Source organism: Pelophylax lessonae, assembly GCF_965119305.1.
Source record: "Pelophylax lessonae genome assembly, chromosome: 1".
Lineage (NCBI taxonomy): Eukaryota > Metazoa > Chordata > Amphibia > Anura > Ranidae > Pelophylax > Pelophylax lessonae.
In genome coordinates, this window is record NC_138768.1 from 452566052 (window position 1) to 452638140 (window position 72089).

Consider the following 72089-nt stretch of genomic DNA (forward strand, 5'->3'; position numbering starts at 1 on the left):
GGAGAATGACAGGCAGCTTGTTTACACAAGCCGCCTGACTTTCTCCCTCTCCCCCGGCGATCGCAGAGTGACCGGCGGACATCCGGTCCTCGCTCCCTAGACCCTCACAAGCAAGCGACGTAGCCCTACGTCAGTTTGCCTGTGAGGGGCTGACCGCCGACGTAGATAGTCGTGCGGCGGTCGGCAAGTGGTTAACCCTTGCAACGTGGAGAGGGGACTCACTGCTAGGGTCATTTTTTATTTATTTTTTGCAATTCCTAGAGCGGAGTTTAAGGATCGGTTACTAGTAGGGATGCACCGATACTTTTTATCAAGTACTCGCCGATAACAATTACTGATACCTATTTTTAGTGACACATGTGCGGTCCGCTTTTGATAGCAGGATGCCAGCCCCCCTCCAGTGTAAATTGTCAGTGTGCATGACAATGGAAATCGCACCAGACTCCTCTTAAAAAAAAGGCTGCGACCAGCCCGCACATATGTGAACTGGCTCCATTGAAAAGACTGCAGGTTCACGTCATGCGAATTGGATGCAGTTCAAAAAGCATTCAATTTGCATACATGCAAAGGTATCAGTTTCAGTATCTGAGCATTTGCACGAGTGTCAAATACTCATGAAAATTCTAAGTGTCAGTGTATTGTTAGTAACTAGTGTTCATTTAAACTTTCGCTTTGTGATCCCTTTTCTTAATAATCCTCCTGATCTCTATGATACCCAGTGACACAAACAGTTAAAAACGATAGAGGCAGGAGGACTGGTTTCAAGTGCAAAAATGAGCCAATAGTATATTAGAAATCAGGAAGAATTTTCTGTTCCAGTTGCAATCTCTTAAAGTGGAGTTTGTGTCCCCTAATTCATTTTATTTTATTTTTTTTAAATACTCTGCCGTAATTGGGTCCATTTCAACTGCAACATTTAATGTCATTAATGTGGTCCTTTTATTTTATGTTTAAATCATGCAAAAGCAACCTGAACTTGGAAGCAGGCAGGGTCTATCTCTGCTGTTGGCACCTGAAGCTCTCTGGTCTTCATTTCCCAAGAATACCCAGCATGCACCTCCATATTGTGCGTGGCGCTGTTTAAGTATTAGGCAATTCCCATGGACTCCTGAGATAGATGACACTGATATCCCAGGAGTCCATGTGAATCCCCTAGTGACGAAATCGCCTAGGTGACCGCAGCCAGAAGTGCTGCATAAAATAATTGCAAATAAGTTAATAAAAAATATTGCCTTTATAATAGCATTCCGAATGGGCATGACAATGATTGGACATTTAAAAAAAAATGGGTGGAACTCTGCTAAATCATCTTGCTTGGATTAGTTAAAGCGGATTAAATGCATTATTTATTTCACATCCCCATGTTTACTCTGCTTTATATATAAGCCATGCTTAAAAACAAAAAAAAAAAAAATCCTTTCTAGTTTGTAAAAATTATCATAATCTGATGAACCAAGTCAAAAATATACACGTATGCCTAAGTGACTGTAAATACTGAGACAGCAGACACTTGTGCTTTTTTTTTTTTTTTTTTTACAAGACCCTGTTCAAACCATGATTTCTGCCCACTGCTATATATGCTCTGGTATAAAAAAGTAGTACAGTATTCCTGTCTATTAGGACTAAACAGTCAGATTTTGCTGCTCAGCAGTGTTCAAGAAATAAATGCTTCTACACATTCTGTAAAGCCCTTTGCAATAATAAATGAAAGGGACTAAAATTTAAAATGAGCCACCCTCTAGATGACAATTAATCATACTTACCAGACTTGCTGCGGTTGACCCCAATCTGATACTTCTGGGTGAGTTGAAAACCTGTGTTCCTGCGGGTTCTTCCCCAGCCACTACAGCACTAGTGCATCCCTGCAGGTCTCATTCGCCTTTAATCAGAATAATGCAAAGCCCTGCTCCAGGTTGCAGTATATCTTCCTTTGCCCAATCCTAGGTGAGGCACACTGCCATTCAGCTCATTAAAACCTAGAAAAAACCCTGCAAACAAAAATCTGCTGGCTGCCCAACAGGCTGCAACCGTGCATAAACCCTTATGCCAGCCTGCCTAGGCTTCTCACTTGCCTTTATTTTTTACAGCTTTTTTTTTTCCATTTTTGACCCTTCTGTCAAAAAGAGAGCACAGGGCAAAGCTTCCTTAGAAGTAAGATGGCATTATTATAATAACACAGGCACAGAGATTTGTTGACCTTTTACACATGCCTGAGGGTAACTGAGTGGGCATTAAGTGAAAAGTGTGAGTCTTCCACTATGCAGCACAGAAATATAAATAATTCCTAATAATCCATTATTTGTGGTTTAAAAAATGTTCCCCAATGAAACCCAACAAAATGATGGCTTATGTGAACCGGGACCTCATAAAATCATTATTCTGAATCAATCTGATCAGGAGCCCTTATCTGCATGTCATACATCATATTTTGAGAGCTTTGATAAAATGCTGGAATTTTTTTTTTTGTTACATTGCCAAACTTCTGCATGCATATGGCCAACCTTCTAGCTGACTGAAACACGCATATATATTTATGTAAATAAAGCCGTTGTGTGAAGTAGATACACAGCTTTAACCTAACCTAGGATGATCTCCAGAGTTTAAAGGCTTCTGGATCAAATAAACCGTCCATCTAAAACTCTTTATACCTTGCAGTTCCCTAAATGAATGACAACATGTTTTACCATATACAGTACCATGATAATGGTTTCAACAATGCTGGAGTTCCAGAAGAAGATATGCTAAAATGCCACCTACACAGGCCCTCCATCATGGCTGGGCAAGGCACTTTTACCAAGGGCAGCAGCCAACATTTAAGTACCCGTCCTGCTGGTCCAACACAAGCCATGGATTTTTTCCTTCAATATACTGTGTTGGATACGTTGATTAGATAAAGATGTTCCTATTCTGAATGTGCATTCTTCTGTCAGGTGCTTCAATAAAGTCTTTTCCTTTACAAAAGAAATGCCAGCTTGCTTAGTATGTTCTGTAGCATCTTGCCCATGACCTCGGTCAGATGTCTCAGCAGATGAAGATGAGCTCATATATCTCTCTACTTATTCCTCTCAACTGTGTCACGCTTGGCTCTGAAACAATTTCAGGATGTGATGTTCAATGACCTGTTGGACTAGAGAAAATTGTAACACCATAAGCTTGACAAAAAACAATCTCAAGTCCATTAATTTCTCTGTTTTCTAACTCTATATTGGCTTCCAGGGTTATATCTGTCTTCTGTGTGTCAACAGTTTTAAATTGTCCTTCAGCTCAAAAACCATGTTATAGCTACAGCACAGTCACTTTGCTTTAATGCAAGTAGCAACTATAGAACATGCCTAGTACCTATAAACGGGGTAGGCAATTTCGTCACTCCAGCTGTTGTGGAACTTCAAGTTCCATGAGGCACTGCATGAAATAGTCACAGGCATGATGGCATTTGTGTCACCATGGCTGGAGTGTCAAGCTTGCTTACCCCTGTAATAAACTATGCAAAATGGTTTAAACACACAGATCAAATACATAAGTGGGAGCTGTTTCATCTACTAAAATGTAGAACGGTCTCTGTCCATCCAGGTCTTTAATTTACACAGCTCTGGCAGGACAAGAGGGCTGATTTTTCTCTATTGCAATTAAATACTACATCTAGGGCCTTGTTCTTACCCCAGCTTTTGCCTGGAAAGGGAAGGAGAAGCAACACTTGCTCATCTCTCACTTTGCTGTTTTCTTTAAGCATGCTCTTTGCTGACAAAAGGGCACTGCAACACAGCTTTTTGGATTCTTGCACTGCCCCTCCCTCTGCCAGTCTGAGATGTTGAACAGCCGTAGCCAAAAGTTTTTAGTATGACACAAATATACATTTTTACAAAGTTTGCTGCTTCAGAGTTTTTAGATCTTTTTGACAGATGTTACTATGGTATACTAAAGTATAATTACAAGCATTTCATAGGTTGAGTATTTGGCGCTCACGTGACTGCCCGTTTCTCTCATTCTCTCCTCCCCACTGACGTCAGCAGGAGATTCTTGGCCCCTCAAGCTGTAGTGGTCAGATTGAGAGAGGAGTCTGGTCACATGAGCGCCGAGGGGCGCTCTGAAATAAGGTATAGAACGACACCCATCATTATCAAACAGAGAGGATTGTATGAAGACAACGCAGTGGCTTAACCACCACAGTTTATCAGAGTCAATATTTGCAGCGTTGACCCTTCTTTTTCAAGACCCCTGTAATTCACTATGGCATGCTGTCAATCAACATCTGGGCCACATCCTGACTGATGGGAGACCATTCTTGCATAATCAATGCTTGCAGTTTGTCAGAATTTGTGTAAATTTATTTTTTTTGTTCACCAGCCTCTTGAGGATTGACAACAAGTTCTCAATGGGATTAAGGTCTGGGGAGTTTCCTTGTCATGGACCCAAAATTTCAATGTTTTGTTCCCCATGCCACTTAGTTCTCACTTTTGCCTTATGGCAAGGTGTTCCATCATGCTGGAAAAGGCATTGTTCCTCACCAAACTCTTCTTGGATGGTTGGGAGAGGTTGCTCTCAGAGTATATTTTTGTACCATTCTTCATTCATGGCTGTGTTCTTAGGCAAAACTGTGAGTGAGTCCACTCCCTTGGCTGAGAAGCAACCCCACACATGAATGGTCTCAGAATGCTTTACAGTTGGCATGACACAGGACTGATGGTAGTGCTGACCTTTTCTTCTCTTAACATCTGTAAAACGTGATCGTTGCTTCTGAACTTCAAGAGAAAAGTCAGGAAACACCATAACATTCACGTTTTGAAAGGGGATATTTCCAGGTTCCCTAGTAAGGCACAGGACTTTATCCCAGTCTCGGTAATTGAGTAGTTTAGCAATAAATGTGCGGGACGGTGCACCCTCAGGGGGGCGGCGGGCTGGCATGCGGTGGGCCCGTTCAACCGCAAAGGTAGTGGAGAAGGCCTCCCTTCCATATGTGGAAATAAGCAGATTTTCCAAAAATATAGGGGGGTCAGCAGCCTCAGGGAGCCCCACAAAACGAAGGTTACAGCGTCTAGCCCTGTTTTCTAAGTCATCCTGTTTCTGGGCAAGTTGTTGTCTTTGGCGCTGAAGTGCCTCAGCAGTGTGTTGTAAAGGAAGGACAGCATCCTCTGTCTGTGTGAGCCTAGTCTCAGCCTCCGTGACCCGATCCCTAAGCTTGGATAGATCTTGTCTGATCAGGGACATGTCCACCTTCACCTCCTCTATTTTGGCTGTAAAAGTTGCCTGACATGTGGAAATAGCGTCCAATACCTGAGAGAGGTCCAGAGCAGGAGGCGCGGCGCCATCTTGCAGAACAGGGCCTGGATCATGTCGGCGAAACTTGTCCAGGGAAGCAGCGGCAGCAGAGGAGGACTTTTTAGGCGGAGACATAGTCAAGACACCCGGGAGCAAGGCACGCAGGTCGGTAAGTAAGATCAGACGTGGGACACGCAGGATGGGAGATACAGGATCGACCGAGAGCGGAGCTAGGCACGCTTGCGACCTATTCCATTGCCTTCCAGGCCACGCCCCCCTCACCTTTTCTTCTCCAGACAAAGTGTCAAAAACAATCGCAGTCCTATCCCGGTACCTTTTGCAGAATATCAGTCAGTCCCTGATGTTTTTCCTGGAGAAAAGTGGCTTCTTTGCTGCTCTTGACACCAGGCCATCCTCCAAAAGTCTTTGCCTAACTGTGCATGTAGAAGCACTCACAGCTGCCTGCTGCAATTCCTGAGCAAGTTCTACATTGGTGGTGCCCTGGCGCTTGCTGCACTTTCTTGGGCGCCCTGATGCCTTGTTCACAAATGCAGTGAAATTTTTTTTTGAGGGATTAAGTTAATTTTCATGGCAAAAGAGGGACTTTGCAATTAATTGCAATTCATCTGATCACTCTTCAGAACATTCTGGGATATATGTAAATTGCCATCATAAAAACTGAGGCAGCAGACTTTGACACAAATATTAATTTTCACATTCTCAAAAAACCTTTGGCTATGGCTGTACAAGGGGTTGTATGGGGCAAATACCAAATCAAATTCAGTTACTTACACTGCTTGCATCTAAACAACACTATATTTAATGATATCAATAAATGAAGAACGGCATTCATTTGTGTCTTAGATCTGGCTGGAGTTCAGCTTTAAAAATTCACAATGCCAATTCAACAACAAAAATTTCATCTTACCAATCCTTTTTTTTATGGCCTTTTTGCCCACGTGACTTCTTCCTTCCTACCCTGAGGAAGTCACAGGGGCAAGTGATGTAACGCTCAGGGCAGAGCTTTGGTAACGTCACTTCCAGTCCCGAGCCAAAACTGAAAAGTACATGTTTTCATGCTGGTAATGAGTCAGACTCCTAAAGAACACGTGAGTAAGCTGTATTGCATTTTTTATATAATTTTATTACCAATTAACAGGTGCTGCACTATTGGAGGCCTATTCTTTCCTCTTTTCAATATTATAAACAGACACGGTGAAGGGTGCCTGTGATTTAAAGGGGACCTGCCTTATTAATATTACTTATTGGAGACACTTGTGAAATGCTTGTGGGCGGGAGATATCACCAGATCACTGGACAAAGCGCATTGTGATCTGTATATTTATATAGATCCACTGACAAGGTGAACGAGCATTTCTATTGGTGGTGGAGCATGGAATTAGATACAATACTACACAAGAATTGTTGATGAATTATCATTCATTTGGAATTCTTTTAATTATTTATGGTATGCTATTAGACTTTATATGTGCACATTTATGGGGTGTTCTACTTTACATCAACTTCAAATAAATATACATATCAATGGCAAAGCGTCACAGGGATTTATTATATATCACTGGAAACTTTTTATGTGATTCCTGGCAGTGCACAGAAAATGTATTTTATTATTTTTAAGCTGACCTGTCCGCTGTCTGTTGGAAGGGATTTAAGCAGCTGAAGCTGCTAGGTCACTTCCACACATCATGTAAGGTACCACCAACAGCCCTGTAGCAATAAAGTAAACATTTTAAAAAGTAAAACCTCCTGCCCCAATGTATCTAAACCTGCAGGTTGGGTGTGCCTACGTATAACAAAAAAAGCTGAGTTAGGCTTACCAGTAACTCCTTTTCTGAGAGTCTTCCAGGACAGCCCATGAGACCTAGGGCTCCTCCTACCAGGACAGGAAACACGTTAACCCCACGAGATAAAAGGCGGCCCTCCAGTCCTCACCCTTCAGTATTTCTCGAGAACCGTAGGACATTCCTGTAAAACATATGCATAATACAAGACATCACCACGTGGGAATCTGGCTGTCCTGGAAGACTCTTAGAAAAGGAGTTACCGGTAAGCCTAACTCAGCTTTTCTCTAGTCGTCTTCCAGGACAGCGCATGAGACGTTGAGCCAGAACTTACCAGTCTAGGGAGGGACTACTGCCTGGAGAACCTTTCGACCAAAAGCCTGCTCCTGGGAAGAGAGGAGGTCCAGGTGATAATGTCTAACAAAGGTCGAAAAATTAGACCAGGTAGCTGCCTTACATATTTGTTCCGGCGAGGCACCAGCCCTTTCAGCCCAGGATGTGGATAAAGCTCTTGTTGAATGTGCGTTGACAAAAGGCGGAGCAATATTTTTAACTCTGTAGGCTTCAGAGATTGTCTGCTTTATCCACTTGGCTATAGTGGCCTTAGAGCCTCCATTACCCTTGTGTGTCCCTGAGAAAAGAACAAATAAGGCTTCAGACTTCCTAAAGGTCTTGGTAACCTCTAGGTAGGCAAGAAGAATCCTTCTGACATCCAAAAAATTAAAATCCTTTTCTTTGTCATTTTTTGGAAAATTACAAAAGGTTGGTAGTACAATATCCTGTGATCTATGAAAGGAAGAGGCTACCTTTGGCAAAAACCCTGGATCGGTTTTTAACACTACTCTGTCATCAAAAATTATAAGGAAAGGCTCCCTAATTGAGAGAGGGCCTGAAGTTCACAGACTCTGCGAGCTGACGTAACTACAATCAGGAACGCAGTTTTCAGTGTGAGAAATTTCACTGGCAAATATTTCAGAGGCTCAAAAGGAACAGTCACCAAGGCCGGAAGGACTAGAGAAAGGTCCCAGGTAGGACACGATCTGACTACTACTGGTTTTGACCTGGCGATAGCCCTAAAAAACCTTGCTATAATGGGTTTCTCTAGAAGGGAGTACTGGAAAAAAATGCTAATGGCTGCAGTCTGTACCTTTAAAGTACTAAGGGATAGACCCTTGTTGGCACCCTCCGGAAAAAATTCCAAAATAGATGGGACGTCAGGGAATACGTTTTGATTATCAGATAACCAAGAGTTACATTTCTTCCAAACTTTGCAGTATATAGCTCTAGTGGTAGGCTTTCTAGAACTAACTAGAGTTTTCACAACTTTGTCTGAGAACCCCTGGGAGCTTAGTATCTGCTCTTCAGATACCAAGCTGTCAAGTTTAAGGATGCCATCTGAGGATGAGCTATCGAACCTTGAGTCCGCAGGTCCTATCTCAAAGGTAGAGCCATTGGAGGCTCCAAGGCTAGTGACTGTAGGTATGAAAACCATGGCCTTTTGTGCCAAGAGGGGGATATCAGAATCAAGTTGGTGTCTTCCAAGAGAAATTTCCAGAGGACTTCCGGGATTAATCTGATAGGAGGGAAGGCATAACAGAGGTTAAATGCCAGTGATTCGCAAAAGCGTAGATCCCCAGAGACTGATCCCTTGAAATCAGGGAAAAAATCTCTCTGTGGGAGACCCCACCGGGCAGAAATTTCCGCAAAAATTTCCGGGTTGAGGGCCCAATTGTCCCGACACACCTGATAGCAGCTGAGGTAATCTGCCAAACAATTCTGAGCCCCTTTCAAATGAATTGCTGAAATGGAGGCCAGATTTGCCTCTGAACTGCAATGTTTGACTTCTTGTACCCCCTTGTTTGTTGAGGTACGTTACAGTTGCAATATTGTCGGAGCGGATCTTCAGATGGCGTCCTCTGATGTCTGCCTGAAAAACCTCTAAGGCTCTCAGCACCACCAGGAGCTCTCTGATTTGATGACGCTCCTGCTTCCAGTGGGGACCATTCTCCCTGTGCTATCTTGTCTTGAAGATGGGCTCCCCATCAGAAAGAGCTTGCATCCGTTGTTATTCTTTATATCGGAATGACCCATTCCAACCTTCTTGTAAGGTGAAATGAAGACCTCCACCACCACAGGGTTCTCTTTACTTTGGAGGGAATTTTTACCTTCAAGTCCAAGGAACTTGGAGATCTGTCACAGATCACAGATTCCTAGAAGGAATAGTTGAAAAGGACTTTTTTGAAACCGTGCCCGAGGCACAGCTGGAAAACAGCAGGTCATAAGGCCTATGGCTCTTGAAACATCTCTAAGCAAGATCCACTGATTGGTCTGCGAGGATGCCATCCTCTGAGCTATTTTTGAAACCTTTATCCTCTGAATAAAAATCTTTTGATCTAGTGAGGAAATCTCGTACCCGAGGTATGTCACTCTTTGAGAAGGTTTTAGAGAAGATTTCTCTTTGTTGACCAACCAGCCTTACTCCTTCAGGAACTTCTAAATTATCCGGAGATCCTTTTCTCTTTTTTCTAGCTTTTGGTACAAATCTGCCATTACTAGGAGGTCATCCAGGTATGGGATTATCAAAATAGATTTTTGTGTTAACGGGGCCAATGCTTCCCCCAGGACTTTTGTAAAGATGCGTGGGGCTGACAACAACCCAAAGGGCAGTGCTTGGAACTGGAAATGTCAGATCTCCGGTCCTAGCCTTACTGCTAGTCGTAGAAACTTTTGGTATGCTGGGTGAAAAAGGATGTTTACTTCCACATACCTAAAGTCCAGCGTTGCCCTGAAGCACCCTGGGTAAAGCAAATTTCTTATGGAATACACTGATTCCATGCAAAAGGGTTTGTATCTGATAAAGTGCTTTAGAGCACGTAGATTTAGTATTAAGCAATAATTCCCGGAGGGTTTCTTTACCACAAACATGTGGGAGTAAAACCCTTTGCCCTGCTCTGCTTCTAGAATTAGGACCAAAACATTCTGATCCACTAAGTCTCCTAACTGGAGACCCAGGACAGTAGCCTTCACTCAAACCCCAAGTAGACTGGTGAATAACAATCTCACCGGAGGCCGAGCATCTAACTCCAGTCTGTGTCCCTTGGCCACCAGATCTAGAATAAAAAGGCTTGAGGTGACCTCTTTCCACTGTGGGAGGAAGGCCCTTAATCTTCCCCCCACTCTGCGGAATGAGTTATTGCAGCTTGGCGGGTTGAGGAGGGTTAAACAAGACCCCCCCCCCTACCTTTGTGGCAAGTCTAATGCTTCTTGGGACTGGCCTCCTTTTCTTGCGGATCCTGCTGTCTACCCCCCTTCCCTCGAAAAAACTTCAGAGGAGTTGGGAACTTCCTCTTTTCTAGAAACAAGCTCTTTTTATCGGCAGTACGTTCCAGAGCTTCTTGTAACCTGGGACCAGTGTTAATTTTGGCAGCAAATTTCAATTTAGTTTTAGTCTTAGGACTAAAATGGCATTTTAGTTTTAGTCCCATTTTAGTCTTCTGCAAGTGTTTTAGTTTTAGTCGTATTTAGTCGACTAAAACTCCAGTACATTTTAGTCGACTGAAACTCATTTTAGTCATCTATAATCGAATGGGTGTAGTTCAATTGTAATTTGTAATGCATTATTTAAGCATTTCTCTACAATTTCCAAACTCATTATATACTACTGCTGGTCCTGGAGTGAAAAATCAAATATGTTATTATTTATGGTATTAAGCTTTGAGCATGCACCAGTGCTAATTTTGGCAGCAAATTTCGATTTAGTTATAGTCTTTTGACTAAAATGCCATTTTAGTTGTATTTTAGTCTTAAGACTAAAATGCCATTTTAGTTTTAGTCGTATTTTAGTCATCTGAATTGTTTTAGTTTTAGTCTAATTTTAGTCGACTAAAATTGTGTTAATTTAGTCGACGAAAACGTTTTAGTCGGTTTTAGTCGACGAAATTAACACTGCCTGGGACCAAAGAGATGGTCGCCTGTCAGGGGAAGACTACATAAGTGCAATTTAGAAGAAGGGTCTCCTGACCATGTTTTAAGGCAGAGACTTCTTCTGGCTAAATTAACTAACGTCGAGGTCCTAGCTGTCATCCTAACCGCCTCAGCGGAGGAATCAGCCAAAAAACCTACTGCCTGGAAAAGAAGTGGAAAAGATTTAATAATCTGATCCCTTGGTGTGCCGGCAGACAAGCAAGTCTGTATTTGTGAAAGCCATAACTCCAAGTGTCTGGTTATACAAGTAGACTCTAAGGCCTGTTTGAGACTAATAGTAGATGCCTCCCAGGCCCTGCGCAACACGATATCCCCTCTCTTATCCATGGGGTCTTTAAGTGTACCCATATCATCAAAAGCTAGATCCATCTTTTTTGGAAATCTTTGAGAGGGGCATCCAACTTGGGATACTTGTTCCACGACTGTGCCATGTCATCAAAAGGAAACCTCCTTTTCAGGTTGCTGGAGAAAAAAGGTTTATTTTCAGGATTTTCCCATTCTAATCCAATTGTATCTAGAAGGGAACTGTGCACAGAAAAAACCAAAAACTCTGGCCTTTTTCTTATGCATTCCCTCATACATAAGATCATGTTTAGATAACTGAACCTTCTCCTCTTTAATTTCCAGCGAAACATAGACAGCTTTTAATAAATCAACCACATCCTCTAATGACAATTTGTATCTAGAGCCCCTGACAAATTCCCTATCCTTAGGCTCTTTCCCTGATCATTCCTGTGAGGAATGGGGAGACGCAGACTTCCCTCCTGCACCCTGCGGAGGAACTCCATCCATTGGTCTAGCTGAGCCTTGATTCTGAGAGGGAGACTGCATTTTGTCAATAATACTCTTAAAAGAACTAAAAGGTAGGGGTTAGGTTATCTCTAACTGAAGTAAGCATCTTTTGTGAGGAAACAGCTGGATCATCTTTCACTAAACTGTCTATGAACGAACGGCAGACCACTTTACTTTGAGGAGCTCAGTTTTGCCCAACAAACTGCACACTTCCTTGTGGATGTTTGCACCGGGACTTTGTCCAGAGCCTTGGTCTGTAAGACATTAAACGACATTTAGTCTGAGCATTAGCCACCCAAGTCTTCAAACACACCCCAGTGCAGGAGAGAGGAAGAGTGCCCCTTTTTCCAAGCCCCCTAGCTATGGTGAAGGAGAGAACCCCCCCCCCGTATATGCAAGAAGGAAGAGTCCCAAGACTTACCTGAGAGGTGCTGATGCCAGAGCCTGCATCCGCTGCCTGGGCAGTTACTGCAGAGGAATCCATTCCGCTCCGTTAGTGTCCCACAGCCTCTGCTGGGTCTTCACACAACATCAGCCGCCCAGCATCTCCTGTTCGCGCTTCACAGAGACCGGAACCAGCATCTCCGGTGCCCGCTGATGACGTCCCTGCGACCGGAAGTGACCCTGTCACTTCCTGAAGCCAGCGTGGAACGCAGGAGCTCCACCTCTTCCGCCCTACATGTGGAGCAGATACAGGGAAGGAGCCCTGAATTAGCTGTGCTCTCACTGGAACACAGCCTCTGCTGCTGCCTAGGATGGCCCACCGGAACAGAATAGACTCAAAAGGACAGACCATAAGACTAAGAGAACAAGGTTCCTAGGAAACGTTACCCCCTGTCCGGAGGAAACACTAATACTGAAGGGTGAGGACTGGAGGACCGCCTTTTATTTGGTGGGGTTAACGTGTTTCCTGTCCTGGTAGGAGGAGGAGCCCTAGGTTTCATCAGCTGTCCTGGAAGACGACTTGAGAAAAAAAAATTCTGCTACACATATTAGGTATTGTCGTACAGGTCAGTACGTTAGAGTAATCATTTCAGAGACCCACACAGGTTTAAGGATTGACATGTTTGGAATTTACTCAAAGCAAACTCATATTTCTCCTCTATATTTCACAAAAATGGGTAGTATATTTTCTTTGTGCTTACTAAAATTATTTTAGTGTATTTATTTTTTTTTTATACTGAAAATATGGGATTGATAAACAGTTGTGCAAATATCACATGACCAAAAAAAAAAAAACTACCAACATTTCATTTACCAAGGTCTCTGCTTTAAAAGGAGTTCACCACTTTGTAGGAAAAAAATAATAAATGGACATTTTTTTGCGGATAAAAAAAAAAAAAAAAAGCATTTATTATTTTTTTCCTTTGGAGCCTGTAAAGCATTGTAGCAGCGATCAGTAGATCACTGGTGCCATGCAAATCTGCCAGTGTACCTGCTTGCCCATACCTCCCCGTCTGGCAAAGCTGATACAATCTGACAGAAAGAGAGAATGAACTACCACGGCGCTCAACAGCACTGTGGTAATGTATTCAAAGCTACAAGCCGACAGCTTGTAGTTTTCCATTTACAGGACACTACGAATAAGTGCCGCGGAGCAGAGCCCTGCTCCACCATATTTTTTTTAAACTGTGACAGCTAGCTGTCATAGCAGGGGGTCGGACTGTTCGGAACATGTTACATCCTAAATATGGGTGTAACATGTAACATAAGGTAAACTTATCCTTTAAACTCCCATTAATATCTATGTCTACACTCCTGAACCTGAAAGGTGCTTTTACCCTTTCACTTCCAGCAACCTATGTCATACGCTTGCTGCAGGGGTGTTTTACACCTACTCCTAGCTGCTTCCACAGACCCCCAGTAGTGCGGTCCCCTCCATCCCCACATACATACGAATGGAAATGTGTCGGGCTGATAAACTTTGAAAATGTTTTTTTTAGCTACAGGTTATAGATTGCTGCATACATTGACATGAAACAAGTAATCTAGGGCAATTATTCACAGTTATCTATAACTAATGGACACTACATACTAACCCACTATGACCAGCATGTTAACTTTTATAAAGCTGAACGTTGCTGAAAATTATGAGCACAGCTTCTGCTTTCAGTGAAATTATATTTCATATACCTTTTTTATGACCCAGTGCCACAGCAAGATCCATTGGGGTATATCCAGAATCTGCCTCCATAGTTATGTCAGCTCCTCTCTCTGTTGGTATAAAATAAGCATGTTAAAAAAAAAAAAAAAAAAGGAGGTTAAAATGTACAAACACACTCATATTCAAAAATCTATTAATGTGGCTGACTTTATAAAAGGATCACATTATTTATACATTAACATATACATATGTTATTTATACATTCATAACCCCCCTCCCTGTTAACATCACAAATCACAGCCCCTCAATGTATCTTCCTATAGATTACACTATACTTTGAGCATTAGTGTTACAATCTGATTTGTTGCTTTCTTTTACATATGTTTCTGAAAACTAGAAACAGAATTGTCATGATGTAGAAAATAATGCTTTCACGTATTCCTGAACAGGCACGCTTCCCTTTCCCAAAACAAACTAGACCACTTCACTGATAGAATAGTTCAGCTAGGGAAGAAAGTTTTAATAATATTACCTAATAACACCTCCACACATTTCACATGATTCCCTCTTACAGCATACAGTAATGGCGTCCCTCCATTCTGTAACAAAAAGTTTATGTAAGAAACTCGCAGTGTGTGCACATTTGTATCAAAATAACTAGCTCCGCTGTGTTAAAAATGACTTGGAGAGTAATTTCAAAAGGTAACTGATCAAGATCAGAAATTCTTAATGTATCCCCCACACTTCAACAATTGTAAATAATTCAGTGCAGTTTCCCTTTCAAATGAAGCCGACAATCATTAAAATGCCTTGGGATCCATATTCCTTCTGGCTTATCTCAACTATTCCTGTTGAATTTCCAACATTTAGAGTGCACCCAGAAAGTATTCACAGTTCTTCACCTTTTCCACATTCTGTTGTTACAGCCTTATTCCGAAATCGATTAAATTCATTATTTTCCTCAAAATTCTACACAAAATAACCCATAATAACAACGTTAAACAAGTTGGTTTAAAATCTTTGCAAATTTATTAAAAATAAAAAAACGGGAAAAAAAGCACATGTACATAAGTGTTTACAGCCTTTACCATGACACTCAAAATTGAGCTCAGGTACATCCTGTTTCCACTGATCATCCTTAAGATGTTTCTACAATTTGATTGGAGTCCACCAGTGGTAAATTCAGTTGATTGGACATGATTTGGAAAGGCATACACCTGAAAATTGACTTGGAGTCAATTTTATGTAAACAAGATTATAAAATTATGAAACCGTTTTATAGTCGGTTTGTTGTCTATGTTTCTATCTTTTACATAAAAAGAATTTTCATTCGAAAAAGCCTTTTTTCTTCTCATCATACCTTGCTTGATTTGGCTTTCAAGCAGGACCTCCGTATTTACAAAAATGGGCAAGGGACCTGAACACAACACTCTCTAAAGAACAAAAAAACCACATACTCTTATTTGCCCACAAATCTTTCTGCACGCTGTAGTCCCCCTTTTTGCCCCCACTCAGAGCTGCTGATAAGGCAGTACAGCCAGCCCTCCTGTACTGGGCCCAGGCCCGAACTGTTCAAAAGAGGGGCCCGGGCACCTGCTGAGCAAGAAGTCTGGCTGTACTGTCTTATTGCAGACACCGATCCTCTTCTGCCCCCCACCCCCGGCAGCACTGCCCCTGTCTCCTCTTCTTTCCACCTCTGGCTGCACTGCCGGGGGATTGGTCACTGGAAGTTCTGAGGATCTGAAAAAAAGAATTGCTGCTCTACACAAAGATGGCCTCGGCTATAAGAAGATTGACAAGACCCTGAAACTGAGCTGCAGCACGGTGGCCAAGACCAGACAGTGGTTTAACAGGACAGGTTCCACTCAGAACAGGCCTCGCCATGGTCAACCAAAGAAGTTGAGTGCTCAGCGTCATATCCAGAGCGTGTCTTTGGGAAACTGAGGTATGAATGCTGCCAGCATTGCTGCAGAGGTTGAAGAGGTGGGGGGTCAGCCTGTCAGTGCTCAGACCATACACTGCATCAAATTGGTCACATGGCTATCATCCCAGAAGGAAGCCTCTTCTAAAGATGATGCACAAAAAAAGTCTGCAAACAGTTTGCTGAAGACAACCAAGACTAAGGACATGGATTACTGGAACAATGTCCTGTGGTCTGATAAGACCAAGATAAACTTATTTGGTTCAGATGGTGTCAAGTGTGTGTGGCGACAAGCAGGTGAGGAGTACAAAGACAAGTGTGTCTTGCCTACAGTCAAGCATGGTGGTGGGAGTGTCATGGTCTGGGGCTGCATGAGTGCTGCCGCCACTGGGGAGCTACAGTTCAATGAGGGAACCATGAATGCCAACACGTACTGTGACATACTGAAGCAGAGCATGATACCCTCCCTTCGGAGAATGGGTCGCAGGGCAGTATTCCAACACAACGACCCAAAATACACCTCCAAGATGACCACTGCCTTCCTAAAGAAGCTGAGGGTAAAGGTGAAGAACTGTCCAAGCATATCTCCAGACATAAACCCTATTGAGCATCTGTGGGGCATCCTCAAAAGGGAAGGTGGGGGAGTGCAAGGTCTCTAACATCCACCGGCTCCATGATGTCGTCATGGAGGAGTGGAAGAGAACCCCAGTGGCAACCCGTGAAGCTCTGGTGAACTCCATACCCAAGAGGGTTAAGGCAGTGCTGGAAAATAATAGTGGCCACACAAAATATTGACACTTAGGGCCCAATTTGGACTTTATAACTTAGGGGTGTACTCACTTTTTTGTTGCTAGCGGTTTAGACATTAATGGCTGTGTGTCGAGTTATTTTGAGGGGACAACAAATTTACACTGTTATACAAGCTGTACACTCACTACTTTACATTGTAGCAAAGTGTCATTTCTTCAGTGTTTTCACATGAAAAGATATAATAAAATATTTACAAAAATGTGAGGGGTGTACTCACTTTTGTGAGATACTGCATGTCCTCGGTCACTTCCAGCCAGGGGAAGGGGGCCCTATCAGTTTTTGTTTTTACTCCAGTTTCCCTTCCCTGTCTAGGCGCCTTAGGGTGTCACCTTTTCCATCCAAAAGAAAAAAGTAAAAAAAACAAATGCTGTTTTGTGTTTACTACCCGGTTACACTGTTCATTTAATATTGTGTTGTATATGGTACATGCACATTTGCCACCCTCTGTTTTCTTTTTCTTAAGTTCACTGAGATACCAACCTATTTGTTTCATCATGTACCTTTAAGGCTCTTTGTCCGTACCATACATTCTGCTAGCAGTTCTGCCTGATGTGTGAGCCTCCTATGTAATATTGTAGCATTTATTGTGTGTTGATCAAAGTCGCCCTTTTCACGAAAAATGCTCACAAAGGTCTGTCTATACTGGATCTATATGTCAAGTCATGCTTTTGTATTTTGATGCATTCCACTAAATAACGATTTTAAAAAACAATCATTGCTTTACAAACAAACATTTACAACTCAAGAAGTTGTTTAGCTAAAAAGTCAGAACAGCAAAAGCAGCCTTGTTTTGCCTTGAAGAATTACGTTGTCTAACTTGAACTTCAGTGCGACCTGTGCGATAAGGGATTATTATTTCTTTTGACTCATTTACTCATGTGTAAGTTTGAACTCAAGCAGAAAAGGATCACACACCTTTTTGACCTCATCCTCATTATAGTTAACGTGTCATATATTTACTTACCCAATCATAGCTGTTAATGTCTACCTTCTGGTTTAGGAGCAGGGTCACAATATCAGAATATCCTCCAGTGCTGGCCAAGGACAAGGCACTTTCTCGTTCTTTGGCCAGGATATGGGGATCAGCACCCTTCAAAAAGAAATGAGCAATGTTGAGCATTTTGTGCAACAGGTCTGATTTTAAATGTATTTTTGTACAAAAAAAAACAAAAAGTAATTAGCATGTCTATATACTTAATTCACTATCAATATCATATGGTGTAGTCAGATCCTCTAACGTAGTTGATAGATTTTGATTTTAAAAATATGCATGATCATTATGTGTTTTGTTTCCTGCAACTAAGATAAGGGCACTACCCAATGTAGTAACTAAAACTGATTTAGAGGGCTTATGCACTGTAGCATTGAGATCCTACCACCTGAATAATACTCCAGCAGTTGAAATATTTAACACTTTCTTTAGCCAAGGAAGAAAATGATGCACTGTTTGCTGCAGGCATACATTATACTACTGGTAATCTATTAGCCATCGAAAAACCTAACCAACTGAAAATACTCTAAAAAAACTTGCAAGCAAAATGGGTCCACTAGGGTATCATGCATAAATCAAGAGGTTTATTGAAGAGCAGAAAGCATACTACATTACAGCTGAGATTTGATGCCTGTTTGTAGCATGCTTCCTGCTCACTAATAAACAATTTATGCAGGATACCCAAGTTGACCTGCTTTGTGTGCATGTTTTTATTGTTGTGGATGGAATAGGCAAGGTCCGGGTAGCCACAAGAATCATCACTGTGTAAAGTTCAGAGCCAGTCTCCCATACAGCAGCAGGCATTGAACTGTCTCTCTATGAAAATACTCTGGACTGGAGTTAGCTAGCAGAGCACAAGGAGCTTAAGGGGAACTCTACAGTGGGCATCCTTAAGGAAAGAAGAAGTCAGCTAATGTTTCGCTGGAGAGTGAAAATCTACCAGGCCCTTCCTCCCATTTTGTATCTTGGGTGGCCAGCTCCTTTTTTTAAAATGCATATAGCAAGTTCATAAATGATCCCTCAAAATCATATCTATTTGCTAAAGAATGGAAAATGGTAGAATCAAGGTGATTATGTTGATTTTCGTGATTTTGGGGTAGTGGGACAAATGTTTATCAAAATAGGATTCATTGAGATCCAAGATAGGGCTGATGCTCTCCCCTCTTTAGGTTTAGGAACTCTAAATAGATTGGAGTAAAATCCTTAAATCCTCTCTCCACAGGAAATGGGGGCAATGACACCTTGGTTCGGAAGACCCAAAAGGACTAAATGGAGATCGGATTTGTGCTGTGACATAGGAAGGGGGGGAGGTGAAAAGCAGAGGTTAGGACAGGGAACAAAACTTTATTCTGTGGCCCTGGTATAACCATCTTCTGCATCCAAGCTGACTCAGAAGCAAGCTGTCCGCAAAGGTTAAATATCCCCCAGCTCTGGATAGTGGAGACGCACCTTCATGTGAAAAAAGGGCTTGTCTAAGGATTTGGTGGACTTTCAGCCACCTGACCTTGCTGGTAGACAAGGAGTTAAGCTTGAGAAGATCTCAACTTGGAAGTTGCTGGAATGGAGAAACAAGAAATGTTTCCTAACAGATAAGGAGGGAAAAGGCTTGTCCTGCTGAGGAAGCAAGTGGTCCTGCCACCAGTAGCATCATTGATGTGAGTATCAAGCAGATTCTCTTATGTAGTCTCTCCATGGCCATCTTTACAAAGATGGTGGCCCTCTCGCTTCCTTGATAAAGGCAATACAGGCCGAAACGCGTCGGAAGCTCCAGATATACAGTCTCTCTCTAAACAGCTCACTTGGCTGAGCACTTACAGACAGAGATCTATATCAAAGTCACCCTTCACACTGTCACTTATTACTTTATTTTCTTCTCACCTTCTCACATGGGTCTATAACCCATTGGCACAATTATGATGATTATCATTGTATGAATTTTTTATTATTTTTCAAATAAATTGTTATACAATTTTACTACAAGTTTACTACCTGACTAGCCCATAAAGTCCCACCCCCTTGGCTTGAGGCACCAAACCCTGCTTTAAGATTAACAATTGGGATGTTGGCTACACTTACCACTCAGGCATCAGGGATCAATCCTCAATCTGCAGACCAGTACTTTGGCCAAAGTGTCCTACTCATGTGTGCTGACATTAGACCCATGTGGAAGAGAAGCATCCAGCAAACCGTCACAACTGAAGTTTGAAGTTGTAACCATTTGCTCTACACATTAGGCCAGGATTAACTGCACCAGTGATAAGATCCCTTTTAAAGAATTTCAACTAGTCAGCCACAGCCTGGCAAAGTAAAGTTACAGCCAAGATAGAGGTGAGGAGCAGGACTCACCAGCAAGAACACTAGAAAGAGGTTCTAGAAATGAACAGCATATCATTTAGGTCCTTTAAAGCAAACCTTTCTCCCCTTTCAATAAAATTCACCTAAGCATTCAGCTCTGCATGCTGATATGAAATCATCCGACATGATATTTTTATTTTTTGCTTTTACTTACATTTTTTTGTGTGCGCTTCCTGATTTCCCTAAAGGCAATAGTGGCATAGCCCTGGCCTGAAAGATGTCCCCTGGAAAGGCATTGTGTCCAGTGCCTATAAGGGAATTTCTTTCCTAGCTTGTAATTACTAAAAAAAAAAAAGTTTTTTAGAGAGTAGCTTAATTTTTATATGGTGCATGCACAACGTGAAGCACATGAGGTCATGAGCTGCAAAATCTGGTAGAAAGTCTTTTTTTTCCTTCAGGCATATAATATTACCAACAGATGAAAAAAAATGATATATAAATGTGGGTGCTAGGTGTTCTTCCAACCTACTACTCTGTAATCCTCTTCTCCAAGGACAACCTTATATGGAAAACCCCAACTTATATTACAATGTATTCACACAAATATTTATTGTCCTCCTTCTCCAGTGTAAAAAATATATAGTGAATTCAGCAATAAACAAGAAGTTCATGTGCCAACTTATACAGTCCACTTTAGTGCTCAGTGATGCAGTTCAATTGTACTCCGATCATGCATGAAAGTACTTTAAATCTTCATGGGCCCTCAAACACACTCCATAACGTAACCCCATTTTATTATTGAATAGCTTGCAGAAATATCAAATAGGAATAAAACTCACATTTTTCCGTGCCTAAGCCGGCACCCAGGGATCTTAGCAGTAGTCGTCCTTTCTCACATGGATATCAGCGTATTTGATATTTCTGCAAGCTATTGATCATTAAAACCGGGTTATGCTATGGAGTGTATTTGATCTCCTTTCTTGGAGCAATATACTGATTTGGAGCCAAAGGAGGAGAGGAGTGGGGAAATAACAGCCTAACTAAACCTGAGCACAAGCTGACCCACAACAAATTGGGTCTTTATATCTGGTGAGTGACAGTGTGTGGAAGGGTGTAGAGGGCACACGAAGATCTAAAGCACTTGTCACTTTCATGCATGATCAGAGCACAATTGAACTAAATCACTAGGGCACTAAAGTGGACTGTATAAGTTGGCATATCAACTTCAAAAATATTGCTGGATTCTCTAAATATTTTTTACACTGGAGAAGGAGGACGATATATATTTATTTGTATGAATACATTGTAATATAAATTGGGGTTTATACAAGTTTTCCATATAAGGTTGTCCTTTTATATGGAGAAGAGGATTACAGACTAGTAGATTGGAAAGACACCTAGCGCCCACATTTATATATCATTTTTTCTGTTGGATTTAAGCTGTGGTTTGGCACACAAAGTGATGGCTAGCAGCAGGGGTCTCTATGATCTTGGTTTTTCCAAGATGCAGGCAACCATACATATTTTTCACATTACTAACAGCTGGCTTCATTATTTTCTGTCAGCCTAACAATGTCATGTGCCTCAGCTTGTGCATGCATCATACCGAACGTTTTTTGTTATTTTATTTTATTGGCAGTGTGAGTTAGTTTATGTGTGGAGTAATCTGTTTATATAAGATTACCTATAGCGCTTGCTGGGTGAAAATTAATTAATAATAACACAATCCTGGTATTATTTTAAGTTCAAACCTATTAAAGTGCATATAACCCCCGTGGACTCAAGTGGTAAATTCATTTTCACATATACATATAAAAGATAATTTAAATAAATAGATAAATTATTGCTAATTCATATGCAATGCATGAGGTATATAAATACTCTCATAAAAATCATGTGCAAAATTTCATGTGCAAAAAGTTCATATATATAAATTATAAGATGACTTCTCAGTGGTGACAGTTCAAAAGTAAAGTGCACAGTGATTGGTGCTTAGTGCTGCTGTGATAGGTTTTCTACTTTATCCCTGGTGTCACTCCTTCTGCTCCACTGTGACAAGATAGAAAGATTTCACACTCACCGGATCATATGGGTCCTATGTGCCTTACGACACTAGGACCATTAGAGCTTTTGTGACCCCCAGGGCCGGGATACGTCCCCTCCAGAAAAGCACCTTCTCCTGCAGCAATGCTCCTCCTGTCATCAACCATTAAATACTTTGTTGAACTCCCTCTCTGGTGGAGCATGGATAATGAATTGTGCTGCTACACGTACCTTCTCCTCATCAGTGTGAGTTAGTGATCAGCGAGTGACACAAGTGCTGAGACTGAGGAATCCATGGGAGGTGATAGCAGGTAAGTAGTACTACTTTCTTAGTTTCAGTTAGCAGAATGTTTTAAGGATTTTAGGTAGTCAGTTTTATTAGGTGGAGAGGAGGAAGATCTGCTTTAATGACATGAACATCCATCACTGGTATACTGCTTGCTTTATTAAGGTGGGACACTGCCAGATTCCAAAGTGGGAAAAATTCCCTTTTGAACAAAATCATATTCCAAATGTTTATAGAGTTAATAAACATTTGGGGGGGTTCACACAGCTTGTAAGGGTGTTTCCAATCTCTGATAAGTTTTTATCTGGAAAAGATCAGAGCGATTCTGAGTCAGTAGAGTCTCTGTGGGCAAATCAGATACAGACTCTATGTGGGAGAAAGTGTGGCAGTGCAATGTGGACTCTGGGAATAACTAAGCGACTTTGAACATAAAGTTTTGCATGACTATAGTGAAAGCCTTAGCTGAAAGGGAAAAGGAACCAGCCATACTCAATACAGCTAAAAAACTTTTGATGATGAAATACACTCTTGGAGGGGAGGGCAATATGATGCTAGGCTGCAGACATCAGATTTTTGAAAAGCATTCCTGGAGCTGTTGGTAGAGTTTGAACAGGGAGTACTAATGGCTCGAAGGCAACTGAAGGCTGAGGATATGATGCAAGGTCTCAGTTACTCATGAAGCCCAAGCAGCTGGTAAAGCCTACTCACAAATTGAGTCTTCAGAGACAAGGTCATACCTGAGTATGTGCCACGGCTCTATACCTGGAGAGTGCAACTAACTTTTACCAATACATCTAAGTCTATAATTGCCCTAACGCAGAGCCCAGTGGCTAAAGGTCATATTCCTGGGTAGCTCCACAGTATTCAGTCCAATGGGGTCCAGGTATGGCAAAACAAAGTCAAGAAAAGGAATAGCTCACCTGGATAGCTGCATTAACCACTTGCCGACCGCCGCACGACTATCTACGTCGGCGGTCAGCCCCTCACAGGCAAACTAACGTAGGGCTACGTTGCTTGCTTGTGAGGGTCTAGGGAGCGAGCGCGCGCCCCCCGGGGCGCGCTCCCGCTCCCGCGTGGTCACGGACCCCCCCGCGCGTGTGACCAGCGGACCCGATGTCCGCCGGTCACTCGGCGATCGGCGGGGGAGAGGGAGAATGTCAGGCAGCTTGTGTAAACAAACTGCCTGTCATTCTCTTCGCTGCAAAGACACTGATAAAACGGATCTGGTATGTAGATCCGTTGATCAGTGTCTTTACAGCTAGAGCCACAGCCAATCACAGTAGAAACCACGCCCCTAGGGACACACACAGCCCCTCCCTTCCAAATAAAGTTAACCCCTTCACTACCAGTGTATTTTTACAGTAACAGTGCATATATATAGCACTGATTACTGTAGAAATGTCACTGGTAACCCCAAAAGTGTCAAAAATGTCAGTCAAGGGTCCGATCTGTCCGCCGCAATGTCGCAGTACCGCAAAAAAAAATCGCAGATCGCCGCCATTACGCGTTAAAAAAAAAAACAACAAAAATGACAAAAATCTTTCCCTTTGTTAGTAAACGCGATAACTTTTGCGCAAACCAATCAAAATACGCTTTTTGCGATTTTTTTTACCAAACATAGGTAGCATAAAATAAATTGGCCGAAAATTTTTAAAAATTTTGATTTTTACATTTTTTTTTGGGGGAATTTCATATAAAAAAATGTGAAAAATATTGCTATTTTTGCAAAATTGACGCTCTTTTTTTGTTTATAGCGCGTGATCAAAAAATCGCACAGGTGATCAAATACCACCAAAAGAAAGCTCTGTTTGTGGGAAAAAAGGACGTCAAATTCGTTTAGGTACAGCGTCGCACGACCGCGCAATTGTGCGTTAAATTCACGCAGTGCCGAATCGCAAAATACCCCCTGGTCGGAATGGGGGTAAAATCTTCCGGGGCTTAAGTGGTTAAGTCAGAAACTTTTTGAAGAAAAAAAAAATGGTACCTAGGAAAAAGGTTAGATTGCTCTCAGCTGAATAGGGAAAAAGGTGTCTGTCCTTCTAGTACACAAGCAAAAAAAAAAACAGGCATTCTGGCAGTAAGTGGGGTTTATACTGGGTTGGCCCACAAATAGTTTGCCAGTGTCCATTCCTTCTGTAAGCAACCGGCCATCAATGAATGAGAAAGAAAATAGCTTTAAAAACGTCATCCATAATGTCTCTAGCTGTTTGTACCAGGAGGTATATTCTTCTTAAAGATCCAAATAGAATATATCAAAGACTCTAAAGCCCAACGTCAGTCAATTTCTAACTGCTTACAAGGCTGAAAGGCTTCCAAAATCCTGCTACAATGGAAAGTAATAGGAAACTTCTTAGATTTTCATGTCTCTGATGTGAGCTTTAAAGATGAATTCCTTTATAAAGCTTACAGCTACAGAGGTGAACGGTGAACAAGGGTTTGTTTTAAAGTGTTTTTTAAGAATATGATAGTACTTTAGTGTGCATCATTTTTCAATAGCTACACAGTAAAAAAACAAAACAAAAAAACATTACCGTTTCCAAGAGATAACGAATAGTTTCAATTTCTCCAAAAGCAGCAGCCCACATTAGAGGAGTAAAACCCCGCTCATCTGGTCGATTTAGTAAAGTTTCATCTAGGGAAAAAAAAAGATTAAAGAAATAGTAGGCATGCCCAGCCGATAGCACGCACACAGTTGACAATTGTGTAAAATGAGAGGAATATACCTTTCTGCAGATATTCCTTGAGCTGAGTCAGCTCCCCCTGGGCTGCAACCTGATGTACAGATAAAGCTAGTAAAAAGGGACAAACAATCATCCACTTAATAAGCATTTAAAACGTTAATCTATTAAATCTATTCTATTAAAAGATTGACCCTCTGAAATTAGGTGTTTATAAGGGTAAGGGACTATAAATAGGCTTGCATGCTCACTTGGGGTTCTTTCACGCGGGCTTTCCGCCTGGCTGACTCCGTTTTGCTGAGCGGGGATAAATCCGCCGATCCCCGCTGAGCAGGTGGATGACAGGCCCGTCTCCGCTCACTGTGCTGAGACGGACTTATCAGAGCCCCGCTCTCCTCTATGGGAGATCGGATGAAAATGGACCACCTGTCCGTTTTCATCCAATCCTCCAGACGGATGGAAAATAGAGTTACCATCCGTCTGGATTTCATGGAAAGGATCAGATCGGATATCAGCCGCTACTCCATCGGAGGTACATGGAGCGTCCAATCAGGTCCGCCTGAAAAACAGAGGCGGACCTGATCGGAAAGCCTCTGTGAAAGGGGCCTTATAAATACGAGTTGGCCCACACAAGGTGGCGAAACTGTATCCAAACCCAAGAATGGCAGCTTCCCAGTACCACAGCTGTAGTTTATTTTATTTCAGGTTTTTCATATGCCAGTAGCACACTTCCCGGGGTTGACTACCAAAACTGGAGAGTGCAAAACTTGGTGCAGCTAATCAGCTTGTTCAATTAAAAATTAACAAAAAAAAACTGGAAACGGTTTGGCTTTTTAGATTTTTAGTAAATCAACCATACTGTGTCTTTAGAAGAGAAGTGCTCACTCTAGGCCAGCCCTCAAATTTTCCACTCGCCTGCTCTCATTTTGCGAGTGGAAAATGATGTAGGGCGAGCGTGGGGCTGGTCAGGGGAAGAGAGAGGAAGAGGAAAGCTGACCGATAATGACAGAGCGGCGGATCATCCCGCTGTAATAGCTTCAATTGTAATTGCCGGGCGCTCGCCGACACACACAGTCCCGCCTCCTAGCCTGGCTTCTTTGATGGACAGAACACCTGGCCAACCAGGACGTGTGACATCTATCAAAGAAGCCGGGCTAGGAGGCGGGACTGTGTGTGTCGGCGAGCGCCCGGCAATTACAATCAAAGCTGTTACAGCGGGATGATCCGCGCTCCGCGCTCTGTCATTATCGACCAGCTTTATTCCTCTCTCTCTCTTCCCCGTGACAGCTCCTTGGAGAGTCAGCGCCAGAAGGACGAAAAGCCCACCCTGCCATCTAAGACGGGAAGGTGTTAATATAAAGGATCCTTCTCCCTTGGTCACCAATATATGGAACCACTACATCGACTGCAAGGCACTTTTCCACGACCACCAAAATAAGATAACCAAGCTAGACTCCTATCACTAAACAAAGTCTATTCCAAGCTGCACTGGGATGTAAATTGACACCAACCAGAATCCTTTCTACAATTTTGCAATATTCCATAAGGCAACAATAAACGCTGTATTCTTACATTGAAGTGGACCTTTTAGTAACTATATATGTCTCCATGAATAAATTCCTGGCATATCACAATATACAAGAACTAGAAAAAAAAGTTTGTCGAGACAAACTTTAAGTTGGCTTGAGAAAGCCTGACCAGAAAGTTTGAAAAGTTTAGATCGATCGATCGATAGATAGAAAAGGTTTGAAGATCGATAGATAGATAGAAAAGGTTTGAAGACCGATCGATCAAAAAGGTTTGAAGATCAATCGATTGATCGAAAAGGTTTGAAGATCGATCGATCGATAAGGTTTGAAGATCGATCAATCGAAAAGGTTTGAAGATCGATCGATCTAAAAGGTTTGAAGATCGATCGATCTAAAAGGTTTGAAGATTGATCGATCGATCGATAGAAAAGGTTTGAAGATCGATCGATCGAAAAGGTTTGAAGATCGATCGATCGAAAAGGTTTGAAGATCGATCGATCGAAAAGGTTTGAAGATCGATCGATCGAAAAGGTTTGAAGATCGATCGATCGAAAAGGTTTGAAGATCGATCGATCGAAAAGGTTTGAAGATCGATCAATCGAAAAGGTTTGAAGATCGATCGATCGAAAAGGTTTGAAGATCGATCGATCAAAAAGGTTTGAAGATCGATCGATCGAAAAGGTTTGAAGATCGATCGATCGAAAAGGCTTGCGATCGAAAAGGTTTGAAGATCGATCGATCGAAAAGGTTTGAAGATCGATTGATAGATAGATTAGATGAGTTTGAATGAGTTTACATTGATTAGCATCAAAGCTTGATTGAGTCTAATGGGATTTGGAGCTTGGGTCATCTGAACATCCTGTCAATGAAAGTCTATGGGCATTTTTTGGGTTTTTAATTTGAATTTTTAGGAAAACCGTAACTCAAACCAGTCTGAAAAGATATAGCACACCAAGTCAGAACAGTATGAAGGTCTGTGCCGAGTTTGGAGTATGTAGCTTGAACGGTCTAGGAGGAGATAGTGTCCAAAAATTTACCGGCCAGAAAAATAATAAGAAGAAGAAGAATAATAATAAGTTTAAATACAATATCAGTAAGTTGGCTGTTCCAAGCCAACTTAATAATATGCTTTACTTTCTAATCAATAAAGTAGAAAGAAAGTCTACACAAAACCCAGCTGTCAATGTTGCTTCCCCATTGTTCTGATATATTTTTTAGGGTTTTTTTTGCACTGATGGGTACTGTTGAGGTTCCACTGATGGGCACTGTTGAGGCCGCACTGATAAGCTTTAGGGCTTTTTCACACGGAGCGGACCGCATTGCGATCCGCTCCGGCACTTTTTTTTTTTTCACGGAGCGGATGACATTTGTGTCATCCGCTCCGTATGTCCGCATATCATCCCATCAGTTTGCGGATGATATACGGACATAATGTAAGTCTATGGGTATTGCGAATGTCAGCGGATGACACCGCTGACATCAGATTTTCCTTCCTTTCCGTTTTTTGAACGGAGGAAAAATAGGGTTCTGTTCCGTTACAAAAAACGGAACAGAACTGACAGGAAGAAAATCGGATGTCAGCGGATGGTATTCCGCTGACATCCGCAATGCCATTGACTTACATTATGTCCGTAAATCATCCGCAAAAAAAAAAAAAAGATGATTTGCGGACATACGGAGCACCCGTGTGAAAGGGCCCTTATTGATGATGCTGCACTGATGGGCACTGATAGGTTGCATTGATGGGCACCGACGAGGCTGCACTGATGGGCACTGAAAACATTGTTATTAATATCTATTTTTGTAACTTCTGCATTAATGCAAAAACAAAATTTAACAGTGTAATTTTATGAGATCATTTATGAGGGCATGTTTATGGGCGGAATTAGGGGCGGGGCAGGGTAGGAGTTGGGTGGGGCAACTGGTGGCGAGTAACCCTTAAGGCCTGGCTAGTAGCTCAGGACTTTAAATTTTGAGCCCTGCTCTAGGCTGCTCGCTCCTATCTGGACTACAGAACACCTCCAGCTTGCCTTATCACAATACCTTAGCAGGGAGGTTTTCTAAAGTTCACAGACCGGGCTGATAACAGTGTCTGAGATTTTAGTGCAGAGTGCACAGAATAGCACTGGACAAAACCTTTTTGATTGTTTAGTTACCCGCCCAGAAAGGAGCAAATAGTAGTTCAGTGTTACGGTTTTCACACCATTGATGCATCAGCTGGAACTGGACAACTAGGAGCCTGGCTGAATGTTTTCTATTGATTTAAAACCGTAAATACCACATTTAGCAAAAATGCAGTATTTTCCATTTTACTTCAATGGAAAACTTGACTGGAACCGGTATATTATTATTATTATTTCAGGTACTTATATAGCGCTGTCAATTTACGCAGCGCTTTACATATACATTGCACATTCACATCAGTACCTGCCCTCAAGGAGCTTACAATCTAAGGTCCCTAACTCACATTCATACATACATAGTAGGGCCAATTTTTTTTATAGAGGATCCAATTAACCTACCAGCATGTCTTTGGAGTGGTATAGCGTAATGATATTAATTTTCCCCCATTTGCACAGAATAAATGTGCATGCACCTTTAGTAGATGACCTGCTATGCATTTTTTTTTATAGACCCCCATTGAGTATTGGTTTGCAGTTACCTAAACCAAACAATAAATAATCAGCTGTCTTCAGTATAACTATTTACGAATAAGATTCACTCTTTTTCTACTGCAGATTATGAAAGGGAAGAAAATCTCATTAGCTGCTATTGCAACGCTATAAATGCAGCTTAGTGAATCTAGGTACTTATAAACATAGAAGCTCATCTAGCAGCTGTGACTTGGGTCCTGTTATCCTCCTATCTAGGACAGCAATGCAAGCTAACCAAAACATAGAAAGATTATGATTGTAACTTGATCAGGAATTTTAGTTAACATTTGTTTTCACATGGAGCAGTATGGCTCAGCTTTATTGCTGGTGATACACAAGAAGTTTTTGCAGCTTTAACCAGCTGTTACTCACAAAGAGGACTGGACCAATGACAGTGTATCTAAATCTAAGAATAAAAATTGATAGTACTGCCACTTACCTGTCCTTAGATGTAGTGGCTGCATTGTTTTTAATGGTTTTAACATTTTTTTCTTTATTTTAACTTTGTAATGCTGCCATAAACTAACTTCCTGTCTAGGGTGACAACCATTCTAAGCAGCATTGTAATCCTAGGAATGTGAGTGTTTAAACTATGTAACATTGTGTTAGGACTCCATAACACCTCCTTCTCTTATCCATAATAGGAGGAGGTGGTTTGTAGTCCCCAGGGAACAATCTGAATAACAGCCCAGAGGCAGAAAGTACAGGTTTAAAAGATTTCAGGCTGGGTGAACAGATACTATACATATATATATATATATATATATACACATACATTTTTTTTCCACTTGTACAATACATAGAATAATAAAATGCTTCTGGCATATTTATTAGATTAAAAACAAGCAAATAACAAAAAAAAAAAAATGTACTGTTGGAGTTTACATACACATTAATGTAATCTTCCACCAGCCCTGCTATATAGATATAAATATATACACTGATATATACACTTTTGGTGGCAGATTACCTCAATCTATTCAGTTACTTTTGCAATTTGAGGCCTCGTTCACACCATGGTGCAGAGACATCAGTTTTTCTGTACACATTCTGCAAGGGCTCAAAGAAAACAATGGTTCTCTATGTGCTCTGTTCACACCACAACATGCAGAATTTTTCTGTGCAGGAATCTGCAATGTGTATGCAGTTTTCTGCATGGAAAAAAATGGACATTAAATCAACATTTATGTGAACAGGGCACATAATAGATGTGCATGAAAACTGATGTCAATGTGAATAAAAACTTACTGAATTGTGCATGAAAACTGATGCGATACTGATGTAAACTCATGTTTCTGCAAATGAAATCTGCGTTGTTTTCTTATCAATTTTTATGCACGTATGGTGTGAATGAGCCCTAAATTTGGCTGGTGGTTAAAAATGCCAGGCATTTAGGCGCCTTTCACACATGCAGACCGTTTGTCTGTATTTCATCCATCTGTTGATGGATGAAAAATGGACATCTCTATGGAAAAACTGATGTAAATGGATGATCATCCATTTACAAGACTCTAGCTGGTGGATGTAAAAATGGATGAAAAACTGATGACAAACTGATGTAAACTTTATCCGTTTGAAAAAACGTGACTGAACTGATGAAACGAAAGGTCCACATATGTGATAGGGGCCTTACTGTGTGTATGGACACCATAGGGAGTAAATGCAGAGCACCACATTGGACAATTACATCAAATGTAAACATGTATTAGGTATAAAACAGAAATCATACAGTAACTACATTTTGATGGTCATGCTAATCTATACACTGGAAAATGGATAGAAAATAGTGTAATGTAGTACATAAAACAAACACATTGATAAGTTTCTGTCAATACAACCCATGGACCGTTTGTTACTGGTGAATTTTCGTGTGTAAATATAAAATTATTCATGTTTACACAGCTCAGCCTAAGACATAGTTGGAGAATCCTCTCCATATAAATAAGTGTAAGGTGTTATACTAAGAGATACTGCAATTCTCCATATACTCACAGTCCAGTGTGGCTGGCAATACAGACACCATGTTTCCCCGCTGCCGATTGGTTAGAGTAGTTGAGTATTTTAATGGTCCAACTGTACAGAAGAGAGATAAAGCTTTAATATAAATCTTACAGAAATCCAAAAAATGTTCCACAGTCCTCTAGAGCAGTGATCCCTAACCCCCGGGCCGCGGACCTGTACCAGTCCGTGGATCAAATGGTACCGGTCCGCCCAAAGAACATTACATTATTTCCATTTTAGAAAAAAACTATTTTTTCAGAAAAGGGTGGACCCAAGGCGCATAGCAGTGCGCCCTGAGCCCACCCATTTGTGTGACAATAGCGAATGGATATTCGCTATTGTCACACAGATCCTCCTCCTGGCCAATCAGGAAGCGGGTCCGAGACCCGTTTCCTGATTGGCCAAAAGGCAAACCCATGCCATTGGCCAAGGAGGAGGAGGAGAAGGGAGGACTCGAGGAGATGCAGGGAGACGCGGGGGACTGAGGAGAAGCCGCTGCTGCAAATCAGGTAAGTGCACTGGTCACTCTGCATTGATTGGGGGCACGCTGTGGCACTCTGCATTGACTTGGGGCACGCTGTGGCACTCTGCATTGACTGGGGGCACGCTGTGGCACTCTGCATTGACTGGGGGCACGCTGTGGAACTCTGCATTGACGTCCCCTCCCCCCTCAGCGGACCACGGAAAAATTATCAAACGTTGACCAGTCCGTGGCGATAAAAAGCTTGGGGAGTACTGCTCTAGACCACTCTACTTCCTAACGAGTGGATCTCTGGGTCCATCCATGCTCATTCTCCTGGGCACAGATCAAAAGGACTAATCTGAACTTCCTGTAAACCAATATAGCATATCTTTCAGTTTCATACCTTTGCAGCATGAAAAGAAAGGTGTCAGCAGCCACCACAGATCTGGCAGTATCATTATATGTATATGGGATCTGCTATTGCCAATGCAAGCTCCAGGGCTGCATATAATGCATGAAGGTAAAAAACCTTGAGCCTTTACAACCACTTTAAGGCAATTATAAATTAGGGGCCATTACAAGGATTTCTCACTTCCTATTTCTTCCCCAACTATGGTGACATCATCTCCTACAGCACTTGGCAGTAGGTGGCACACTAACAACATCTCATCGTGTAAGATGTTTACAGTATATTGCAAAGGGCTGATGAAGAGGGGAGGGGTTTTATCCTCCAATTCACTTGGTATGTTGGCCCCACTACTAAGGCAGCTGCACTTATATCCTTAGGTAGCCTGGTGGCCATATGGAAAGTTCCCTCTAGTCTAACTTCCCCACATGATCACAGTTCTTTTAAATCCATACCATTCATATGAGTCACCTCTTCCTCTGTGTCTGAGCCACTCTGACTTGCTGGGTAAAGATGTAAGATGACGGTGCTCTCATCGCTATTAAGTGGAAAGCCTGTGGTGTCCGCCATAGGATCTGCCATGTCTAGGAGTTCTAGAATAAAAATAGAGAGTTTATTAAATAATGTGAAACATTTGTATGCACATATAAGAAAGCCAATAACAGCATGTTTTTTTATAACCAACAAAGATATTTTGAATATTACATTTCTGAAGCTTAGCAATGACATTTTAATATATAGGTTAGTTTACTACACAATTGTATGAAGTAGAAATCTAGATACAAACCTGGTTGGAGGTAAACATGCTTTTGTCTACTTAAAGTGATTTTAAAAGCATTCTTTTAATTAAAATTAAACAAATGTTATACTTACCTGCTCTGTGCAATGATATTGCACAGTACGGTCCCGATTCTCCTCTGAAGTCACCTGCCAGCACTCTCCACTCCTCTTTCTTCCAAGTGCTTCCTTAACAAACAAGCTGCTAAAGATGGCACCTGTTTAAACACGCTCCTGTGCCAGGCTATGTGTGTCCAAAGACAAGCACGCAGCGTGGCTTGGCCACGCTCCTTGCTCCCTCCTTTGGCTCCTGTGAAACCAGGAAGAAATGGAGTGGTGCTGCAGAAGGGACAATGCTGGAGCGGTGAGAGGACTCATGTAGGTGTTTAGGGACAGCGGTGGGGAATACATATAACAGAGTGTTTTTTACCATAATGCATGGAATTCCTGAAGGTAAAAAATGTTTAGACATTCCAACCACTTTAAGCTGGCCAAAGATCACTCAAATTTTGGTTAATTCCTGAGATAAATATCTCCAAGTTTTTTAGTATGGATTGGAGAATCAACTGAATTTCTCTTGTTCAGCTCATGATATCCAGCATTATCATATGTACAACCAAACCCCTTTTTAGTTTTAAATAGTGTAGGGAAGGATTAGAACCACTGAAAGGTTTTGCTGCTTGCTGGGAACATCCACCCCTCTTTATTTGACCTGGTGACTATTGTTCTGCCAGCGGGCTGAACAGAATGGAACAGATTCCTTCATCCATACAAACATGGTGGATGGGGGAACCCTCCCCCGCCAGGACATTGTATTCGGACAGTGCCTCTCACTAGCTGCTCACCAAGAAAATCTTTCCAGCTTGACAGAAGTTGATCTTACAATCTATCAAAATTTAGCCTATCCTTACTGAACCGGATGAATTTCAATCCATCTATGGAGAATTGGTAGTATTGTTTTTCCCAAACTGACCAACTCTGACCCAGACCCATGTTATATGATTTGAGAGTCTGGGTTTACATACACTTTATTGGGTAAAATTAATATTATGGGCAGTAAGAATTGACCATCACTGATGGAAGCACTGTTGGTAAATAATCAGATAATCATACACAGTCTGCCTGCAGACAATGCTTACAAGATGAGTCAGGGAAATTTTACTGAAACTGGAACAGCTGTGCCTGGTAACCAATCAGTTTCTATCTTCTGCTTGTTCAGCTAAAGTGGTTGTAAACCACAGACATGAACCATGACCAAATAATATCCCCTCTATAGTGTTTTTCTATCCAGAGCACTAATGCCTCATACACACGCAACGATTGTTGGCCGTGAATTGTCGGCTTGTTAGTATGATGCTTCCGACAACCGACTCCGAATTTTCGGCCGAACAAAATCTGGTGTGCATGCTATAAAATTTTTGTTGGCCGTCAACATAACGGCCGATTTTCCGTCAGTCAGTACAGATTTCGGCAGACAAAAATCCGATTAGCAAGACTGGACATTTGCCTCGTACACACGCAATGATTATCGGCCGACCGATTGGTTGACTTTTGTCCAGTGTTGTCGTGTTGGTTGAAATGTGCTCTAGACTGCATACAAATTTTTTCGGCCAACAACAACGAACTGCAGAAGTGATGTCATGTGCTGGTTTACTTTCCGTGTGTTTTTTCTTCTCTGAGCATGCCCAGTCTTGCTCATCTGATTTTTGTCAGCAGCCCTTATTACCGTTAGGAATGGGCTCAGGCGTGTTCGGATCCTAGTCCAAACCCACCTGAGCAACCCTGCCAGGAAGCCAATGCTGCACACCGCCAATCATAGGCAGTGAGGCATTTCCCGGCCCGCAGCTGCACATACACAAATTGCTCATGATTGGCAGTGTGCAGTGATGGCTTCCTGGGGGGATTGCTCAGGTGCGCTGGGACTAGGATCCGAACTGGGGTTGCCACCTCATCCTTTTAAAACCAAACACATAATAAAAATGTTAATGGCAGCATACTTTAGAGGGGATACACATATATTTGCTGCATATTGTAGCTAAATAGCAGCAGGGGGTAGGGTTGCCACCTTATCCCTTTAAACCCGAACACATATTAATTGCACAGGTTCTGTTGCTGTTTTAGGTGGTAATTAAACCTACTTAGTGCCTTATGTGCATTATATTAGCCTCAGAACCTGTGTAATTTATGTGTTTGGGTTAAAAGGGATGAGGCAGCAACCTTAATCCAAATAGACCTGAGCACATCCTTAATTACTATGGTCAGCACAGACAGGGTGACACAGGAACAGGCAGGATCAACCAGGTATATTACACAATAGGAAGGGAAAAATTACACAGCACACGTACTGTGCTATAGATCATGCCTTAAGGGCCATACACACTAGAAGATTTTCTGAAGACTTTTTCCTTCAGACTTACCTTTTCTATGTAGTGCAAGGGCCTGCCTGATTGCATACAAATTGAAAGTGTTTAGGTTTGACCTCATATTATATGGTTTTGGTAAGTAAAGGAAAAAGTCTTCAGAAAATCTTATAGTGTGTATGGCCCATTAAAGGAACATGATCTTACTTTTTTTTTTTTTTTTTTTTTTGGGTTACAACCACTTTAACCACTTCCCACCCATCCACCGACAAATGACGGCACAGCGGTACGGCTCTCATTCTGGGACATCATATGACGGCGCCCAGTTTAGCTGTGATTGTGCGCTGTGTTCCTGGGACACGGCGCAACCTCGATCTCAGCAAAAGAGATACGGCTCTTGACCCACGTGATTGGCTGTGTCCAATCACAGCTGATTACACATAAACAAGGAAGTGTCGTTTATCGGCTTTTCCTCTCTCTCTCTGACTGACAGAGTGTGAGGTGAGGAGAGCTGATAATAGGTGTAAGTTTCGGTTCACATATATTCGATGCGGGAACCCTGCGAATCCACTGCGGGTTCCCTTATCGCACTTGACTCGCAGGCAGTTTACATTGCCATTTGCGAATCGCTGGGGCTGTCGATACAAAGTTACTGACAGCCCCAGATCTGTTTGTATATCGCAAGAGCGAACTGTCAATTTGGACACTAATTGGATCACATAGGTGTGAACACCCATGCGATCCGATTCTGCTGCAGACCAAAAAAAGGATCCTGTGTAACTTTGGTCAGAATGCAATGCAAATTCAGCCATACAATCTGTATGGCTGAATTCCTAACGCACCGACATCGCATGCTATTTTCAGAGCAGTGCCCTGCGAATCACATGCGATGTCTGACATTGCATATGTGTGAACCGACACTTTAGGTTTACAATGCTGCCCCAACAGTGCTCATCAGTTATGCCAATCAGTGCTGCCCGTCAGTGACCACCTATCATTGCCCATACGTGCGGCCTATCAGTGAAGGAGAAAAATTACTTTTTTACAAAATTTTCTGACAGAAACTAAGAACAAATATATTTTTTTTTTCAAAATTTTAGTTTTTTTTTTTCGTTTTTTTAGCAAAAAATAAAAAAACCCAGTGGTGAATATATACAACTAAAAGAAACCTCTACCTGTCTCAAAAAAATATATAACACGTTTTGTTTGGCTATAGCATTGCATGACCGCGCAATTGTCATTCAAAGTGTGACAGCGCTGAAAGCTGAAAATTGGCCTGGGCAGGAAGGGGGTGAAGGTGCCCTGTATTGAAGTGGTTAAAGATGAAAGCTAGAAGCTAATTGGTTGCCATGCACAGCTGCTCCAGTCATAGTAAATTCCATAGAAGATGACTGCAGTAAAGTTATCATTAGAGGAGCTTGTGCTTCCCCTACTCTCACCCATGTCAGTGGCAGCCCACAGAGACCTTTCCTCACCCCCTTTCAGTAGAATGGATTCACCCAACCGTGCAATACCCTGCAGCTGCTGCAGTCCCCTCTACTCCTTCTTCTTCGCACCAGGTACCTCTTCAGAGCTGCAAGAAGATACTTCCTGGAGACTGGATGTAAGTGGCTTCCTGATTGGTCACTGGCCTCTCTCCTGCGATTGGTGGATTCTGTCTCTGTCTGCTTTGTTTACTATTAGTTGATGTGTGTGTGTAGTTCTTCATGCTGGGACTTGTAGTACCACCTGTTGCCTGGCTCTTCCTATGACCGAACAGAGCAGGCTAGCACAGCCAGAAGACTCTGCTCTACACGGCAGGCTCGCTCTGCACTGCACTACACTACAGGCGGAACCTTCAGTGCCTGTGCACCCGGACAGCTGTCCGTGACGGACCCATGCTCACCCGGACGTGTAGAGGCGGTGCACTGATTAAGTTCAGGCCATGGAGGAGCAGGAGATGCAGATTAAGGTGAAAAAAGGTGAGCTGGTGGTGTTTTAGAGGGGGTAAAGCGATGGCAGAGCCGATCATTCAAAGAAGTAAGTGATACTAGAGCTGCTCTTAGTATTCTTTCCATTTATTCAATCGATTATGCACAGAGATTGAAATTCCTCTGCTCATTACACACAGTAATGACATTTAAAGTGTAACTAAAGCTCAAACTTTTCATTTTAGGTGGAGTTGGGTAAAAAGCTGTACCAGTTTTTCTTAGGGATCGACCGATATTGTTTTTTCAGGGCCGATACCAATTTTCTGGCTATCCTTCAGGCCGGTAGCTGATATTAAGTGCAGCTATTCTGTAAATTTAAACATTTTTACTTTTAGCGCCGGTTCACACTGGCGCGACGCTACTTTCAGGGGCGACCTCCGAGATCGCGGTGCGAGCAGCGCGCCGCGACCTCGGAGCGGCCGCCACAGACTTCATAACATTGAAGTCTATGGCGGTCGCCTCCTGGTCGCCCCAAAGAAGCTCCGGACCCTTTTTCTAGGTCGGAGCGACTTGTGTCGCTCCTATTAGAATGGGTCCGCAGCTTCCCTATGGGAGGCGACCTGCGGCGACCTGTGAGGTGACCAGGTCGCCTCACAGGTCACCCTAGTGTGAACCGGGGCTAAACACTGTCTTTTTCGTTATTTTATTTTTTATTGCTGTCACAAGGAATGTAAACATCCCTTGTGACAGTAATAGGCGATGACAGGTACTCTTTATAGAGGGATCTGGTGTCTATAAAACTCCAAACCCCTCCTCTGCACTTAAAAGCATTCAAAACACCAATTTTGGCTGCTTTGAATGCTGTCATTTTTTTAAAAAAATCTAGCGCCTTTAAGGTTCCAGTAACCGGAAGTGATGTCATGACTACTACATTGGAGACCCCATCAGGGATCTAGTGTCTATAAAACTCCAAATCCCTCCGCTGCACTTAACCACTTGCCGACTGTCGTCAGTATATTTACTACCGATGTCCACCTTGCACTCGCGATCGTCCGTTACACCGGGAGAAACGCAGGCGGCTAATGTAAACAAAGCCGCCTGTCATTCTCCCCTGTGTTAGGCTGGCCATACACTATACAATTTTCTTGTTCAACTTTCCTTTAGATTTACCAAAACCATATAATATAAGTTCAAACCTGAACATTTTCAATTAGTACGCAATCAGGCAGGCCCTTGCACTACATAGTTGAAGGTAAATCTAAAGGAAATTGAATAAGAAAATTGTATGGTGTATGGCCAGCCTAAGAATGGTGATCATACGGTTCTACTATGTAGGACCGTTGATCACTGTTCTTACAGCTCAAGCCACAGCCAATCACAGTTAGAAACACGCCCCTAGGGACACACTTAACCCCTCCCTCTCAAAAGTTAACCCCTTCACTTCCAGTGTCATTTTTGCAGTAACAGTGCATATGTATAGCACTGATTACTGCAGTACTGTCACTGGTACCCCCAAAAGTGTCAAAAATGTCAGTCAAGGGTCCGATCTGTCCGCCGCAATGTCGCAGTACCGCAAAAAAATCGCAGATCGCCGCCATTACTCGTTAAAAGAAAAAACAACAAAAATGACAAAAATCTTTCCCTTAGTTAGTAAACGCAATAACTTTTGCGCAAACCAATCAAAATACGCTTTTTGCAATTTTTTTTTTTTTTTACCAAACATATGTAGCAGAAAACAAATTGGCCTAAAATGTTAAAAAATTTTGATTTTTAAATTTTTTTTTTTTTGGGGGGGGAATTTCATATAAAAAAATGTGAAAAATATTATTTTTGCAAAATTGACGCTCTTTTTTTGTTTATAGCGCATGATCAAAAAATCGCACGGGTGATCAAATACCACCAAAAGAAAGCTCTGTTTGTGGGAAAAAAAGGATGTCAAATTAGTTTAGGTACAGCGTCACACGACCGAGCAATTGTCCGTTAAAGTCACGCAGTGCCGAATGGCAAAATAGGCCCTGGTCAGGAAGGGGCTAAAATCTTCCAGGGCTTAAGTAGTTAAAAGCACTCAAAACACCAATTTTGGCTCTTTTGAATGCTGTCATTTTTTTAAAAAATCTAGCGCCTTTAAGGTTCCAGTAACCGGAAGTGATGTCATGACTACTACATTGGAGACCCCATCAGAGCCGATTCCGGCTTTGTTTGGGTCTTCAGCCAACCGGCGGATGTGTTGGCTGGTCGCTTAGGCCTCCCACTGGGACGGGAGACCCAGGCGGGAGGGGGAACATCCTCTCCGGCTGCTTGTAATAGCCGAGTGGCTGATTAGCAGGACCGGTTGTTATTACAAGAAAGCCGACCATCGGCTCTAAAAAAAAAACGGTACCGGGGTGATGCCTCTAGCTGCAGGTATCACTCCAGTACAACCACTTGAAGCAATATCGGCCCCACCGATAATCGGTCGATCCCTAGTTTTTATTTTCGATCTGTTCCCCCTTCGGGGAGATTTACCTCTACTTCCTGTTCTATTGACACAACATAAGTGAGTGGATATCTTTGCAATGTGAGGGGAACATTTGTCGGTTGTCACAGGAGCAGGTGTCCCTATTGGAAGATTTCCTGTTCTGACAACGCTTACATTTTGGATTTTTCCTCTCACTTTCAGTCCTGATGCCAATAGTTACCAGAGCAAATCAAGAGAGGGTGAGTCTCCAAAATGGAGACCCAAACAGCAAAAAGAGCCCTACAGGTGGTATAACTCTTACAAATCTAAAATAAAAATAACTTCAGGTATAGTTAAAGTGATATTAAATTCTCATTTATTTATTTTTTTGTTTGAAAATAACAAACATATTTTATACTTCCATGCTCTGTGCATTGGTTTTGCACAGAGCATCGCAGATCCTCCTCTTCTCAGGTCCCTTGGTCCCTGACTCCTCCCTCCTGTCCCCACAGCAAGCAGCTTGCTATAAGGGGACCTGAGCCAAGCCGCAGGTTCCTTGTGTCCATTCAGACATGGAGCCGTGGTCCAGCCCCGCCCCCTTTCTTTTCTCACTGGCTCACTGGCGTTGACAACAGTGGGAGCCAATGGCACTGCTGTCTCAGCCAATGAGAAGGGGAGTCCCAGACAGCCAAGTCTCTGGTGCAACATTGCTTGACCTAGATGGGGCTCAGGTAAGTATTTTGGGGGGCTGCTGCACACAGAAGGTTTTTTTATTTTAATGCATAGACTTCATTAAGATAAAAAAAAAAAAACTTCAGACTTTACAACCACGTTAAAGAATAACTCCACTTTTGTTGAGAAAAAACATCCCCCCTCTGGGTGATCTATGTACATTGCAAGGCTTTTAACAAACTTTGTTGAGGATTCCTATTTGTTTTCTGCTGTAAAGGAATAGCTCTTTGTTAGATCATGTCCCGCACAGCACTGTTTCTAAATGGGAGTAGCAAATACATTACAAGCAGATGATGCACTTTCAGGCTTCTAGTGAGAAGAGCTGCAGTGTCAGCATCCCTTTAGTAGTGATTTACCCTTAGGGAGTATCTCACCAAAATGACATTTTTGCTGCAGGGGATGCCTAAAAACTGACTTGAATCTTAGTGCTGAGTTATTCACACAAGCAGGAAATTTATATTTCTGGGGGTGAACCGTGCAGCATCAGTGTGTAGAATATAGGTAGCCATATTGCATTGCATTTATAGAACATTACAGCCGCTGCAGATTGAAAAGGAAAGGTAACCACTTGAACTTTGACGCTTGGACATACATCTCAAGGATCAGAACATTAAGGGGTATTAGAGATGATTAGGGTCACACACACCTACACAGGTTGAACTGGATGGACTGTTGTCTTTATTCAACCTCACTAACTATGTAACTATGTAATTTTATTAACATTCAAATACAATATGACTTCTGTAGTAATTGTATTTGCTATATTAGTTATATAACTGCAGGCAAAACTTTCTTTTTTTATGTTTTGGATAGAGTGATTAGAATGCCTGTCATTTATTAATTCTGTCTGTATCCCCGTTAGGAAGACTCACCCTATTTTTCCTATTTATGGTTATCTTCCAAGAGTGAAAGTAAAATAAAATCCCAAATTATGGGTTGATACCAGAACAGCAATAGAGGGGACATAGCCCGATGAGGACATTATTTTTCGTGAGCATGGTGACTGCCAGGGATTTCCTCTCCATTCCTGTTGTGGCTATGGGGCAGGAAGTGGAGGGAAATCACCCCAATGGGGCTTAGATGGTAAAAAAAACTTTGACAGGGATTATAACCTTTGCTTTCTTTGACTGGTTGAATACAGGGCTTTCTCTGATTAGCCGAGGTGGAAATTGTGATACTATCTGCCCGCCTCTCCACCTGGGGTATTCAGAGGAAGCCTTGTATTCACCAAAAAAAAAAGGCTTCTTCCGAAAGGCTGTAAAGCATTTAGGCAGACTTAGTTTTGTTTAGGTAACAGATGGGAAGTCATCCATACTGCTGCTGGAACACAGCACAGCTTACTGTATATAGCTGATGCTACTACAGTATAGTACAGTACACACAGTGGCCCAATAACATAGTAACATAAATGAAGTGATAGGAGACATGGAATTCAGCTTGATTCTAAACCCTCTTTTTTCCCTCTCTCTCATAGCAAACATGTTATATTTACCTGCTTTGTGTAATGGTTTGCTGGGCGGTACTCGTGCGGGCTTGATCCCAAGCTCCACTGCTTGCGTCCATAGTCAAAAAAACAGCAGGGCTTTGTCTTACCCCCTGCTCCCTCGTCATAGGATTTGATTGACAGCAGTAGGATTCAATGGCTCCATTTGCTATCAATCTGCCCAGTGAGGAGGGAGAGAGCCACTGCTCTCTTGCACAACGATGGATTGAGAATGGGCTCAGGTAAGTATAAGGGGGGCTGGGGAGGAATCCTGGACACAGAAGGTATTTTACAATAATGCAGAGTATGCATTAAAGCGGAGTTCCAGCCTATTTTGCAACTTTAATGATTCCTGGAGCGCTCGCTATGCTGATCAACAATTGGGCATTTTTAATTTTTTTTCGGGGGTCCCTTACCTTATTTTCAGGGCATTTTTGATTGTACTTCCTCCTTCTCCCCCCTCTGTGACCACGGCCACCGACATCACTTCCGCCTTTGCATTGCATGCTGGGAGCTGTTTGTCATCACTCCCAGGAGGCTGGAATCAGGAAGAACTCCCAGAACACTCCCTGGAATCAGGAAGAAGAACACAGCAGATTACACTGCGGCTTCAGATGCCCACGTCTAAGATGGCCACGCCCAGACAGCATTTTTAAAAATAAGATTTTGACTAAAATCCAATACTGTACACCTTGTAAACATGAGAATAGCGGTTCTGTAAAGGGTGATGGATTAGTATTATAGGGGTATTTTTAGTTAAAAAAGGTATTTGAGGCCGGAACTCCGCTTTAAAGTAAAAAAAAAACTTAAGGGCTTTAGAACTACTTAACCTCACTCCAACTGTGTAAGACACATATGCAGCAGCAGGATAAGTGGGTCTTAACACCAAGCCACTACACATATGCATCCACAGCATTCACGCCAACCCACATAATCCCTAGATAGATTTCATTGACTTATGTTTGTTTCTCACCCCTTCAAGACTCAGCATTTGTGTGCATACATGTGAAAAAAAACATGATAAAAAAAGGGGGGATCTGCCTAATGTTGTGAAGTTTCTTTTCCTCAGAAGTCATATTATACTCTTTGTTTGTTTCAGTCACAGATAAGTTCACCGAGAGTATGTATGTCCTCGCCAATGAGCCTTCCGTGGCTTTGTATCGCTTGCAAGAACATGTGCGTAGATCATTGCCAGAGCTAGCCCAGCACAAGGTGAGAGTGCTTTTCCTTTATCTGTTGTGTTCAGACACCCCTGATGTGAAAAAGATTTTAACTTTGTCTGTCCTAGCAGTCTGATTTTATATGCAGCTCATCCTAAGCCAGGGGTGTCAAACTGGCGGTCCTCCACCTGTTGCAGAACTACAAGTCCCATCATGCCTCTGCCTATAGGAGTTATGCTTCTTAATGTCAGCCTTGCAATGCCTCATGGGACTTGTAGTTCCGCAACAGCTGGAGGGCCGCCAGTTTGACACCTGTGTCCTAAGCAGTATTTCAGATGGTCTCTTTTGAGGATTTATCATATTAGTATGGAATGGCATAGTTACAAGCATAATTCCAGAGAACATGGAACATTTCTAAATGCACAAAATATAACTTAAAGTGGTACTTCAGCCCTAAAGGGAAGTTCAGCTTGTCTGCCGCCTCTCCCTTCCCTTCCTCTTCAACTTTTTGTATCTATTTTTTTTTTTGGGGGGGGGGGGGGGGGTACCTGGCTTTGACACTTTGACAGGCACCTGTTCCCACTTATGCCTGGATCACCTAGGCAAGTGGTGGCGAACCTTGACACCCCAGATGTTTTGGAACTACATTTCCCATGATGCTCAAGTACACTACAGAGTGCATGAGCATCATGGGAAATGTAGTTCCAAAACATCTGGGGTGCCAAGGTTCACCATCACTGACCTAGGCTTTTTGAGCGGAAATTCCCACAGTTAGCTCGGGTAAGGACGGCACTGGATCCCTGGACAGGTTTTTTTTTTTTTAACAAAAATGTGACCTGCTGCCGTACATTGTAACATTTTAGGTGCTGCGTTGCATGAAAATGTAAACACACTGCTTTTTTATGCAGTGCAGACTGACACACTTGTGTGGTGTGAACAGAACACATTGAAAATGATTTGTTCTCTCAATGTCCTTGCATTGAACCTGCAGCGTTCAAGCTGATTAACACAGCCCCTTAAGCCCCGTATACACGATCAGATTATCAAACGATCTGTCGTCCGTTTTTTGTGGCATTATAGTCTGATGTGGAAAGTGAAGAGGTTATTTTCATACAAATTTTCCTGTACGACAGAATTCTACTTCAGAAGTGATGTCATGTGTTGGATTGTTTTGTATTTGTTCTTTCGTCTCTGAGCATGCCTAGTCTTGCTCTTAAGATTTTTTTCAGTCTAAATCTGTACTAATGAGACGAAAATCGGACGTTGTTTTGATGGACAACAGAGTTTGACAGCCGAAAAGTCGGAGTCGGCTGTCGAAAGCTCCATACTAACAATTCGAAAATCGACAGATTGGCCCTCGGACGAAATTTCCCTACAGATATTCTTATCGTGTGTACGGGCCTTTAGTCTGGCAATTGCAAATTCTATTCATTTCTCCCCTGTTAATGTGATCAAAGATACGCTTCTGTATTCCTTCATTGGTAACCTGCACTGATAGTTACATTTCATACATTGATATTGGATTGAATAGATGTTGGTGCTAAGCTACCAAGGTGTGCTGTTGACTTTAGACCTTTTTTTGTTAAATACATTAGTCTTGTTGTATGCTTTACCATGATCATTCCACACTACCTTTTTTAAGAAAACAATTCTGTTATTGATATTACAGGCTGATATGCAGAACTGGGAAGAGCAGAGCCAAGGATCCATTTACACAGTGGAGTATGCTTGCAGGTACAGCTGTTAATTTATCAACATACCAATTTTTGAGAATGATGGACGGTGGGACAATTCTTATAGAATTTCTGAGCCAGTTGGTCCAATCTGGGAGCAAACAGGCACTTTGAATAAGTCTGGGAACATGTTTTTCCATAGAAGACAGTAATCTGCACCTTGGCAAGTTGGGTCCTAGGATGCGTTAATTTCTGGACATGATAGTTATCTTCAAGTCAGATGCTGGTCTGTAATCCTTATGTCAAAATAAATCTTTGTTAATAGAATCAACATTACCAGAAAATGAAACTAATATTTAGAATTTGGAAGCATAATACCATTTGCTAGCTTTCTGGTGTCCAAAGGAAAAGCCAGATAATGTTGGGACTTTTCAGGTGTAAGATCTCTCAAAGAAATGTCCTCACCCAAACCATACCTAAAATTCAATTTTTTTTTTTTTATCTAGCCAAATAATTATTAAAAGCTATTTATGTAACGTACAACATGTACCCAATAGGTTTAGTGATGTGAGGGGTTCATTCTCCCTCCTATTTTAATAATTTATTTGGCTTGATGTAAATAGACTAAGAATTTATAGTTTGGTTTGTAAGATGTGATTTCTTTGAGAGATCCTACAGCTGAAAAGTTCCAACATTATTTGTCCTTTTCCCGGGGACACCAGGGAGATAGATATTAGTATGAGGTAGAGGAAATAGGGATGAGGTGTTCAAAGTATAACATTGTAGAATTTGGAAGCATAAATGAATAAAAATTGGCCTGTATTTGCATTTCTTTTCTAATTTGATAAACGTTTTTTTATTATTTTGGCTGTTGTAGTGTTTATTACAGGCTTGATAACTGCTGCCTCATTATTACTTTATGCAAGAGTCATACAAACACACACTGGTCACTCGGCCAAAAATATAAGTATGGATCTAACCGTAATGAACCTGGCGCTTAGCACGCTGGCCATCATACATCAACAGAGAAAAAAAAATGGGGATTAGCCTGATATAATGCCTCCCACTCTCCGCATCCCTCAGTTTAAAGAAAAACAGCTGGGTCTGCAGCCTGCTATGCAATGGCTACAAACTGGAGCTTTGCTGCTTTCCTCCTCTATTCTTTATGCACTCAAGGGTATCTTCGGATCTACGAAGAGAGTTTTTTGTTTGAGACCCTGGAGGGGCTATTATTCTAAGAGGCCATAGCTACTTTGCTTGGCAGAGACGTCTCACAGCTTTTATTCAAACCTGTTCATGGTTTCTAAGCCAAACAGAGGTGTCAAACCTATTCTGAAAAAGTTACTAAAAGTACAGACATTCAGTATGGAGCTCACCTGGTTAGGTCTATAAATACCAAGGATATTTATCTTTCATATCCTTATTTTTCTGGCCTCACCAAAGGTTTCTTTGCCGTTTTATGATTGCCAACAATTTGTGGCTTTGCCTTTTGGTCTGTCCATTGGACCAAGAGTGTTTACCAAGGTGCTGGGTCTGGATCTGGGGTTATTGGAGACTCAAGGTATTCCCATTGTGGCATACCTGGATGACCTGCTGCTTGGGAAACATTCGGCTCCGAAACTGACATAAGATGTTTAGCAGATGGTGCAAGTCCTAGAGAGGATCAGCTGGGTGAGGAACTTCAAAATACTCCAGTGTCTGGATTATTTAGGCTTTGTACTCCATACAGAGCAGGTGAAGATGCTGCTTCAGCAAGAAAAATGCATATCCTAGAAGTCATTGGAAAATTCCTTGATTCTGATCTGCATGCAGATCCTGGGAAAAATCGTTGCCGCCTTTGTGGTCTCCTATGCCCAGTTTTACTCTTGAGTTCTGCAGCTCAATATCCTGTCAGTATTGGACAGAAGTTTAAGGCTTGTTTGGTATCTGTTTACTAAACACAGCCTCATCTTTTACATTTTACCAAAAAATTGGGTAATATGTTCACTATACTTAACTTTAGTGTATTTTTTCCTGAAAATAAGAGTTTGATGAACCATTGCGCTAATCATTCTGACATAAAAATTGCAACTTCCACCATTTTATTCCCCAGGATCTCTGCGTTCTGGAAAAAAACATATTTTGGGGGTTTAACTAATCTTCAGGCCTAAAATGTTCATTTTAATGTGTGGAAAACATGCAAAAATGGCTCTGGCAGCAACCTTGAAACAGGGTGGTAAACGAGCCTTTGGTATAGAAGAGCCTAGAATATGTCTGCCACGTGCCTAGCCAGGTCAGAGTACTACAACCACCTGGGCCTGTCTGGAGCTATGAGTATCAGTGAGATGCACTCTAAAGCCCCGTACACACGAGTAGAAATTCGGCCAGGAAATTTCGTCCGATGACCGATCTGCCGATTTTCGGCTTGTTAGTATGGTGCTTCCGACAACCGACTCCGACTTTTCGGCTGAAAAAATCCTGGTGTGCAGGCTATATAATTTTTGTCGACCGTCAAAACACGTCCGATTTTCATCTCCTTAGTACAGATTTCGATGGGGAAAAATCTTATGAGCAAGACTAGGCATGCTCAGAGATGAAAGAACACATACAAAGCAATCTAACACATGACATCACTTCTGAAGTAGAATTCTGTCGTGCGGGAAAATTCGTGTGCAGTCTAGAGCACATTCCAACCAACGGACACCACTCTGGACAAAAGACGGACGACCGGTCGGCGGAAATTCGTTGCGTGTGTACGATGCTTAAATTGAGTCTGCAGAAATGAGGAAGGAGTTTTGGAGTAGGAATGGATTAATTCAAGTTGTACTGAGTACACAGAGGGAAATATGATGAGAGATATCCACTAACCCTTCTATAGGACTGTCACCATGAGCTCTAAGTAGACATATGCCGGTTTTCGGTAATTCGATATATCGCGGTATTGCATAGCCACGGTATTGTTATTGTGGCATTTTTAAAATACCGAGTTTATCTGCTCCTGGGTCTGACTTGTGAATTGATACATTTAAGTGAGCTGGATGACTCATTCACTCACACAGCTCTCCCAGTAACTATAAACAAAAATGATTACATTTGTATCTTTTCCTTCCCTCTGCCAGGGAGAAAGGAAGTTTAACCTCTTAAAGACTGGATCTTTTTCTGACACTTGTTGCTTGCAAGTTAAAATCAGTTTTTTTTTTTTGCTAGAAAAGTACTTAGAACCCCCAAACATTTTATTTATTTTTTTAGCAGAGACCCTACAGAAAAAAATGGCGATTGTTGTAATATTTTATGTCACACTGTATTTGCGCAGCAGTCTTTCAAACGCAATTAATAGACTTTAATGAATAAAAAAAAAAAAAAAAACGTAACAGTAAAGTTATCCCAATTTTTTTTTTTTGTTACACAGAGAATCGTGAGAGAATCGTGATCTTTATTCCAAGCTAAAAAATCGTGATTCTCATTTTGGCCAGAATCGTGCAGCTCTAATATATATATATATATATATATATATATATATATATATATACACACACACACACACACACACACACACACACACACACACACGCATAGCAGCCCACATTACATTATTATATAGCCATCAAGCAGTGTCTGGCCTACCTGGTGATGACTGGTCCTGGCGCTCTGATCCGATGGCCTGGTCTTTAAAGGGGCAAATCCTTGCGATCCAGAAGTGGTTAAACCTGCAGGAGGATCGGTGTTTTTATCTATTAATGACTTTACTATTGCTTTAGGCCTGGTTCACATGTATGCGGGTTGGGGGCCCACATTTGCACAGGCATAGCAGCCCATTGATGTGAATGGGCTTGAGCTGCTATGCCTGCGTTTTCAGCTGAAAAAAGGTGCATGCAGAATTTAAAAAAATGCAGTGGCCATGAAATCCATCCTTCTTTTGCACCATGCGACTTACCTGCCGTTGCTGCACACGCAAACTGTTTTTAAATGCCGTGCCCCAGGTATACAAAAAATGCAGAAAGCTTGCCAGAGCAGGAACTGCAGGTTAGTCGCATGGTGCAAAAGCAGGATGGATTTCAAGGCCACTGAATTTTAAAAAAATGCTGCATGCACCTTTTTTCTGCGGAAAATGAGGGCATAGCAGCCCGTTCAAATCAATGGGCTGCTATGCCTGTGCAAATGTGGGCCGCCAACCCGCATACATGTGAACCGCCAACCCGCATACATGTGAACCACCAACCCGCATACATGTGAACCAGGCCTAAAGCAATAGTAAAGTAATTTATAAACAACACCTCCTTCAGGTTTAACCACTTCTTGACCACAAGGATTTGCCCTCTTAATGACCAGGCCATCGGATCGGAGCCGAGCGCCAGGACCAGTTATCACCAGTTAGGCCAGACACTGCTTGATGACCTATTTTAGGCCTGGTTCACAGAGTCTGTACTGACTGACTATATAATAATGTGCATAAGTGAACCAAAGCCCCTAAATTCAGCAATGAAATTCAAGTGAGGTAGAAATTTAATAATTTAAATTTAATAATAGAATACCGTGATAATACCGTATACCGTGGCAAAACCTTAATCAATTAATCGCAGCATGAAAATCTGATACCGTCACAAGCTTAGCTCTAAGCGCTATATAAATAAAAGATCAGTATGAATAAAACCTTAGACTAACATTATGGCCATGGCAGGTTGCAATGCAGGGACTGCCAGAGAAAACAAGGATTTTAAAAGGATTTGATGTTGTCATAGGGGTCTTTAAACACTGGTGAATCCTCAGATTGAATAGTCAGTGCTTTATAATGACAGGACACTACTTTTTAATTGGGAACTCCTCAAATCAGTATTGGTCTGCAAAACATTTGCGTATCAAAAGTTCCCCAATCTCTATACAGGATGTCCTGGGGTAGGATATGTACCAGAGAGGTTTTGGTCATCTTAAAGGCCTGCCAAAGATCGTGACTATTAATAGCATTAGTTAAAGCCACAGGCTCCACCTAGTGATGCAGCACTGAACTGCGCAGAATTTAGACCCTTTCTGTGAAGACCACCAGAAAAAGGGGATAATAATGGCACCTAAAGATTTAAATAAATATAGTGGCCCCCAATGCTCAGCCTATTAACAAATGAGTCTTCAAAGACTGGGTCACACTGGACCTATGCTATGGCGCTGTACCTGGAAAGCACTCTGTGACTAACTAACACCGCACAGAAAGCACCTGAAAAGCGCCACAAGCAGAGCTCAGTGCCTGAAGGTCACATTCCTTGCAATCAAATGGTTTAATGGGGTCCAGGTCTGTCCTCTAATGCTGGTGGATACATAAATCTGGATAGCTGCATAAAAGCAGCTTGTAGGGAAATCTTGTTTATGTATGTGTACATTTTCTGTCCCCTCTAAATAACTCAACACACAGCCATTGATGTCTAAACTGCTGGCAACAAAAGTAATTACCCCCCCCCCATGTGAAAATGTCCAAATTAGCCATTTTCCCTATCCAGGGTCCTGTGACTCGTTAGCGTTACAAGGTCGCAGGTGTGTTAAATTTGGTGGTATCGCTCTCTCTCTCTCATACTGGTCACTGGAAATTCAACATGGCACCTCATGGCAAAGAACTCTCTGAGGATCTGAAAAAAAGAATTGTTGCTCTACATAAAGATGGCCTAGGCTATAAGAAGATTGCCAAGACCCTGAAACTGAGCTGCAGCACGGTGGCCAAGACCATACAGCGGTTTAACGGGACAGGTTCCACTCAGAACAGGCCTCGCCATGGTCAACCACAGAAGATGAGTGCACGTGCTCAGCTTCATATCCAGAGGCTGTCTTTGGGAAATAGACGTATGACTGCTGCCAGCTTTGCTGCAGAGGTTGAAGGGGAGAGGGGGGGATGGGGGTCAGCCTGTCAGTGCTCAGACCATACAAAAAAACACTGCATCAAATTGGTCTGCATGGCTGTTCCCAGAAGGAAGCCTCTTCTAAAGATGATGCACAACAAAGCCCGCAAACAGTTTGCTGAAGACAAGCAGACTAAAGACATGGATTACTGTAACCATGTCCTGTGGTCTGATGAGACCAAGATAAGGTATTTGGTTCAGATGGTGTCAAGCATGTGCGGCGGCAACCAGGTGAGGAGTACAAAGACAAGTGTGTCTTGCCTACAGTCAAGCATGGTGGTGGGAGTGTTATGGTCTGGGGCTGCATGAGTGCTGCCGCCAGTGGGGAGCTACAGCTCATTGAGAGAACCAACATGTACTGTGACATACTGAAGCGGAGCATGATCCCCTCTCTAACATCCACCAGCTCCGTGATGTCATCATGGAGGCGTGGAAGAGGACTGCAGTGGCAACCTATAAAGCTCTGGTGAACTCCATGCCCAAGAGGGTTAAGGGAGTGCTAGAAAACAATGGTAGCCACACAAAATATTGACAGTTTGGGCCCAATTTGGACATTTTTATCTTGGATGTGTACTCACTTTTGTTGCCAGTGGTTTCGACAGTAAGGGCTGTGTTGAGTAATTTTGAGGGGACAGAAAATTTACACTGTTATACAAGCTTTACATTGTAGCAGAGTGTCATTTCTTCAGCACTGTCACATGATAAGATATAATAAGATATTTACAAAAATGTGAGGGGTGTTCTCCCTTTTGTGAGATACTGAATATATTGCTCAAAAAATTTAAAGGAACACTTTTTTTTTTTTTTTTTTTTAATCCAAGTATAGCATCATGTTAATTAAACTCTTGGGATATTGATCTGGTCAGTTTAATACGTGCCATTGCCAGAAGGTTTGCTGTGTCCCCCAGCACAGTCTCAAGAGCATGGAGGAGATTCCAAGAGACAGGCATTTACTTTAGGAGAGCTATACAGGGCAGTAGAAGGTCCTTAACCCATCAGCAGGACCGGTATCCTTTGTGCAAGGAGGAACATGGTGTGAATGTCTCTGACCAAATAATCAGTAAGAGACTTTATGAGGGTGGTCTGAGGGCCCGACGTCCTCTAGTGGGCCCTGTGCTCACTGCCCGGCGCCATGGAGCTTGATTGGCATTTGCCATTAAACACCAGAATTGGCTGGTCCACCACTGGTGCCCTGTGTTTTTCACAGATGAGAGCAAGTTCACCCTGAGCACATGTGACAGACGTAAAAGGCTATGGAAAATGTTATGCTGCCTGTAACATCTTTCAGCCTGACCGGTTTGATGGTGGGTCAGTGATGGTCTGGGAGGCATATCCATGGAGGGATGCACAGACCTCTACAGGCTCTACAGACAATGGCACCCTGACTGCCATTAGTTATCAGGATGAAATCCTTGGACCCATTGTCAGACCCTATGCTGGTGCAGTAGGTCCTGGGTTCCTCCTGGTGCAAGACAATGCCCGGCCCCATGTGACAAGAGTATGCAGCTAGTTCCTGGAGGATGAAGGAATTTATACCATTGAATGGCCCCCACACTCGCCTGACCTATATCCAATAGAACACCTCTGGGTCATTATGTTTCGATCCATCCGACCCTGCCAGGTTGCACCTCAGTTTGTTCAGGATCTCAGTGATGCCCAGGTCAAGATCTGGGAGGAAATGCCCCAGGACACCATCCGTCGTCTCATTGGGAGCATGCCCCGATGTTGTCAGGTATGTATACAAGCACATGGGGGGCTATACAAATTACTGAGTACCATTTTGAGTTGCTGCAATAAAATTTCAGCAAAATGGAGTAGCATGCAGCCTAATTTTTTCACTTTGTTTTTGGGGTGTCTTTGAATTCAGCCCTGTAGGTTGATCATTCTCATTTCTATCAAATGACATGGCATCCTTTTCGTTCCTAACATATTACTCAGTCCATATCAGTATAGATATCCAGCATTATATTTTTCCCCATTGAGATCTGATGTGTTTTCAAAGTGTTCCTTTAATTTTTTTTTGAGTGGTATATATAATATCGGGGCTGGTGCAAGGATTTTTTTACCCCCGCCCTAGACTAAACCCCCTTTGGCCTGCCCATGTATAAGACGAACTCTGCCTATTTCTTCAGCCGTGGTCCACAGGCCCGTGCACCTGTGCCTCTGGACTCTGCCCGAAGACAAATAGTGGTGTCACCAGCTCGCTTCCTCATGTCAGCCGTGGTCTGCAGGTATATGGACAGGTGAGCGTAGTATACAGATACGCTAGGGTACAGTCCCTCTCTCTCCTCCTCCCTTCTCCAGTCCAGGCTCTCCCTGTCACCACTCCAGTTCACTCTGCTCAGTATTGGGGGTGACAGTGGAAGATCGGGGGATCTCAGTGCTAGATCAGGGGGGTATATCTGCAGACCGCCACCCCAGAGCAAGTCCTGCAGGAGAAGACCAGCCACGGAGTCAGCAACAGAAGCTGTGTCAGGTGTGTGTCTCTCCCCCCCCCAATCCTCCATGGGATGTCTCTCTACACACTTCTCCATGACCCCCCCCCCTCCCCGCCCCCTTCCGTGACTTGCATTTACCTGGCGCCACCCCTCCTCATCAGATGCTAGAGCTTGTCTGAGAATATTTCTCCCTGCTCTTATCATATAGGTGGAGCAAGGAAGGAGACTCGCTCTCACACTGATCTCTGGCTGTCAATGTCATTAAAGCATCAGGTGCAGACTCAGTGGGGATGAAGCGGATCTGTGGGACAGCGCTGTATCAGGCAGCTTGGGACACTCACACTGGGTCTGCTTGCACCTCACTGTTTACAAGTGTCGGCGGCGTGCTCTAGGCCGGTGCCTACCTCGCCTATAGGTAACGCCGGCCCTGTGTGTGTGTGTGTGTGTGTGTGTGTGTGTAAAAATGTGCTTATTTGAATGCACTATGTTTATATACATGGTTGAGTTGCTGCTTTGCATAATGTTTTCATATTGATTTGTTTTTGTTGATTGGCATTAGCGTGGTTTTGCAAACTTATTATTTCACTTGAGACTTAAATGGCTAGTAAAAATGGTTAAACTTTTGTCATTCGGATGGGACACCTTTTCTCTACTAGGACATTAGCAAAATAGTGCCAGGCTGGTCATTCTATAACCAGTTTGTCTCTGAATGCTGTGTCCCTCGATGAACAAGAAAGAAAAACCCTGTGCCAGGCAGCTGAAAGTGCCCTTTTAGAGAACAATTGTTTGAACCTGGCTCATAGCAGATGTATATTGGACCATGAATCATAAGCTTGCATAATTATTTTTTAGGAATATTTATCTGCTAACAGTCAAAAATAGCTGGGATTGTGCATAGTGCCTCATATTAATCCTACTATTATTACTATTTTTTTAATACAGTGCTGTAAAAAGTATGACATTCAGCAGCGTGCATTTTAAGAGCATTGAAGGTCTACTAAAGCAAGCGACCAACTTGAAGCACCAGCTGAACACAGTGCAGAGTCGCAGGTAGTGTGACAGAAACCGTTTTCGTTTTACACCTCAGCATTCACAAATAAACAAAAGACAGAGAAGATGAAGAAACAAGAAGCAAAGAAAATATCCCTGCTTAACAATACTGGGATTATTTTGTAAATTTCTGCTTGGGGCTTTTTTTTTTCTTTTACAAAAACTTGTATGCTGGTATTAACTGTATACAATTTGAATAGTATCTGAAGTAACAAGGGAACTTGTAAGGAAACAGAAGGAAGTACTGTCTTAAAGTAACGACTTACATGAAAATAAATCAAACTGTATTATTTAACATTTGAGTATATACTCTCCTTAACAGTATGAAGTTTGGAACACATGCTCTTTAAACATTCTTTACCTTGTGTTCTTTATGTAAGTCCCCATATACATTCTTACAATGGTATAATGTACTCATACACAGATAAACATTACTTTTCTCAGCGTAGTAGGATACTAGATTGTGGTAGCTGACCGTGGTTTGTAAACAGGCACTTCAGGCTGGCATTGACAAATGCAAACTCGATTGAGGACGACTTGTTGTGTTTTAAGGTTATGGGCCATACACACTATAAGATTTTCTGAAGACTTTTTCCTTTAGATTTACCAAAACCATATAATATGAGGTCAAACCTAAACACTTTCAATTTGTATGCAATCTGGCAGGCCCTTGCACTACATAGAAAAGGTAAATCTGAAGGAAATCTAACCACAAAAGTTGGATAGTGTGTATGGCCCTTTAGAGATCAGCCAGTCATAGACTATGCAATTTTTGTTTCCTACAAATACAGACCGTGTTGATGGGGGAATCCCTCCCGCGTAGCCATTGTGTTTTCCTGGTGGGTGGAGTGTCCCTGCCGGGAGAACACAGTGATTACTGCTAGGGGCTATAATAGCCTCTATCAATAGTCATGTGTAAAATCCAACAGGCTGGCTATACCCAAGTTGATTGATCAATCAACTTGGGTACAATCAGCCTGCCCATACATAGTTCGAATCTCGGCCGGTCCCTGTTGAACCAACCTGAGATTCCAATCGTCTATGGCCGGCTTAAGCATGCTGTTTAAACAAGTGGGCAACTATATGGCAACATGAACTGCCTTTTTTACTGTATTTCTTTTAAATGCATGGGCCATATTCTTCTACTACATCTGGTAATAGTGTATGACCATTTGAAGCTGTGTTGATGAAGATATCACCACTAGTAGTTATTTTTTATTTTTTTTAACTCTTTATGAAGCTCTTTTTTTGGCAGTCATGATCATCCTGTAGCATCTTTATTTAGTGTGACACAGACCCAGATATGGTTGGATGCCAGTTTTGTTCAAGGTCAGTGATTCTTTAAGTAGTAACCAAATAGAATGAGCAAGGCTGACAAAAAACTAGCAACTTGAAAAAGACAGCAATTTTGTTTTGCACTGCTATAAATGCTAGTTACCTGGCTATCATGTTTAGCCCCCTTTACTTTAATATCTTAAGTCTCTCTGACCTGGAACTAGCCTGCAGATGAAGGCTTCTTATACTTTTTTTGTTTCTGTTCATGTTCCTGATCTGTATACTTTTTTTTTTTTTTTTTTTTTTTTTTTTTTTTTTTCCAGGTCTGTGATTTAAAGTATTGACACCATAGGTACTTCATAACAGTCAGCTTGAATTCACAGGAGTTCTGTAAAGGTGGTAGCATACCATAACTTCTTTAAGATTGTTCTTTTAAGGTGCATTGTTTTTGTTTTTTTTTTATTTTAACTTTGATGCAGCCTTTTAAAATTATAAGAGAAATGCACCTTAATGCAGGATGACAAAACATCCCAAACTGGTATATGTAAAAACTCACAATTACAAAGATAAAGTGTATCTAAACTACAACTTTGTTTTCATTTTGGTAAGGCCCCTTTCACACTTGTGACACTGTCCTGCAATTTGGGGCTGCAAAGTCACATGACAAGTCGTACTCCATGATTTCCAATGAGTACCATTCATATCTGTACGATTTCAAGTCGCACCTACTTCAAAGTAGTCCCTACACTACTTTGGGACGATTTTAAAGCATTTTGAGGTCCATAGACATAGGCATTGCTTCAAGTCCAGTCAAAATTGCGATAAAATCGTGCAACTTTTAGGTTGCATACCTGTGAAAGGGGCCTAAGAGAAGAAAGTAGACTTGAGTTGGCAATGGTTATATACTGTGTCAGGACACCAGAAGAAGCGATTTCCCCTCTATTCCTGTTCTAGTGGCTCAAACTGTTGCATATTCCTATCAGCACAACTGATTCTTCTTTTGCTGCTTCTTTCTCCCCAATCTGGGTTTTGCTGTACAGGAAATGCAAAAGGCTGATGCCAAATCAAATTCAGGTACTTGCACTGTTTGCATTAAAAAAAATACATTTAAAGCTGTATTACCTTGTGTCTTAAAATTTGATGGGTGTTTTTAGCTTTTAATTTCATATACACATTTCAACTGCCTTTCTGATTATTATTTTTTTTTACACTGTATGTTGTTTTAACTGTATGATGATTTAATTGTAGAGAGTATGATGTAATGTAAACCTGTGATAATATGTGTTGATACATTTTCAAATAAAACCATGTTAGTTTTCCATGTTTTAGTAACTGCAAATGTAATTTGGTTTCATTGTATAAATAAGTTAAATTTGTGGTATGAAATCTAATTTATGCATCTACACTACTGTCATTAAAGTGGTAGTATACTCCGCCATTAAACTTCTATCTACAGGTAAGCCTATGATAAGGCTTACCTATAGGTAAAATGAATATCTACTAAACCTGCACTGTTTAGGAGATATTCGCCCTGCATGCAGCCGCTGACACCGGCGGACCTTCAGAGCTCTTTTCTGGCTCCTTGCCGGAAAGTAACTCCCGTGCGCATTCAAACTGGGTCCCCTGGTGTCAGAGAGACCAAGAAGAGCATTCTAGCAATAGAAAGACACCAGGGGACCCAGTTTGAATGATGGTTTTTCCACAATACATATACATATATACATGTCTATTAGGCCCAACGCTAACCAACCCGTTAAGATCTCGTTGAAGTTAATGGGGTACAGGAGGGTGAGGTCGCCCCTCCAATCCCCAACTCGGGCATTACTGCACAGATTGGTATGTTTTAGACGTAAGGTTTCAGCACTAGTTATGAATAATGAAAGTTTTTTTCAATGTCACTAATGACATGTTTATTCCCTTTTTTAGAATTTGGTGATTACCTTGAGAGAGGCATTTTTTAAGTTTAAGCCGAAACGCGTTGGAAATCCCTATGTTCAGTTACATCCTCAGTCGCTATTCAGCCTGGATGTCCTAACAGTAACATCGGGAATCACCATATCTTCACCAAGTAATATGAAATCAGGCGGCCTAGCCGCTACTGTTGATACTATTCTTGAATTATTACCTTGTTTGGTCAGCCCAATTATGGGTATATCCAGGAAAAAAATTGAAGGTAATGAAAGCTATAGGGACTCAAGGTAAATCATATGATCCTGCAAAAACCTATTACCTGATATTTAGATGATGGCAGAATTCACAGCAGTATAGTTAAATGGTTACATAGTTAGGTTGAAAAAAGACACAAGTCCATCTGGCTCAACAAATAAAAAAACAGTAATGAAAACCGAACCATACAATCCCATATACACAATCCTATACCCGCAGTTGATCCAGAAACAAAAAACTGCATGACGTCTTCCCTTTTATCATGTGTAGGATATATATTATGCTGTTGTTGGCAAATACAAATGTGTGAGTGTTATTTTACACCAAAGCTATTGTATGACAAAATTGTATTTCTCTAGCGCTCATCGACAGACGTAGTCCTCGGTGATACACCACCTTCGGGTTATGTTACCTCCGCAGGAGCAGGACTAGACAGGAAATTAAAAAGCTCTGGCCACACCCTAGGGGCAGTCCCAGAGGGTATATCCTCTCTCTCTCTGCCTCAGCAAATCAGTTATTTTCTGTCTAGTTAGGAGTAAGGACCTAGATACCTTGCTGGGATCTTAGGTCCTGGCAAGAATTTTTTTCTAAAAGGATTTTTGGACAGCTTTTTTTCTCCAGTGTTCCTGTGAGATCTTCAAGCAAGAAAGCTGAACTGGGCGACGGGCTGGATGTTGAGATCCGGTGGTCACCCCAGTTTAGCCTACGAGCGCGTGCAGGCCATAGCTCCACGCTGGGTCGGCCGCGACAAAGTCCCGTTAAAAGGACTGAACCCGCGAGTTAAACGTCTCGCTGAAACGCCAAAGACCATGAGTCACGGCGTTCGTATCGGTCGACAGCCCTCCCGCCCCGGTGGAGAGGGGTACTGTCAGGAGTTGGTGCCCGCCTGGTTCCGGTATGGTGAGTAGTATGTTCCCCCTTTTTCCCTGACGGGTTTTGTGGTGAACGCGGGCCCCTCTCTGTATGGTAAGAAAGAGTTCTTTCTATCCTATAACATGTCACAAATCCTCCTACTTTGAGTGTGATTTTATGTGTGCAAAAAGCCAGGAGGCTTGGTTTGGGAGCTAACAATCTATTGTATACATGTTTTTAAAGATGTAATCTGTGGCATTCTGGGAATCTTATGGGTTAAGTATAAACTACCTACCAGTCAGAAGCCATGGACATGTAGACTGCCTTCCAAGTCAGATCTCCAGCTAATAGCAGGCCTCCCGAATGGCCATGCGGTCCGCCAGGGCCGGTACCGCCAAACACGCCATATCCCCATGCAGAGAGAGTGTTGTGTGCCTGCAGCACACCGCTAGTCAGCACAGGCCGCCGCCATTTTTTTTGCTGGATCGCACGAGCCGCCATTTTGGCGTAGCCTCGTGTCTCCAGCATGGGGGCGGCCATGTTTTAGGTGATTCTACACCTCGTGGAGCTTGGGGGAGGCGCCGGAAGGCGTACAGAGGGGCGGAGCCGCCTCCTTTCTTCCTGGGCAGCCAGCCAAAAGACTTCCTGTTTGTCTAAGACAGCGCTGTAAGCTGTTGCAGTTCAACTCTGAACATCAAGTGGTGAGCCTGGGGGTCTATCTCTCTCTCTCTCGATCGATAGGGATCCCTAGCAGGTAACACTAAGGGGTTTTTTGTGGCACTGAGGGTCAAAAAAAAAAAAAAAAAAAGTTTTTTCTTTACTTTGAATTATATCATCCAGGAAGTAACTGGAGTTATTATGGACCCTGCCACACAGATTCCCCCACCTGTTTCCCTCGAGGGGGCCTCGGGACCCGCCGGTGTACAGAGTATAGAGTCATTTACAGCAATTTTGGAGTCTATGGTGGCTCGGGTGGAGGCGGCCTGTCAGGGACGGGGGTCAAGGAAGCGACCCCCGCCTACCCCTATACTATCTGACACCTCTGACTCTGATTCAGAGATGGTCACTGCAGTTGCAGGTTCCTCTGCAAGGGCTGCTATCCCAGGTAAAGCCCCCTCAGACAGTGAGGAGGACGCTTCTTCTCCTGCTATAATTCAGGAAGAAGCATTGGTGGACGCACTAGTTGTGGCAGTGCAAGAAACCTTAAAACTTGAGGCTTTACCGGCAGAGGCAACTGAAACAGAGAGGCCTTTTGGGACCAATAAGCCCATCAAGACGGCGAAGGCTTTTCCTGTACCTAAATGTTTTGGAAATCAGATTAAAGGAGAATGGGAACATTCTAAACGTACCTTTACTATTTCCAAGCGTATTGCTAGACGCTATCCGTTTGAGGAATCCATCATTAAGAAATGGACGGTACCACCAGTCGTGGATCCGCCTATTTCCAGGCTGAATAAAGCCACGGTTATTCCAGTGGAGGACACTTCGTCCTTTAAGGATCCGGTGGATCGAAAGATAGAAGCGGAGTCCCGCACTATCTTTTCTCTGATAGGGTCAGCATTTAGACCAGTAATTGTTATTGGTCTAGTTTCCCAGACACTTACAGAATGGGCGAAGATGGTACGCCAAGATCTTAGGGGAAAAGATATTCCCCAGGAGACATCTGATTTGATAGAACAGATCATACAAGGGCTACGGTTTATCTGTGACGCAGCCTTGGACACTACTCCCTTGTTAGGGCATGCATCTAAGTTAGCAGTGATCCTCAGACGTGTGCTGTGGTTAAAATGCTGGTCAGCTGACCTAGGGTCCAAAAAGACTTTGACCAATCTCCCTTTCCAGGGGAATCGTCTATTTGGAGCCAACCTAGATGAAATCATTAAGGATGCCACCGGGGGCAAGAGTACTTTTTTGCCACAGGCTGCAAAAGCTAAGGAACCTCGCAACAAGCGAGGACCTTTCTTTACCGCCCATAAAGGACGCCCGGCTGGTACTTCCGGGAAAGGCAAGACTCCTCCAGGAGGGTTCAAGAAGGGCTGGTCGGACAAGCAGAGGACCAACCCAGCCAAACCCGAAGTAAAGGAGTACACAGCCTGAAGGTGCGCCCCCACCCAATTTCAGGGTGGGGGGACGTTTTCACCGGTATTCAGGACATTAGATCGAGCATCAACCACTACTACCGGTGCGATTCTTCCCTTCCAACATTTAAGTACAGGAAGCGGTAGTTACCGTTCCCTGTATAGATCTTTTCCTTTACCTTTTCCTAAGATTAGTCCCGATACCTCACAGGAATCGGATCTGATTGACCAGATAGGCCAAGTAGCCTCTAGTCGGGTGACTTCGGTCCCTGAGGTTCAACCAGAAAAGATCACCTTGCCTGATAACTATCAGGTATCTGATAAATGTGTGGGAACAGAAAACGACCAGACTTTCTCGGATGGTCGAGGCCAGATAGCTCTAGGGACGCCTGGTTCAGATCCAATCAGCGCCAGTGGTCCTAGAAATTCTAGGCTGGCCTCTTCAAGCCGGCCTGGCCGACTTGGACAGGTTAGTCGCAGACGTTCCGTGGGAACTTCGTCTCAGGGAGTGTCTGTAGTCTCAAGGACCTATTTACCTTCGTGCTTTACAGTCGCTGGTTTTAATGGCCTGGCCATTGAGACCCAAGTACTGAAGGACAGAGGTTTGTCTACTTCAGTCATTCCTACCCTTATTAAAGCAAGGAAAGCGACTTCCAGCAAAGTCTATTATCACACATGGAAGACTTATATTGCGTGGTGCGAATCTTTAGGATTTCCCCCACGTACCTATTCGGTGTCTCGAATATTGGCCTTTTTGCAACAAGGGGTTGAGCAGAAGCTAGCCTTGAGCACCATCAAGGGTCAAGTTTCAGCATTAGCAATCTTCTTTCAGAAACCTTTAGCTACCAAATCCTTGGTGCGGAATTTCATCCAGGGGGTGCGGCACCTGGCTCCTCCAGTCCGCGCGCCCTTACCGCCCTGGGATCTTAATTTGGTTTTGTCGGTTCTACAGAAACCTCCCTTTGAAAACATCAGGGAGATTCCCTTGCTTACTTTATCCCAGAAGGTGGCCTTCTTGGTGGCTATTACTTCTGCTCGCAGGGTGTCAGAACTGGCTGCATTATCATGCCAGTCCCCATACCTAGTGATTCATAGGGATAAGGTAGTACTTCATCCTAAGCCATCTTTTCTTCCTAAGGTGGTTTCAGATTTTCATCTGAATGAAGATATTGTACTACCTTCCTTGTGTCCTCAGCCCAAGCATCATCGGGAACATGCGTTGCATTCCTTAGATGTGGTTCGGGCAATCAGGGTATACCTGAAATCTACGGAATCATTCCGTAAGACGGATTCACTTTTTGTGATCACGGATGGCCCCAGAAAGGGTTTGCCTGCATCTGCCGCAACCATTGCCAAATGGATTAGACAAACGGTGGTACAGGCTTATTCTATTAAGGGTCAGAGTCCTCCGTTCCCTGTTAGGGCGCACTCCACTCGAGCGCTCAGTACTTCCTGGGCCTTTCGCCATCAGGCGTCAGTGGTCCAGGTATGTAAGGCGGCCACTTGGTCGTCGGTACATACCTTTACTAAATTCTATAAAATTGATGTGACGGCATCGGCGGATGCCTCATTTGGCCGCAAGGTTTTGCAGGCCGCAATTTGAGGAGACCGGTGGTCTACCTCGAGGGTTTTTTTCTGTTTAAAAATTTTTTTGTTGAGTCTCATCATTAAGGATGAGCATTGTAAACTTCTAGTTGGCACCGGTTGGGCCTTCTAGATTGGGATTTGATTTCCATTTTCCCACCCCTCAGTTGTGATACTGCTCTGGGACGTCCCGAAGGTGGTGTATCACCGAGGACTACGTCTGTCGATGAGCGCTAGAGAAAAATGGATTTTTGTAAAATCTTACCGTAAAATCCTTTTCTCTTAGCTCATCGACAGACGTAGTCCCCGCCCCTCTGTTTTGGAGTTGGGTTGGGTTAAATTCTCTAAGCACTGCTTTTTCACATAACTGATTTGCTGAGGCAGAGAGAGAGAGGATATACCCTCTGGGACTGCCCCTAGGGTGTGGCCAGAGCTTTTTAATTTCCTGTCTAGTCCTGCTCCTGCGGAGGTAACATAACCCGAAGGTGGTGTATCACCGAGGACTACGTCTGTCGATGAGCTAAGAGAAAAGGATTTTACGGTAAGATTTTACAAAAATCCATTTTTTTTTTCCCATACCAATTCTTGGTTTAGGCCTCATGCACACTTGAGCCAAAAAAACGTTTTTCCAGGTGTTTGAGCTTTTTCTTTCTCTGCCTCTAATTTCCATTTCATGTTAAGCTGTGTGTCCATGCATACTATAGGTGTTTACAGGAAGTTAGAGGCAGAAAAAAAAAAAAACATCACCTGTGTGTTCAGGAGAGCTTTTGAGGATAAAAAAAAAAACACCTGACGCACCTAATCATGCATAACTGTGGACACTTTTAGTGCTTGAGCTTTTTTTTTTTGGCCAGAATAAATTTACAGTAAAGTCTGGCCAATTAAATTAAAAAAAAGCCCAACTGCTTGATGTGCCTAAATGCGTTTGAAAAAAAAATATGTAAATGGTAACTGCACTTTAAAAACAAAGTGCCCTAAAGTAGAAACCCACACCCTTGTGAGCACAGGTATACTACCTAATGCAGACCTTATGTTCAGATAGACCTTTGATCTGATAGATGTGGCCCTCCTTGGACATAGTTCATTGTGATCTTCAGTCCTTGCAGGCTTTGACTGCACAGTGCCCTTAGAGATGAATTGGGCTATCTTGAGAACATCGAACATCTCTAACGTCCAGAGCTGGGGTTCAATATTATGGTATATAGCAGCACCAGTGTATTCAGTGTGGGTAGAGGATGAGTGTGAGGGATGTTAAAGATACAGCCCAGTGTACACTGTATATCTCAGACCAAGGTATGTCTGTACCCCAAGCAACACACTAGGGTTGATTTACCAAAGGCAAATATACTGTGCACTGCAAGTGCACTTGTTTTTAGAGCTTGGTAAATGAGGTACAATTTCAGTTTGTAAAATACCCAGTCACATGCAAGAAAAATAAAAAAAACAATTTTTTGTTTGTATATGATTGGATGATAGAATCCAGCAGTAAATGCACTTAAAGTGCACAGTATATTTGCCTTTAGTAAATCAACCTCTAGGTAGCACCCCTTTGGTGGGGGGATGCTAGCTGAAGAGATGGCCAGTACTATACTCAAATCTACACTTACTAAATCTGCACTGACAAATCTCTTCATAGTAAATTTGGTCATAAAACAAGCTTTAGTCAAGCAGACTATTACCCAAATGTTGTAATATAATTTCTATTAAAGCTGGAATACATCCAACCATAATAAAAAAAAAAATACAATGAAAACATCTTTACCATTTACTTATTACTTTCCACTGCTACGTTCACCCACAATAAAGCTGGATACACACTGTACAACTTTTGTTGTTAGATTTCCTTTAGATTTACCTTCAACTATGTAGTGCAAGGACCTGCCTGATTCTATACAAATTGAAAGTGTTTAGGTTTAACCTCATATTATATGACTTTGGTAAATCTAAAGGAAAAAATAAAAAAAAATTGTATACTGATTATCCAGCTTTAGGCTCCATTCACACTTGTACAACTCCAAAGTTGCGCAGATTTTGGAGTGCAACTTTCGATGGGTGCAAGTTGGATATGACTTTGGCTTTGACTAGTGATAATGTACAACTGTTGCATTGTATAACATTTAGGTACAACTTTCATGCAACTTTTGAGGGTTAACATTGAAGTATATGACCCTCAAGTTCCATGAAAGTCTGACCAAAGTAGTGCATGAACTATTTTGAAGTCGCTGCAACTTTAAATCCCACATCCAGTGGATAAAAAACTATTTGATCCCTTGCAGATTTTGTAAGTTTGCCCACTTACAAAGAAATGAAGGGTCTATCATTTTTATCATAGGTGTATTTTAAATTAAAGAGACAGAATATCAACCAAAAATCCAGAAGAAAACACAATACAAATGTTATAAATTGAGTTGCAGTTCAGTGAGTAAAATAAGTATTTGATCTCCAAGCAAAACATGACTTAGTACTTGGAGGAGAAACCCTTGCTGGCAAGCACAGAGGTAAGACATTTCTTGTAGTTGGTTACCAGGTTTGCACACATATCAGGATTGATTGTGGTCTACTTTTCTTTACAGACCTCTAAATCCTTAAAGTTTCTTGGCTGTCTCTTGGCAACTCGAAGTTTCAGCTCCCTCCATACATTATCTATTGGATTAAGGTCTAGAGAATGGCTAGGCAACTCCATGACCTTAATGCTCTTCTTTATGAGCCACTCCTTTGTTGCCTTGGCAGTATCTTTTTGGTCATTATCATACTAAAAGACCCATCTATGGCCTATCTTCAGTGTTCTGGCTGAGGGATGAAGGTTCTCAGCCAAGATTTTAAAATACATGGCCCCATCCATTGGCTCCTTAATGTGACAAAGTCGGTCTGTACCTTTTTAGCAGAGAAACCACACCAAAGCCTAATGTTTCCGCCTCCATGCTTGACTGTAGGGATGGTGTTCTTATGCCCCGTGCACACGTACTGATCGTCGGCCGAACGATTGGCCGTCTTTCTCTATCGCTCATTGACAGACGTAGTCTTCTTGATTCTCAAGAGCTGGGTTATGTTGTCTCCGCAGGAGTAGGACTAGGCAGAAAGACAAAACGTTCTGGCTCCACCTTAGGGGCAGTCCCTGAGGGTATATCCTCCCTCTCTCTGCTACAGGGAATCAGTTTTTTTCTGTCTAGTCAGGAGTAAGGACCTAAGTTCCTTGCTGGGATCTTTTGGTCCTGGCAAGACTTTTTTTCTTTAAGAAAAAGACATTTTTTAGGTAGTTTTCTCCAGTGTTTTTTTCCTGTGAGATCTTCAAGCAAAAATGCCGGACTGGGCGACACTTGTGGTCACCCCAGCCGGCCTACGAGCGCGCGCAGACCATGGCATTGCGCTTGGTCGGCCGCGACATATTCAAGTAAGTATGCGGGGCCGGGCGACGGGCTGGATGTTGAGATCCAGTGGTCACCCCGGTTTCTGCCTACGAGCGCGTGCAGACCAGAGCTCCGCGCTGGGTCGGCCGCGACGGAGTCCCAGTGAAGGGACTGACTTTGCGAGTTAAAAGTCTCGCTTGGACGCCAGGTACCAGAGAGTCGAGGCGTCCACAAACCCCCACCCCGGTGGAGAGGGTATTGTGAAGAGAGGGTGCCTGTCGGTTCGGTATGGTGAGTAAACGTTCCCTTTTTTTTTCCCTCGTTATGAGGCAGTATGTATTATGGGCCCCTCCATATATGGTCAGTATATATCTGATACTTACAAGTCCCCCTTGTAATACAGCATGTGTTTGTGGGAAGTGGACTTGGTTTAAGAGCTAACACTCTACCCAGCAGACTGTAACATTACAGCAGACATAGGAGGTATAATCCTACCTTATGTGTAGTGTATCTTCTGTAGATCCATATATCGCCTCTTAGCAGAGATGCAGGTGGATATGCTGGGAAAACGATTTCGGCGGTCCGCCGCCATTTTGCCGTAGACCGAATGCATGTATGTCCTCAGGTCACGCCGGCCGCCATGTTTTTGGAGTCTTATGTCTCTTCTATGGGGGCGGCCATGTTTTGTGAGCCCAGCTACCTCGTGGAGAGCTGGGAACGCCGGAAGGCGTACACAGGGGGCGGAGCCACGCCTTCTACCCGGGAAAAAGCAAACAGCTCCTTCCAGTCTGTAAAGACAGACGCTGACTGCAGTTGGTTGGAAACTTCACTGCATCGGTTGGTGAGCCTTGGGGGTCCCTCTCTCTCTCTGTGGGATCGAGAAGCAGGTACTCTGAGGGGCGCTATTGCGCTAGGGGGAGACACAAAAAAAAAAGAGGTATTTTTTATTTAAAAAAAAAAAAAAAAGTTTTTTTGTGTTTTCTGGCAAAGGTGTCCTGAATTAACATGGACCCTGCCACTCATGTATCTCCTCCGGATCCCCTCGAGGGGTCTGCGGGATCCTCCAGCACCCCACTGACGATTAAATCATTGTCCGCTATTATGGAAGCTTGTGTCCCGGGTGGAAGTGGCTTGTCAGGGACAGGGCGCAAGTAAGCGACCCCCGCCTAACCCCTTATTATCTGAAACCTCGGATTCAGACTCTGAGCTATTTCTGCAGTTGCAGGTACTTCATCTGGTATTGGTGTCTCGTGTACTGTCTTTTCAGACAGTGAGGAGGATGTTTCGGCATCAGCCATAGCCAGAGAGGAAGCGTTGGTAAACGCACTCATGGTATCTGTTCAAGAGACCTTAAGATTACAGGGTATTCCGTCAGAAATAGCTGAAACTGAGATCCCTTTTGGGTCTAAAAACGCATCTAGTGGCGAAGGTTTTTCCATTGCCCAAATGTTTTGGCAATCCAATCAAAGAAGAATGGAGTCTGCCAAAACGCATTTCTACTATTTCTAAACGCATTAACAGGCGTTATCCGTTTTGAGGAAACCCTCATTAAGAAATGGACAGAACCACCTGTGGTGGATTCACCAATTGCTAGATTGAATAAAGCCACGGTTATTCCTTTAGAAGACGCTCCGTCTTTTAAAGATCCAGTGTATCGCAAGATAGAAGCTATGTCTCGCACCATGTTTTCCTTGATTGGATCAGCTTTCAGACCTATAATAGCTATTGGTCTGGTTTCGCAGGCTGTAACTGAATGGACAAGTGGTTACGCCGGGACTTAGAAGAGGTCCCTCAGGCGGTATCAGATTTGTTGGAACAAATGATACAGGGGTTACAGTTTGTGTGTGATGCGGCGTTAGACGCCACTCCATTATTGGCGCGAGCATCAGTCTCAGCAGTGGTTCTCAGGCGTACACTGTGGCTAAAAGGTTGGTTAGCCGACCAAGGTTCCAAAAAAGCATTGGCTAATATCCCCTTTTTTAGGAGAGCGTCTATTTGGAGCCAACTTAGATGAGATCATTAAGGATCTCACGGGTGGAAAGAGCACCTTTTTACTGCAAAATTTTAAAGGTAGAGGAACTCGTCAAAGACGAGGGCCTTCTTTTTCTGCTCACAAGAGGTTTTTTCGTCCCGCGGGTGAAAAAACTAAGTCCTCCAAAGCTCCTGCAGGAGGCGTCAGGGGTCGTTGGTCGGGCAAGCAAAAGCCCGCCCCCTCCAGACCTGAAGATAAACCGTCCAAAGCCTGAAGGTGCGCCCCCACCCATAACTGGGGTGGGGGGACGTCTTCGCCGGGTCCCGGATCCATGGCTTTCCAGAATCCCGGACAAATGGGTCTGCGAAGTCATAAGGTCAGGGTACAAGATCGAGTTTCGATCTCTCCCACCGGCGCGATTCTTCCCTTCCAATATCCGACTATCCTCAGATCGTTTAGAAGATCTGCGGAGAGCAGTCACAGATTTACTACAACAAGGAGTGGTAGTCCACGTTCCTTGGACAGAACGGTTTCAAGGGTTTTATTCAAACCTATTTACAATACCCAGGAAAGAGGGCAAAGTGCGTCCAATTCTGGACTTAAGGGCACTCAATTCTTTTGTCTTCATTAGAAGATTCAGAATGGAGTCCATTCGCACAGTAGCAGCCTTTCTGCATCCAGGGGATGTCCTAGCGTCCATAGACATCTAGGATGCATATCTTCACATTCCCATTGTCGCAGGACATCAGCGGTTTCTACGTTTTTTCCGTAGAAGAGAACCACTATCAGTTTGTGGCGTTACCTTTCGGTCTCGCCACGGCTCAGCGGGTCTTCACGAAGGTGTTGGCCCCAATGTTGGCACTTCTGCGCCAAAGAGGCATATCGATTCTAGGTTACCTAGACAATCTTCTGCTTCATGCAGAGTCTCCTCAGACCTTGCTACAAGACGTAGAAATTACTATGATTTCTTTACAGGAATTCGGGTGGCTAGTGAACCAGCAAAAGTCATTTCTGGTTCCCACCCAGAGGCTCGAATATCTGGGTCTAATTCTAGACACAGTCAGGACAAGAGTTTTTTCTTCCGGTAGGGAAACTCCGAAAGATTCAATCAGCAGTCCACCAACAGCTGGTCTTCCCTTCGGACTTGCATGAGGGGTCTGGGGTTGAGGGTGGCTTCCTTCGAAGCAGTCCCATTTGCCCAGTCCCATACCCGAATTCTTCAGCAAGAGATTCCTCTCAGATGGAATCGGAATCCGGAATCCCTGGACAATCAGATCCGATTGAGCAAACAGACCAGAGAGTCTCTGGTCTGGTGGCTTCGGTCTCCGATGCTCAGCCAGGGAAAGTCATTTCTGCCAATATATTGGACGACAGTGACCACGGATGCCAGTCTATCCGGATGGGGAGGAATTCTCGGTCAGTTATCTGTCCAGGGACTTTGGTCCCCGGAAGAATCCAGGTTACCGATAAATGTATTGGAACTGAGAGCGATCAGACTTTGTCTGATTCACTGGACCGAGCAGCTCCAGGGCAGCCCGGTTCGGATCCAGTCGGACAACGCCACGGCCGTGGCTTATGTCAATCACCAGGGGGGCACCAAGAGTGTCCGAGCGGCCAAAGAAGTGGCTTGCATTCTTCGCTGGGCGGAACGATTTGTTCCAGCAATCTCTGCGGTGTTCATTCCGGGGGTGGAAAATTGGCAGGCAGATTATCTCAGCCGTCAGACTCTGGATCAGGGGGAATGGTCCCTCCATCCAGACGTTTTCCACCAGTTGTGCCTACGATGGGGCACCCCGGATATGGATCTGTTGGCATCTCGATTCAACAGGAAAGTTCAGAGATTCGTGGCTCGCTCCCGCGATCCTCTAGCAGAAACCGCAGACGCACTGATCGCCCCGTGGGGCAATACCAGCTAATGTATGCCTTCCCTCCTCTCGCGTTACTGCCAAGACTTCTTCGCAGGATAGAGGAGGAAGGAATTCCAGTAATCCTGGCAGCTCCGGATTGGCCTCGTCGAGCTTGTTACGCCGACTTGGTCAGACTGATGGCGGACGTCCCGTGGAGACTTCCTCTCAGGGAGGATCTACTGTCTCAGGGACCGATCTTCCATCCTGCTTTACGATCGCTGGTTTTTAACGGCCTGGTTATTGAGACCCAGGTGCTGAAGGACAAGGGATTGTCAGCTTCAGTTATTCCTACTCTAGTTTAAACAAGGAAAGCGACTTCCAGAAAGATTATCATCGTACATGGAAGTCTTATATTGTGTGATGTGAATCCCTTGGGTTCCATCTACATCTTTATTCGGTAGTCCGAATATTGGCTTTCTGCAACAGGGGGTTGAGCAGAAGCTGGCCTTGAGTGTTATCAAGGGTCTGGTTTCAGCATTTGCTATCTTCTTTCAGAAGCTTTTGTCTACTCATTCCTTGGTGCGGAATTTCATCCAGGGGGTGCGACACCTGGCTCTGCCAGTGCACGCGCCGTTACCATCCTGGGATCTTAATTTGGTGCTGTCGGTTCTTCAGACACCTCCCTTTGAAAATATCAGGGAGATTCCCTTGCTTACTTTATCCCAGAAGGTGGTCTTCTTGGTAGCTATCACTTCTGCACGCAGGGTGTCAGAACTGGCTGCATTATCCTGTTGTTCCCCAGATCTGGTGGTTCATAGGGATAAGGTTGTTCTTCATCCGAATCCATCCTTCCTTCTAAGGTGGTTTCAAAGTTTCATTGATTAAGGACAGTGTATTGTCCTTCCTATGTCCTTAGCCCAATCATCCTCGAGAATTTGCATGGCATTCCTTGGATGTAGTTCGGGCGATCAGGATATACTTGAATACTACGGATTCAATTTGTAAGACGGATTCACTGTTTGTGATCACGGATGGCCCTAAGAAGGGGTTGCCTGTTCTGCTGCGACCATCTTTAGATGGATCAGACAGACGGTGGTATAGGCTTATTTTATCTAAGGGTCGGGATCCCCCGTTCCCTGTTAAGGCGCATTCTACTCGGGCGCTTAGAGTTTTCCTGGACCTTCCGCCATCAGGCGTCAGTGGTTCAGGTTTTCAAGGCGACTGTTTAGTAGTCGGTTCATACCTTTACAATATTGTATAAGGTTTATGTGATGGCATCGTCAGATGCCTCTTCTGGCTGCAAGGTTCCTGCAGGCCACTGTTTGAGGAGACTGTTGGTCTACCTCGAGGATTTGTGGGGTAGGTCTCATCTGTTTACTCGATGAGTCCTTTGATACTTCTGGTTGGCTCCGGTTGGGCCTTCTAGATTGGATTTTGATTCTGTCAATCCCACCCCTCATTTTGTGGCACTGCTTCTGGATGTCCCAGCTCTTGAGAATCAAGAAGACTACGTCTGTCAATGAGCGATAGAGAAAAATGGATTTTTGTAAGATCTTACCGTAAAATCCTTTTCTCTTAAGCTCATTGACAGACGTAGTACCCGCCCCTCTATCATTGAGTTGGGTTGGGTTAAATTCTCTGTACTGCTTTAAACAGAACTGATTCCCTGTAGCAGAGAGAGGGAGGATATACCCTCAGGGACTGCCCCTAAGGTGGAGCCAGAACGTTTTGTCTTTCTGCCTAGTCCTACTCCTGCGGAGACAACATAACCCAGCTCTTGAGAATCAAGAAGACTACGTCTGTCAATGAGCTTAAGAGAAAAGGATTTTACGGTAAGATCTTACAAAAATCCATTTTTTGTCCAGGGCTGTCGTGTCTGTTGAAAACTGCAAAAGACTGCACACGAATTTTGTCGGCCAATAGCAGCCGACTGCAGAAGTGATGTCATGTGATGGTTAACTTTCCGTGTGTTTTTTTTTTTTTTTTCCTGAGCATGCCCAGTCTTGCAAATCTGCTGATTGTCGGCCGAATTCTGTTCTGACTGGTGAACAATCGGCCGTTCTGGTGTTGGCCTACAAAAATTTTAAAGCATGCACATCAGATTCTTTTTCGGCCGAAAGTGCGCTGTTGGAAGCATAATACTAACAAGCCTACAATCGGCCGATCGGTCGTCGGCCGAATATTTACGGCCGACAATCGATACGTGTGTACGGGCCTTAAGAGTCCTAGTCAGCATCTTTCAAACTTAAAAAATCTGCAGGGGGATCAAATAACTATTTCAACAGGTAAAGGTGCCAAATGTGGCAGCAGAAGGGGAGAGATAGCAAACAAGTGAAGCTTCCCGTTTTGGGTGGAGCTCTGCTTTAAGCACATTTTATCCACCAGATGTTGATGAATGTCAACAATGAGCATTCATATGTATGGTGAAGATGCTTTGGAAATAGAGTGAATATTTTCCCAAGGTAATATATTTTCAAATATTCTTCTGCTCTTTCAAAATGCTTGCCTAGGTAGGGAAAGGAGGAATTCACACTTGTGCTGGTGTGTTTGGTAGTGCAACCCCAAATTCCTGCATGCAATAGAGCCTGTATTTCTAAGATAACTTGTTACCACACTACGAGTGTATCCAACAAGGCCGCTTATAGGGGGGGGACCACCAGCCCTCTTGTAGGGGGCCCGAGCACACAGGGGGGCCCACGCAGGGATTAGTGATGAACAACAAATACAGAAATCTTCCTCCAGCACCTGAATCTGATTTGTCCCTCTCCCTGCTATCCGCTTTTATCTGTTGAGAAAGAGACAGTCGTCCCTCACTAATCCCCCTCCCTTGTGTGGACCCCCCCTCCCAGCACTTATCTCTGCTCAGGAGTTTATTTGTAAATTGTAACTTTGTTTCTCTCTCTCTGTCTCTATGATCACTGAGCTCCAACTGCCCAGCCTGTATATTTTTCTCATCTCATCTTTTTTATTTAACCACTTTACCACCGGAGGATTTTGCTGTCTTACGTCCAGGCCACTTTTTGCGATTCGGCGCTGTGTGAATTTAACTGACATTTGCGCGGTCGTGCGACGCCG

At 43.0% G+C, this 72089-nt stretch overlaps 2 protein-coding genes across 3 annotated transcripts; one reads left to right on the forward strand and one right to left on the reverse strand.

Moving 5' to 3' along the window:
- Positions 1–2712: 2712 nt before the first annotated feature.
- RFXANK (regulatory factor X associated ankyrin containing protein) lies at positions 2713–36829 on the reverse strand. Its single transcript, XM_082268227.1, has 9 exons — positions 36716–36829; positions 32471–32608; positions 31138–31218; positions 25008–25073; positions 24816–24916; positions 17634–17759; positions 14471–14537; positions 13968–14048; positions 2713–3127 (listed from the first exon to the last, which is right to left on the reverse strand). The coding sequence occupies exons 2-9, from the start codon at positions 32595–32597 to the stop codon at positions 3075–3077; spliced, it is 702 nt and encodes a 233-aa protein (XP_082124353.1). The 5' UTR covers positions 32598–32608; positions 36716–36829; the 3' UTR covers positions 2713–3074.
- A 164-nt stretch (positions 36830–36993) lies between these two features.
- Positions 36994–53915, forward strand: BORCS8 (BLOC-1 related complex subunit 8). Of its 2 annotated transcripts, none has more exons than XM_082268240.1 (4): positions 36994–37113; positions 42814–42926; positions 44544–44608; positions 53786–53915. In XM_082268240.1, the coding sequence occupies exons 1-4, from the start codon at positions 37077–37079 to the stop codon at positions 53895–53897; spliced, it is 327 nt and encodes a 108-aa protein (XP_082124366.1). In that variant the 5' UTR covers positions 36994–37076; the 3' UTR covers positions 53898–53915. The 2 variants fall into 2 exon arrangements, with proteins under 2 accessions (XP_082124366.1, XP_082124367.1); XM_082268241.1 differs by having other exon boundaries at positions 37068–37171.
- The last annotated feature ends 18174 nt before the right edge of the window (positions 53916–72089 follow it).

What these genes read in the sequence shown, in the direction of transcription:
- RFXANK (XM_082268227.1), bottom strand. Translation starts at nt 32,597, where the DNA reads ATGGCAGATCCTATGGCGGACACCACAGGCTTTCCACTTAATAGCGAT. An exon ending in AGAGGTGACTCATATGAATG is followed by an intron (nt 31,219 to 32,470) that starts GTATGGATTTAA and finishes TCTTCTGTACAG; the next exon opens with TTGGACCATTAAAATACTCA. An exon ending in CAAGGAATATCTGCAGAAAG is followed by an intron (nt 24,917 to 25,007) that starts GTATATTCCTCT and finishes TTTTTTCCCTAG; the next exon opens with ATGAAACTTTACTAAATCGA.
- BORCS8 (XM_082268240.1), top strand. Translation starts at nt 37,077, where the DNA reads ATGGAGGAGCAGGAGATGCAGATTAAGGTGAAAAAAG. An exon ending in GCAGATTAAGGTGAAAAAAG is followed by an intron (nt 37,114 to 42,813) that starts GTGAGCTGGTGG and finishes TGTTTGTTTCAG; the next exon opens with TCACAGATAAGTTCACCGAG. An exon ending in CAGAGCTAGCCCAGCACAAG is followed by an intron (nt 42,927 to 44,543) that starts GTGAGAGTGCTT and finishes TTGATATTACAG; the next exon opens with GCTGATATGCAGAACTGGGA.